Source organism: Abramis brama (assembly GCF_963993115.1).
Source record: "Abramis brama genome assembly, chromosome: 25".
In the NCBI taxonomy this organism is placed as follows: Eukaryota; Metazoa; Chordata; class Actinopteri; order Cypriniformes; family Leuciscidae; genus Abramis; species Abramis brama.
This window is the reverse complement of record NC_139987.1, coordinates 20,565,544-20,637,632: the sequence shown is the minus strand read 5'-3', so window position 1 is coordinate 20,637,632 and position 72,089 is coordinate 20,565,544. Positions and strand designations below refer to the sequence as shown.

Genomic DNA, 72,089 nt, shown 5'->3' with positions numbered 1-72,089 from the left:
CAATACATGTTGTTTCAAAAAAGATCAATTTAACAGTTAATGATATAGTCCGTAAATTAACAGTCAGTTAATTAATTTACAGATATTGTTTGTCATTTTGTTCTGAACTAGTTCTGGCTGTCAGTCGTTGACTGTTTCTGGATTTCAACGGACGTCCAGATTATAGTCAGTATGAACGTCTTTTCTGAACTAGTTCTGGCTGTCTGTGGACGTTTAGATTATGGCCGGATTGGACATCTTTATTCACGTCATTTATGGACTGTTTCTGGATGTCAACGGACGTCCAGATTATAGTCAGTATGAACGTCTTTTCTGAACTAGTTCTGGCTGTCTGTGGACGTTTAGATTATGGCCGGATTGGACATCTTTATTCACGTCATTTATGGACTGTTTCTGGATGTCAACGGACGTCCAGATTATAGTCAGTATGAACGTCTTTTCTGAACTAGTTCTGGCTGTCTGTGGACGTTTAGATTATGGCCGGATTGGACATCTTTATTCACGTCATTTATGGACTGTTTCTGGATGTCAACGGACGTCCAGATTATTAATTGTTTAATGTTGAATGAATTTGCTATCTGCTTTATTAGGGGCCAAGCACCGAAGATGCGTAGGCACTTATTGTATCCGTTCCCATTCCTATTATTATTATTATTATTATTATTATTATTATTATTCTGCTCTGGAAGTCTATGGCAGCCCATAGACCTGCTTGCAGGAAACTTATGAAACTTGGCACACTGATAGAGGACAGTCTGATCTGTCAACATAGCAAATTTGGAGTCTCCAAATCAATCACTCTAGCGCCACCAACTGTCCAAATTAGCACTCATGTTTATGCTAATAACTTATTATTTTTATTTTTTTCCTGATTCCTTTCCTCAAGACGATTCGATTGCAACTTTGACGTCATTTTCCATCATGAAAATGTGTCCGCCATTTTGAATTTTCAGAAAAATATATGTTTTCAAACTCCTCCTAGGCCTTGTTCTGATTGTCACGAAAACTGAATGCCAACAAACATTTATGGAATTCATGTTGATTCGTTTTAACCGTTCGCGAATACCGCGCAAACTAATTTTATGTAGCGCTTGTGAAAACAGACGTAAGGCTGTATGTCCACAACACTTTATCGTATATTCAGACCAAATTTGGTATGTCATCACAACCATGACCTGAGGCAACATGGTGCGTTTTGGCGCAGCACCACCTACTCATCACCGTTCAGCGTTACCAAATATGCGTTGTGATTTAGCGCTTAAAACATTTGCCAATATCTTCGAAACCATTAAACCGATCGAGACGAAAGCACCGTAGGAAGTTTGGAAATTGAGTGAAATGTACACTGGCTTTTTTGCTGTGCTTGCACCAATGACATTGCCAAAACCACATTAGGTTTATAATTTTGTGATTAATTTTTTTTAAAATCTTCAGCATTTCCCATATATATATTGAGATTATTATTCATATATATATATATATAATATTAAACAATATAAATTAAAATTATATTCTTACCCATCTTTAAAGAAGTACAGTTCTCCACGAACGCTGGTTGCTGCATTAAATACTAAGTCACGCTTGCACCGTTTTGGTGGGCTTGGTTCAGGATTGGGTTTTGGTTCTGGTTTTGGTTCAGGTTTATCTTTTGACGTTCGAACACCTGAAACATTATAGAAAATTAGTGGAAAATACATATTTATTGATTTTTTATCCATAACAATAATAATAAGTATTGAATTTAATTTATTGCTATTACAGTATAGTTCTCTATATCACAAAAACAAAATAAAATAAAAACATTTACCATACAGGGCCTGGACCCCAAGTCATCATGGGGAAGTGTATAGCCATTCGTGTTGACGTATCGTAAGTTAGATACATGAGAGCTGAAGGGTCTTTGGAGTGATCTAGTCCCAGTGCATGTCCAAATTCATGAGCAGCCACCAAAAGCAGGTTTATATCTAAAGCAATTAATGATTTTTTTTTAAATAAACTTGTAATAATTTACATACACATAAACATGTGATTCTATGTGATTTGTGCATTTACCTAGTGAACTTAGGGTCCACGTCTCATCATCATCAAAGTGTGTGTCTACTCCCTGCTCTGGACCGGGTGAGTTGGCATGAGCCAGAACCCCATTAGGCCCGTCAAATGGGTAAAAATCTCCATGATCTAAAAGGAAGAAAAAAAAGAAGAAAAAAATGTTTTATATATAAATATATATATATATATATATATATATATATAGAGAGAGAGAGAGAGATAGATAGATAGATAGATAGATAGATAGATAGATAGATAGATAGATAGATAGATAGATAGATAGATAGATAGATAGATAGATAGATAGATATTTTTATTTTTTGGAAATGAAGGATGTGTTTAGAACCTACATCCAGCTTTGAGGAGAATCATGATATCAGCTGTGCCACTGTAGATCTGTTTGAAATCGAGTGGAATAACATCACTGTAGAGCTGGAAAGCTTTGGCAATAATGGCATCCACATCTCTCTGGCTCAACTGTGATGTATATTCAGTAATTCTAAGAGAGAAAGAAGCAAATCATGTTTAGTATCCTTAAAAGTCACCATGACACCAATTGACAATTCATATTTTTATGGAATATTGCAGTGTTTATTATAAATTATTTATCCATGCACATTATCATTTCCATGCACACTCATTATTATGGCAAGCCGTTTTAATATTTAATCATTTAAACCAACTAGTCTCTATTTTCATGCTACTAGTACTTATTTTTTAGATACTAGTATCTATTCCATTAAGTACTAGTACTTATTCATTAGCTACTAGTGCTTATTCTTTAGGTACTAGTGCCTATTCTTTAGATACTAGTGCTTATTCTTTACTGTAGGCACTAGTACCTTTTTAAAGATACTAGTACTTATTCATTAAATACTAGTTCTTATTCATTAGATACTAGTACTTATTCCAATAGTGACTAGTTCTTATTTATTAGGTACTAGTACTTATTCATTAGATACTAGTTCTTATTTATTAGATACTAGTACTTATTCATTAGTTACTAGTACTTATTATTAGATACTAGTACTTATTCATTAGATACTAGTACCTATTAAATAGATACTAGTACTTATTCATTAGATACTAGTACTTATTCCAATAGTGACTAGTAATTATTCTTTTGTTACTAGTAACAAATACATTTTTTTTGCCATTGACTTCTATGGGGATCTGTCATTCAGATATCAACTATTCAGTTCAGACTAGTATGTATTCCAATTGTGACTAGTACGTATTTATTAGATACTAGTACCTATTAAATAGATACTAGTACTTATTCATTAGATACTAGTACTTATTCAATAGATAGTAGTACTTATTCAATAGATACTAGTACCTATTTATTAGATACTAGTATTTATTCCAAATGTTACTACTAAGATTTTTTATTTAACTGTCCAGTGGCCGTTCTGAAAAGTCATAACATAAGACGAGTAAAAAAGCAGTTGTGACTAGTAAAATAAGAATAGTTACTAGTAACAATTACAAAAGATACTAGTGTGTAATAAATAGGTACTAGTATCTATTGAATAAGTACTAGTATCTAAAGAATAAGTACTAGTAGCTATTGAATAAGTACTAGTAGCTAATGAATAAGTACTAGTATCTAAAGAATAAGTACTAGTATCTATTGAATAAGTACTAGTAGCTAATGAATAAGTACTAGTATCTAATAATAAGTACTAGTAACTAATGAATAAGTACTAGTATATAATAAATAAGAACTAGTATCTAATTAATAAGTACTAGTACCTAATAAATAAGAACTAGACACTATTGGAATAAGTACTAGTATCTAATAAATAAGAACTAGTATATAATGAATAAGTACTATTATCTTTAAAAAGGTACTAGTACCTAAAGAATAAGCACTAGTATCTAAAGGCAAGGCAAGGCAAGGCAAGTTTATTTATATAGCACATTTCATACACAGTGGCAATTCAAAGTGCTTTACATAGAAGAAATTAAAATAATAAAAAGAAATAAGAATAATTAAAACAGTTTAGAAAAATAAAAAATAAAATACAGTACAGTATAAACAGTCGGACGAACATTGGCACAGTGCTCATTCATTAAATGCATAGTTAAACAGATGTGTTTTTAGTCTGGATTTGAATGTGACTACTGTAGGAGCACGTCTGATCTCCTCTGGAAGCTGGTTCCAGCTGCGGCTGGCATAATAGCTAAAAGCAGATTCGCCATGCTTAGAGTGAACCCTTGGTATTTCTAGCTGATATGATCCTAGTGATCTGAGTGATCTGTTGGGTTTATATTCAGTGAGCATATCTGCAATGTATTGAGGTCCTAGGCCATTAAATGATTTATATACCAGTAATAATACTTTAAAATCAATCCTAAATTTAACTGGGAGCCAGTGTAAAGACCTGAGGACTGGCGTGATATGTTCATATTTTCTGGTTCTGCTCAGAATCCTGGCGGCAGCGTTCTGTATGAGCTGCAACTGTCTTATGTTTTTTTTGGGAAGGCCAGTGAGGAGTCCATTACAGTAATCCACCCTGCTGGTGATGAAAGCATGAACAAGTTTCTCTAAGTCTTGTCTGGAAACAAAGCATCTAATTCTTGCAATATTTTTTAGATGATAGTATGCTGATTTAGTTATTGCTTTGACATGACTACTGAAACTAAGGTCTGACTCTAGTGTCACACCAAGATTCCTGACTTGATGTTTAGTTGTTTGACCCCTAGAGTGAAGGTATGCGTTCACCTTGAGAACTTCATCTTTGTTTCCAAATGCAATGACTTCAGTTTTGTCTTTGTTTAACTGAAGAAAGTTTTGACACATCCAACTGTTGACTTCATCGATGCATTGGCACAGGGAGTCAATGGGGCTGTAATCGTTAGGCGATAGGGCTAAGTAGATCTGTGTGTCGTCTGCATAGCTGTGGTAAGCAATTTGGTTCTTTCTCATTATTTGGCTCATTGGGAGCATATACAGGTTGAACAGGAGTGGCGCAAGAATTGAGCCTTGAGGGACTCCGCATGTCATGGATGTCCACTCAGACTTATGATCTCCTATACTCACATAATAACCTCTCCCATCTAAGTATGACCTGAACCATTTTAGGACTATCCCAGAAAGCCCCACCCAGTTTTCCAGCCTGTCAAGAAGTATGTTATGATCGACAGTGTCAAATGCAGCACTGAGGTCGAGTAGTACCAGCACTGATAATTTGCCTGAGTCAGTATTTAAGCGAATATCGTTTATTATCTTTATGAGCGCTGTCTCTGTGCTGTGGTGCGGTCGGAAACCAGATTGAAAATTGTCAAAGTATCCATTCGAGCATAAGAATTTGTTCAGCTGATTGAAGACAACTTTTTCAATGATCTTGCTTATGAAAGGAAGATTTGAGATCGGCCTATAGTTGCTTAATATGGTCTTATCCAGATTGTTCTTTTTCAGGAGGGGCTTGACAACTGCAGTTTTCAGGGATTTTGGAAAACTCCCAGAGAGAAGTGAGGCATTTACCACTTCTAGAAGATCTGCTTCTAAACTGTTCAACACACTTTTGAAAAATGATGTGGGAAGTGTGTCAAGAGCGCAGGTTGATGTTTTAAGGTGCTGTACGGTTTCTTCCAAAATTTTGCCATCAATTTCTTTGAAGTCAGACATAGTAACTACTTTCTCAGGTGGTTTGATGGTCTGTCTAACCCCAGGGCAACTCACGGATGTGCTGATCACCTTTCTGATATTATTGATTTTCTCAGAGAAGAAAGAGGCAAACTCACTGCACTTGTTATCTGAGAGCATTTCACTGGGAATCTGGCTTGGGGGGTTTGTCAGTCTCTCTACAGTAGCAAAAAGAGTGCGTGTGTTGTTTAAATTACTGTTTATAATAGGCACTAGTACCTAAATTACTAAAGAATAGGCACTAGTACCTAAAGAATAAGCACCAGTAGCTAATGAATAAGTACTAGTACTTAATGGAATAGATACTAGTATCTAAAAAATAAGTACTAGTAGCATGAAAATAGAGACTAGTCGGTTTAAATGTTAAAACGGCTTGCCATACACTCTCATAGTGTTTAATCAAAATAACTTCCTCTCCTTCTTGCAGCGACATCTAGGGCCCTATCATACACCCGGCGCAATGCAGCACTAGGCGCGACGCAAGTGTTTTTTGCTAGTTTCAGCCCGACGCAGTTTTCACGTCCTGCGCCATGTTGTTTAAATAGCAAATACATTTGCACCCATTTGTTCGCCAATGGGCGTGCTGGTCTGAAAACGAGGTGTGTTCTGGCGCATTGCTGGCGCGTTGATATTTTGAGGCAACTGAAATAGACTGCGCCATTGACCAACACAGACCTGGTCTAAAGTCAATGGCTCAGTATTTTTGTTTGTTATTTAAAGGGTGCATTAGTAATATGAGCCTATAGGCAGATGCACAACGCGCATACACTCTGCTTATTACACACACAGGGTTGTTACACAGCAGCACACAAACATGCCAAATATAAAAAAATAAAGGGATTACAATGTAAAAGATTATTATTGTGTACATAAAGATATGGTGGAATCCAGCTTGTCCCGTAGATGGTCTGCTTGCGCGCTTTAACCTCGCACACGAGCAGATCCGTATCCTCTCTAGAGACGCGTTCAGTCTTTCCACTTGCAAATTCCTTCATGTAAATAGCGAATCCGCCATGGCACAAGCGCAACTGGCTTTTAAAGGGAATGGGAGATGAGACTCTGATTGGTTTATTGCTACGTTACGGCCAAAACACACCCATTACTCATTAAGAGAATAGGGACAACCCTTTTAGACCATGCACCGGGTGCGCCGACCATTTTTCCTGCCGTCAAACTAGCAAAAGTGGATTCGGACACGCCCCAAAAGGCACTTGCGCTGTGCGCTTTAGACCATGCGCTTAGAGACCGTTAAAATAAGGCCCCTAGTCTCTTCTCTGATGACATGTTTAGTGGTGTGAGGGCAGGGCTACATGTCACTCACATGAGATCGACCAATAGCAAACCACAACAATCCAAACCCGCCCTACATTTTTTCTTGTTCGAGAAGCAGTTTCACTCAAATATACGTCACAATAGAGAAGAACTGCAAAGTCCCTTCATTGACAGTCATGCATTTTGCACAGAAAACTGGAAAGCATTTCTATATCTGGCAAGGTCTAATCTGATTGGTTGAATTTCTGGGAACAAAATTGTCTGATTTGTTTTTTCATTAAAAGCCTGCATGACCTTCAGTTCATTTTCTAGATCTGGGAGGATCATCGTTCTGCTGCGGGATTTAGTTGCATTATTGTCCCTGTAGAACTGTGACAGATAAGCCTGGGGAGAACGAGGAAGGAACGTTTTATAACAGTAATGTATAGATTAGATAAGAAACATAGGAGTATATAAGGCATTTGGGTACTGACCTCTGCTATTTGATGGTCTTCTGATGATGCAGTCGTAGGTGCGCCATCACAAAGAGACAAATACACCACAAGTGTCAGAACAAGAGCTGTCAAGTGCCCCATACTGCAGTCCTCTTCCTCTGCAGGGAAAGAAAAGTGTCCTCCAGAGTCTCTGTTTCTGTCTTTTATAAGTCTAGATCGTCTAAAAAGGGGATAATCCCGTGTTTTATCATTTCCAGTAAGCAGTGGTATTAGCGGGGGTGGGAGTGGGAAACTCTCAGAGCTTCAGGGGGTTTTAAGCTCCTGTCTAAACATGTCAGACAAAAGTTTGTATTGAGGATGACTTCACCTAAGACTCAACTGAATAGGCCGCTTTAGGAAGATTGTGGGTTTTGTATTCACTGCCTCTGCTTTTGATATCCCCCCTTCTGGTCATTTTCATCCCCGGAGGAAATTTATTTTATCCGCGTTTCTGGTTAGACGGGATGCATTTCCAATTTCTGACTGGCATTTTTGCTTCTGAGTGGAAAGGTATGATTAATATTATGTTATAACTTTAGATCTAATTAATTTATTTTAGATCTAGTTTTTTTTTATCTTCATTAACAGATTGTCTTTTCAACATTGCAAGCAGCTTAGTAAAACACTATGACTTGCAATGATGGAATGAAGATACTACTTTTTTTAAGGAGAGATGGTTGAAATGTGTTCAAAATGTTTGACAGCTTATCTTAATGCAAAGTCAGAACACTGTTGCTCTCACACACACAAAAAAAGTTCAAAAGTAAAATCACCAGAATACTATAATGTGATGTTTTGAGCAAATCAGCTCTTGTTCAGACAGTGAGAGCAACAATGTGCTGACTTTGTTTTGCATTTATATGTACTTTTTTGTCATGCACCTGGATTTGACATATTTTTTGATACGCTGGCTTTTCATGTTCCTTTGACAGCTTGTCTTAATCCCTCATTGGGCCTGTAAATTATTTTAATAAATTTATTGTCAAAAAGTTAATTGTTAAAATTTAGTTAGTTAACTCAACTTAAACCGTGTGTGTGTGTGTGTGTAGCTATACATTACACTACGTTTCTACATTGTTTAAATTTCTACATTAAAATTTCAAAAATGTGTCTTAGCAACGGAGAAAACACATTAATTAACACATTAGAAATCTGCAGGGCATTCAGTATAGCCTACAGCAGTTTCTATTCAAAGTTGCACATAAAAAAATGCGAATAAAGCAGGGTTACCATCACATGTTCAACAAAATCGTCACTTCCTGGAAAAAAATGTAAAAATATCTGTAATCAAAAAGGAAGTTGTCTACATCATAATTGACTTGCATCAGTCGAAACGAAATAAACAAGGTCGCTTTACATACGAGTTGTGTTGTGCATCGAGGGATTTGTTCAGTAATGGGTTTCCATTCATATGCTCACTTCATGTTATCGATAAAAAATGTATCTGCCTCAAGTGAACACATAAATTTTTTTTGTGCGCATTTTTAGAATGTATGCACGTTTTGGCGTTTCCATCCAGAGTTTTTATGCGATATGTCAGCCAAGACTTCTCACAGATCAGGTGAATGAATACATTTGACCAAATTCATCTCAAGAGTTGTGTCCTGCTGTGGAGAGTATTTCTGTCCCACACACTTTGATGTTAGTAATATACAAATATTTACTAGTCGTATATATATATATATATATATATATATATATATATATATATATATATATATATATATATATATATATATATAGTGATTGCAGGTAAAGTGAATGCAGATAAAGTGCTTTTTGTTAAACATGTCATTTAGATACCTAGATGTTTTTTTTTTTTTTTTTTTTTTTTTTTATTACTTTTCTTAACTTAAAGGTCCAGCTATAATATTTAAATTTGAATACAATTCTTGCTTCCAAACTGAACATGCTCACATACTCTTCTTGATTTGAATTTGGCACTTTAGTTTATTTGAAAATAACATTAAACAGATTCTGTAAATATACATTCTTTTAAAATTAGTTAACAGCTATATTAGAGTCCAATAACAAATTTGAACAACAGACAGATTCAATGAACAATGGATTATGCACATGCATTTCTTTTTTAAAAAAGTGGTATACAACGTTAAAAAAATATATGATCAATAAGTTGACAACAACATATGTTTTAACATTGCTTTAACTAATAAAAATAAGTAATACAAGATTCAACTAACTTTTTAAGTCAGTTTAATGTGATTTAACTTGAAATGACCAAGTTGACTGTACTTAAAAATTTAAAGCAGCAACTTTTTTTACAGTGTAGTTTTAAAATAAACTGCTGCATTCCATTTTTAATTAAATCTTGACTAACAGGACAGGAAGTAATTGCTCCTCAGCACACGGAGAAGCCTCTTACTGTTGGATGTGAACATATACATCTTTGTCCCGCTGTAGAGATAAATGTAACCTGGAAGAAAAAAATCATTATCTTTATGAGGTCTAATCATTGTACTTTAATGCTTGTAGAAAATTGGTTAAAAACACTTACCTTTGGACAGGTGGGCTGCTGTAATCTCTCCGGCCATCCCTGGAAATCCATCTGCCAGTCGCTTGGGATACCCTGTGTCCATTTTCTTCGTCCTCTCATCATAGCTACCCCAAAAAAGAGAAATGTAATATTCCAACAGTTTTTTTCCAATAGTTTTTTTCAGAGTAAAATCCAAGGGTTTTTGTTTATGCTTTGCCACTTGACCAACCTGTAGTACATCTTGTCAACGAAGAGAAGTGTTTTTCCTGAGTTTTTGTCGTGGACGGCAGCATTAACTTTTCTTGCGGATAATGGCAGACCAAAGCGGCTGAGAAGCTTGGGATAGCCCGGCTCAACGTTGTTTCCATTAAAAGCCCAGACTTGTCTACCTGTAAACAAAGACCAGCTATGCTAAGAGGTTTTCTGAGCATGGATACAGAGATGGTAAGTGTGATTGTGGTTTAAGCATTCCCAGATTGTTTGAGAAAATACCTTTGAAAAAAATAACTTTTCCTTGCACTGGATTTTCGTAAGCAGCATCTATATTGTCCGGAGAGTTGGGCCAGAAACTCTTGATCGGTTGCGCCACACCTCTGCTTCGAGGACTACGCCAGAAAAAGCTGTAGGAAGACACATGAAGTCATTTCATTTAAACATTTTAGGTCTATATAAAAATCCACAATTTTTTATTTGTTTTTGTGCATTACCTGTCCTTGAAGAACATTGTTTCTCCCCTAATAGTTGTAACAGCATCAAAGATCAGGTCAGGGTCACAAGCATTAGGAGCCGTTGGTAATTTTGGATCAGGTTGGATGGGGGTTCTGTCTCTGTTTGGGCCTGAAGGAAATACCACATAGTAAACAAACGACACAAACATTATAGATGTATTCTTGAAGATCTTATTACCATAGAGCGACTGAATCCCTCTGATGTCATCAGAGGGCAGAGAGAAACGACCCGGATCCTTGAAGCTGTATGTGGGAAACATCAGAGCGCCAGGAACGTTGGAATGAGAAAGACCCAGAGAGTGACCAAATTCATGGGCAGCCACCAAGAACAGGACATAACCTGCAGAGAAATTAAGTAGAACAGATTAGGTACAAGTTAAAAACACACTTAAACAAATCTAAGGGGTGCCACGGTAACAATCTACAGTAATGAAGTCATTGCACTTTTTCAATCACTAAAATCAAAGAAAAAAAAAATCTAAAAACTAGCAAAACTTACCTCTTGATGAGCGGAAGCTGAAAAACTCATCATCATCGAAATGTGCATCTCCACCAAGTCCAGATGAGGGAGCAAAAGCATGAGCCAAAATGCCTTGTGGTCCATCAAATGGGAAAGCATCGCCATGATCTGTAGGAAAGATGTTTTACATAATGTTTAATAAAGAATTTAGGTCTTCTTTTTTAATACACAATTTTTTTTATAAAAAATAGAACCTGAGCTTCAGATAAGACATACTTCAAAGAAATAGAAAGGGGTCACTTGCGCTTCAGCCTGGTTGGTGCTCTCGGAACAGGACGCAAAAATCAACAAAGGAAATCCAAGGTCTCGCTAGGACCAAGGAACAGAACCGGAGCACACAGCGTTTTAAATAACGTTAAATTATTTAAAACGCTAAAACGCCGGTTCTGTTCCTTGGTCCTAGCGAGACCTTGGGTTTCCTTTGTTTATACTTCAAAGAAATATTGATGCAATTAATAATCCTGCTGATGCATCTATCTTCATATATGGCTGTTAAATCATGAATTTTAAGCTATTTAACCATTTGAAATGACAAATTCAAGTGAATTGGGATTCTTCAGTTTGGTGTACAGTATTTAAAACAGACATATCTTCAATAAATTATTTTACAAGTGCAATTTAATGGCGCCATAGGTTGGCGCAATGTCGCACTTCACATGCTTGCGGCGTACCCGTTTTTTAGGTTCCGCCTTTACGTTATCGCTCCCGCTTCCAAGTGGTAGTGGTGCTCAATACAGAGCTAACTGACATTCAGCAACCTCTCTCGATGTAATAGGTGAAACTTGACCTAATTTAGGTTTAGGGATAGGGTTATAGGTAGGGTTATGGTGTGGCGTGACCTTCAAACTCCACACATTACATCCAGAGAGGGGTTGGATGTCAAGTTCCACCCATTGGCTTTGCAGTGAGCAGCCTCTACACACACTCAATCAAAGTCCCCTTAAGGCAAGTCATTTCTCTTGGTAGAAATGTTTTCAGTCATGCAAGTACTAACAGCTCTTATCTCTTTGAATGGGGAAACATCAAATTCTCCAAAGCTGTTCGCCAAGCAAACTTACGATTGATTGGACTAATTGGCCTGCACTAAATATCATCAATTAAAATTACTTACACTGAAGATAGATAGATGATAGATGGACATAAAAGTAAAAAGAAGGAGTAAAACTTACATTTTGTTCCAAAGGAGATCATGATGTCAGCTGTGCCTCTGTAGATACGGGTGAATCTCAGAGGAGTGACGTCTGCCCACACTTGCAGGGCTCTTTTGATGGAATCATCCACCTCTGCTACTGACATGTCAGGGGTGTAGTTCACAATCCTGAGGAAAAGGACCACAGTCGGTTTCTGCTTCTCTTTTTTCTGTGACACCAAGAGAACTGATATTATACACACCTGTATGTGAGCTTGTTGGTCTGCCATTTGGGTCTGCCTCCAAACGTAGAGTACGCAGCAACATCTGGAACTCCACAGCGGGGCTTCTTCATCACCTCCAGTGTTTCTTGGTCCAGCGTTCCAGTGACCTTGATTCCAAAAAACCTTTGCATCTCTTTCATCTTCTCAGTCAGTGGACTGGCACTTCGTTGGAAGACAGTTTTTACATCTGTTAGATTGTAAAAACTCTTCAGGTAATGCTAAAGAGAAAAAAACATGGAATTCTAGGAGGAATTGTAATGTAAGAGTAATGACCAACAAAATTATTAGTCCTATATGAAAAAAAATCATACCTCTGCAGTGGTTTCATCTTTTTCAGCCAGCTCTGTAATCGGTCCTGCGTGAATAACAAGCACCAGGCTTGCAAGAAAACCCAGCTGGCAGTGAATCCTCCTCATGCTGTGAGTTGCTTCTTCCGATCTTGAGCTTCTCTTCTGGTTGGAAGCGTCTGATGGAGGCTTATATACTCTTAAAGCTGTGAGGTGTTGAGCAATGGGGGAAATTATCAGCCACAAACTTCTGTGACTGTGAGTAACTTATTAACTGACAGACTGACAATAATTGCAAGATTTTAAAGGAGAAGTTCACTTTTAAAATGAAAATTCTGTCATCATATAATCACCCTCATGTTGTTTCAAACCTGTATGAATTTCTTTCTTCTGCTGAACAGAAAGGAAGATATTTAGAAGAATATCAGTAACCAGGCAGTTTTTGGGTCCCATTGACTTCCATAGTAGTAGTATGGAAGTCAATGGGACCCAAAAACTGCCTGGTTACTGATATTCCTCTAAATATCTTCCTTTCTGTTCAGCAGAAGAAAGAAATTCATACAGGTTTGAAACAACATGAGGGTGATTATATGATGACAGAATTTTCATTTTAAAAGTGAACTTCTCCTGAGAGAGAGAGAGAGAGAGAGAGAGAGAGAGAAATTTATTGGTAAGTCTGATGACTTATAAATACTGATGATTCGCAATAAAAACTCAAATGCAGAAGTGAAACATTTTTTCTCATTCCACTTAAATAATGCAACCTTTGTTCCTTTATCAGAATGACAGCAGCAAGAAATCTATAGACATACAAGGACATGTCAGACATGGTCTAAGAGGAAGTTCCTCATTCATCCTCCTCTTTGGTTTTGGTTCACTGCTGTGACCTCAGTCATCCAATAATAGCTGCCAGGGTAAAAATAGCTCCATTGTGTGTGTTTGTGTGTGCGTGCAGTTTATTGCTTATGGAGGATTGAAAAGCAGACACACATCCAAAAAAAAAAACTAAAACACATTGTTATTTTTAGCATTAGGGTTTTGGTTAGTGTTGGTCTGTGCTAAATGTAATTTGTACAATTTTAGTCAAAGTGAAATCCCCAGTGTGTCTATAATGCATCTTTGTGTGAGGTGTGCTTAAGGTGTTATTGAAGATATACAGGTAAAGGAACCAAACTACCATGAAAGTGGTCCATACTCGTGCAGTATATTTAAATGTATATATATTACACCTTTAGCACATTTTACACTGTTTTATTATTATTATTTGTTGAGTGTCACCATTGTTGTGTTTTGTATGTCGAGTATTGAAGTTTGTTCATCATTAGGGGATGGAAAAAAAATACTAGTGTTGCAAGATGATGTCACACCTATGATAAATCTCAGCAGCTGCTTGACTATTGTGAAGTATTCATCTACGAACAATTGACTAAATGAATTTGTAATAAGATATTGGTAAATCTTTATGCTGAAATAATGTTAATAATAGTATATGACTTAAAATCAGCCAATTAGCTAATTTTCTATTCTAGCTTGTCATTGTTTTAACAAGTGTTTTTATTTGTCACACTTCTGACTTGGCTAGAAAAGAAATTTGATTATGAACATATAAGGTCCAAGATCCCAAACAATTGGAACACTTATCAACATTATGGGGACTTCAAAACAATTTCAGTACTAAGCAATATAATTTCTTACAGGTTAAATGCATGGTTAAAGACAACTGTATAATGTAAATTTACAGTAAAACAAGAGCAGTAAATTACTGTGATGTCAGCATCATTTTGCTGTTGATTAACATAATTCGTAAGGAAATGACCCAGCATGCATTAATTCACTATAAATTTCTGACTACAATAATTTATTGTCAAATAATATTCTTTAATCCTGTAAATTACTGGCATTTATATAATATATAATATAATATAATATAATATATATATATATATATATATACACATACACATACACGCATATACATATTCCACAAAAAAGAATCAAGAAAATGTTTGTTTTGTTTTTTTACATTTTTTAATAAACATGACAAGTCAAATGTTTAAAGTCTATAGCCAGAAGCAAGTTTTTTTTTTTTTTTAAAGGCTTTGATTGTAGTTTTACATTTCTACCTAACTACTGGGCACATTTACCGTATTTTACAAACACATGGTAGTGACAAGAAACGTAGTCATCCTTTTCTCAGAAGCTCATTCACTTTATCAATCGCAAAAAGTGCTGTGATTTGCTGATCTAGCCTTTTACAAAATGGTGTATTTATTGTTGGGTGTTTAGATGGTTTGATCTGTCAGCTTTTACCAATTTTAATCATATACATTATAATACATTGGTTTTTCTCTATTATCTGAGTTAATGTTAAAAGTATTTCCCTGCCAAAAACAATTCTTGCTTCTAAAATGAACATGCTCTTCAATTTAATTAGTCACTTTAGCTTATTTGAAAATAATCAATAACCTTAAACATTTTTATATAAATACACATTCTTTTAAAAGGTTAACAAGGGTAAAATAGAAGTCCAGTGACAATTTTGACCAGCAGATTGCAGAAATACAATGAACAATTCATTAATTTGAACTGTTTCCTATGCAAATGCATTTAAGTACTGTAGTTACGCTCCATTCATTTCTTGTTTCGGGAGCGACTCGACTCACAGGACAGGAATTTATTGTTCTTCAGCACACGGAGGAGCTTCCTGCTGCTGCTGCTGAACTCATACACCTTTGTCCCACTGAAGAGATAAATGTAATCTGGAAGAAAAGAAGTCAGTGAGTCTTTTGTATTGTTACAGATCTGTAGAAAAGGAAGTTAGAAACACCTACCGTCGATCAGATGGGCTCCTGTAACTTCTCCAGTCAGTGCTGGAAATCCATCAGCCAGTCGTTTGGGATTTCCTTTGTCCATCTTCTTCAACATCTCATTATAGCTACCAAAAAAAGGGAATGTCTTATGTCTTTTCGGAGCAAATCTTAAGGGCTTTTGTTTATGATACGGCACTTGACCCACCTATAGTAATATATGTCAAAGAAGAGCAGTGTTTTTCCTGAGTTTTTGTCGTGGACGGCAGCAATAACTTTTGTCACAGATGGTGGCAGACCAAAGCTGCTGAGAGGCTTGGGATAGCCCGGCTCAACAATGCTGCCTTTAAAAGCCCAGACTTGTTTACCTATAAATAAATACAGGCCATAAGTTTGTTTTTTGTTTTTTCTGAGGATTTTACAGGGATTGTAAATTGGAAAAAAGTGCAACACTCACTCTTGAAGCAATCCAACTTAATTGAGTAAAACCGTGTGATATTTCGGCCATTGTCAAGGCCTTCATCAGACATGATTTTACAGAGATTGTAAGTGTGACTGTGGTTTCAGCATTCCCAGATTGATTGAGAAAATACCTTTGAATAGGAAAAGTATGTTTTCCACTGGGTCCTCGTAAGCAGCTTCTATGTTATCCGGGGCGTTGGGCCACAAATTACTGATTAGATGTTGCGTCACACTTCCGCTCGGAGAACTACGCCAGACAAAGCTGCACAGAGGCACATGAAGTCATTTCATTTAAGTATTTTATGTATATATATACTGTACAGTGCCCTCCACTAATATCGACACCCTTGGTAAATATGAGCAAAGGCGGCTGTGAAAATAAATCTGCATTGTTTATCCTTTTGATCTTTCATTAAAACAAATTACAAAATTCTAACCTTTCATTGAAGTAAAACAGTTGAAAGTGGGGGGAAACTTACATTATGAAATAAATGTTTTTCTCCAATGTATGTTGGCCACAATTATTGGCACCCCAAGAAATAAAAAATAAAAAAAGAGCTTTTTGGCAGCAAACCCCCAGATGGGTTTAGTGCAAACAGGGATAAAAGGTTCCCCATGCCCATGGTTAAATATACTGCTAGATCTTTAATGTTGTGGGCCTATTTTTTTGCTGGAGGCCCTGGACATCTTGTTTAGATTCATGGTATCATGGATTCTAGCAAATACCAACAGATAAAAAAATAAAACCTGACAGCATCTGCTAAAATTTTTATAATGGACCATAGATGGATCTTCCATCAAGACAACGATCCAAAACAAACATCAAAATCAACACAAAAATGTGTCACTGAGCACAAAATGAAGCTTCTGTCATGACCGTCCCAGTCCCCTGACCTGAACCCTATAGAAAATGAGTGGAGTGAACTGAAGAGAAGCGCCAACATGGATCTGGGAATCTGAAGGATCTGGAGAGATTCTATATGGAGGTATGGTCTCTGATCTCTTGTCAGGTGTTCTCCAAACTCATCCGGCATCATAAGATAAGACTCATAGCTGCTATGATCATGGCAAAATGATGTTGCAATAATTGGCTGGCAATAATTGTGGTAAACGTGAACTAGAGAAAAACATTTATTTCATAATGTGAGTTTCCCCCTGTTAATTGTATTAATTTTTTTTTATAAAAGATCAAAAGGATAAACAATGCAGATATATTTATATACACTCACCTAAAGGATTATTAGGAACACCATACTAATACTGTGTTTGACCCCCTTTCGCCTTAATTCTACGTGGCATTGATTCAAGGTGCTGAAAGCATTCTTTAGAAATGTTGGCCCATATTGATAGGATAGCATCTTGCAGTTGATGGAGATTTGTGGGATGCACATCCAGGGCACGAAGCTCCCGTTCCACCACATCCCAAAGATGCTTTATTGGGTTGAGATCTGGTGACTGTGGGGGCCATTTTAGTACAGTGAACTCATTGTCATGTTCAAGAAACCAATTTGAAATGATTCGAGCTTTGTGACATGGTGCATTATCCTGCTGGAAGTAGCCATCAGAATCAGTACATGGTGGTCATAAAGGGATGGACATGGTCAGAAACAATGCTCAGGTAGGCCGTGGCATTTAAACGATGCCCAATTGGCACTAAGGGGCCTAAAGTGTGCCAAGAAAACATCCCCCACACCATTACACCACCACCACCAGCCTGTACAGTGGTAACAAGGCATGATGGATCCATGTTCTCATTCTGTTTACGCCAAATTCTGACTCTACCTTCTGAATGTCTCAACAGAAATCGAGACTCATCAGACCAGGCAACATTTTTCCAGTCTTCAACTGTCCAATTTTGGTGAGCTCGTGCAAATTGTAGCCTCTTTTTCCTATTTGTAGTGGAGATGAGTGGTACCCGGTGGGGTCTTCTGCTGTTGTAGCCCATCCGCCTCAAGGTTGTGCCTGTTGTGGCTTCACAAATGCTTTGCTGCATACCTCGGTTGTAACGAGTGGTTATTTCAGTCAAAGTTGCTCTTCTATCAACTTGAATCAGTCGGCCCATTCTCCTCTGACCTCTAGCATTAACAAGGCATTTTCGCCCACAGGACTGCCGCATACTGGATGTTTTTCCCTTTTCACACCATTCTTTGTAAACCCTAGAAATGGTTGTGCGTGAAAATCCCAGTAATTGAGCAGATTGTGAAATACTCAGACCGGCCCGTCTGGCACCAACAACCATGCCACGCTCAAAATTGCTTAAATCACCTTTCTTTCCCATTCTGACATTCAGTTTGGAGTTCAGGAGATTGTCTTTACCAGGACCACACCCCTAAATGCATTGAAGCAACTGCCATGTGATTGGTTGATTAGATAATTGCATTAATGAGAAATTGAACAGGTGTTCCTAATAATCCTTTAGGTGAGTGTATATATCATAGCCGCCTTTGCTCATATTTACCAAGGGTGCCAATATTAGTGGAGGGCACTGTATAAACACAATTTTTATTTGTTTTTATATATTACCTGTCCTTGAAGAACATTGTTTCTCCCCTAAAAGTTGTAACAGCATCAAAGATCAGGTCAGGGTCACAAGCATTAGGAGCCATTGGTAATTTTGGATCAGGTTGGATGGGGGTTCCGTCTCTGTTTGGGCCTGAAGGAAATACCACATAGTAAACAAACGACTGAATATGTTTGACACAAACATTATAGATGTACTCTTGAAGATCTTATTACCATAGAGTGACTGAATCCCTATGATGTCATCAGAGGGCAGAGAGAAACGACCCGGATCCTTGAAGCTGTATGTGGGAAACATCAGAGCGCCAGGAACGTTGGAATGTGCAAGACCCAGAGAGTGACCAAATTCATGGGCAGCCACCAAGAACAGAACATAACCTGCAGAGAAATTAAGTAGAACAGATTAGGTACAAGTTAAAAACACATTTAAACAAATCTAAGGGGTTTCAAGGTAATGAAGTCATTGCACTTTTTCAATCACTAAAATCAAAAAAAAAAAAGAATCTAAAAATTAGCAAAACTTACCTCTTGATGAGCGGAAGCTGAAAAACTCATCATCATCGAAATGTGCATCTCCACCAAGTCCAGATGAGGGAGCGAAAGCATGAGCCAAAACGCCTTGTGGTCCATCAAATGACAAAGTATCACCATGATCTGTAGGAAAGAGTTTGGCTTTAAATTGAATTTTTAATATAATTAGATTTAAGAAATCAAAGGAACCTGGGCTTTATTTTGAAAGACATTTCGTTTGCAATTAACGATTCATTCGTTTTCTTATGACTTTTAAATCTTGAATCGTTTATGTTGGCCAATAATCGATCACGTTTTTTTTGTTTCGTATTTGTTTCATTGAAACATTTTCCAGATTTCCTAAATAAAAATACCTTAATTAAATGGAAACTTCACCATTATTTAGTCTAAGATAAAACTGTGCTATTATGGGTATCAATGGTGAGCATGAAAGTATGATTTTGGTTTTCTATATTTGCATACATGGCCTTCAGGTAAAATAAAAGGCAATCATGTTATATTAGTTTTGATATTGTTACTTTTGTTGCAATAAACAGTCCAAGATAGTTTGTCTAGTTTATACCTTATGGCAAATAAGTACAGAATTATATAAACTGAATTGTCCATAGAATAGAATTGAACTGTTCTGAATTTGCAAAATTCTCTTTTGAATTTAATCAGAAACCCAGTGAATTGAACTGCCCAAAGATCCACAGCCCTAGTGCTACATCCACACTTATGGAAATAAATACAACACAAATATTTGTTATCACAACTTTTTTTATCCTATTAATAATTATTAATAAGTAATATTAATTAGATAAGATAATTAACGTGGTTCAGATAATTCAGATATTCGTGGTTCATATTTTGTGTTTCAGTTGAATAAACCAATCTCCTACATTGTATTAACTAAATTATTTTATTTCAATTAACTAAAAAATGTAATGTGACCAGGTAACTTACTTTTTTTAAGTTAAACCAACAATCATTTTTACAGTGCACCAGCTGGAGTGCCCTTGATTTCCACCAGAGGGCACTCTTTCTGTCTTTGTTATCTTACCATGGACTACTTTTGACCTTAAGCCTGTTTATACCCTCAATAAAGCTGCATTTGGATCTTCAACCTAAAGTCTCAGAACAGTTCATGACAACTTGCTGCCATAATTATTTTATTGATCATTGTTCATATAATGTTAATATAATATACTGTTGTTTTAATAAACAAAGTTTCATATATTAGTATTCCAACAGTAAGTTAGAATCCTCAAGTTATTCATAAAATATCACCAAGTTTAATAGAATTCATCAAAATGAGAATCACATGGTTAATAAACAAAATATAAACATACATAAATGGATAGAGGAAACTGTTCATCTTCATTTATTCCATTATTTTTAGGCGTGTTTGCTAAAAAAAACTGACCTCCAACAACAAAGGAGATCATGATGTCAGCTGTGCCTCTGTTGATACGCGTGAATCTCAGAGGAGTGACGTCTGCCCACAATTGCAGGGCTCTTTTGATGGAATCATCCACCTCTGCTTCTGACATGTCAGGGGTGTAGTTCACAATCCTGAGGAAAAGGACCACAGTTGGTTTCTGCTTCTCTTTTTTCTGTGACACCAAGAGAACTGATATTATACACACCTGTATGTGAGCTTGTTGGTCTGCCATTTGGGACTGCCTCCAAAAGTAGAGTACGCAGAAACATCTGGAACTCCACAGCGGGGCTTCTTCATCACCTCCAGTGTTTCTTTGGTCAACGTTCCAGTGACCTTAAGCCTAAAAAACTTCTGCATCTCTTTCAATTTCTCAGACAGTAGATGCAGCTTTGAGCCAGAAAGATTAGGACGATTATATTCCAGGTTGTAGAAGCTCTTCAGGTACTTCTAAAGAATACAAAAACAGAATCATTATATATATATATATATGTATATATACACACACACACACACACACACACACACATATAAACCCCAAACCTCTGCAATTTCATAATCATCAACGGGCTGTGCTCTCGGTCCTGCGTGAATAACAAGCACCAGACTGGCAAGAAAACCCAGCTGGCAGTGAATCCTCCTCATGTTGTGAGTTGCTTCTTACAATCTTGAGCTTCTCTTCTGATTGGAAGCGTCTGATGGAGGCTTATATACTCTTAAAGCTGTGAGGTGTCGAGCAACGGGTCAAATTATCAGCCACAAACTTCTGTGAGTAACCCATCAAACTGACAGACTGACAATAATAACAGGATTTTCAACTTTCCTGACACAGCCTTTTCCTCCTCGCCCAGATATTTGTATTATTTCTTTTCCTCATGGCTTTATTTAACTGCAACATTTCTAAGCATTTCTATGTTTTATAAACAAAAACAAGGGCAACATGGTAATAACATTTGGTTACATTTATTTTTTTAGTAAAAAAGCTTTACTGGACTGCTATTCAACTTAAATTAACTAAATAATATCAATACATTAACAATTTGTTTGTACTAATTGCAATTTGCTTCATATCAGAACAAAATAAATCAATTAGAAATCCCCAATTTTGAGAAGTAAGCTTGGCATGTATGTGAAAAGAGAGAGCTATGTGAAAGATCTGCAGGTAATGGCAATCATTGTCACTCTTTATTGTCAGACGAATGAGTAACATTTTATAATGAATACACAAATAATAACTGTGGCTTTCTACCAATAATGCATAAGTACCATAATACTATAATGAAAGTGGTCTATATGACTTTTGCAGAATATTTCAATTCTTATGAAGACTTATGATAGTTCTGTGTTGGGAACAGACTTACATTTATGCCAATCACTAAAAAAGCGGGACACCAACTGTGAAGAATTGCAGAAACATGGCTTCAGAAGTTAACTTAACACTTTCCCTGACAGGTATAGTTCAGCCAAAAAGAAAAAATCTGTCATTATTTACTCACCCTCAAGTTGTTCCAAACATGTATGAATTTCTTTCATATGTTGAGCACAAAAGAAGATATTTTCAAGAGTGCTGGTAACCAAACAGTTAACAGTAGCCATTTACTGCCATAGTATTTCTTTTCATACTATGGAACAGAGTTTAAATTTTTGGCTGAACAATCCAAATAACAGGTCTGTATCACTTTTACATTTTATACACAATGGGTCTATGGTGGGAGCATGTGAAGACTCTTTTTTTAAATCATTATTTAACCCTTATGGGCAACCAAACAGTTGATGGGCCCCATTGAATTCCATATTATGGGGTAAAAATACCATGGAAGTCAATGGGGCCAATGTTTGGTTACAGACATTCTTCACAATATCTTTTTTTTGTGTTCAGCAGAAGAAATAAATTCATACAGGTTTAGAACAACTTGAGGGTGAGTAAATGATGACAGAATTTTCATATTTGGGTGGACTTTCCCTTTAAGAATGAATTCTTATTTACAAAAACAGCCTGGCAGGAGAATAAAAATCTCTTGGAAAGTTATGGGTGGTGGAAAAAGAACATGGAATAGGTGGAGGCTCAAATGAGTCAGTAAAACACCAAAGTGGAGATTCTGGATTTGAGTGACATAGAAATATGAAGAATGTTGCAGGAAACCATATAAATTCCTGGGGGGGTTATGGGGGGTGCTGGATGGCAGAGGCAGGCTAAATACACATTAATTGCGACATATATTAACATAAATAAATACATAATTTTCAATACAAAATGTTCAATAAAAATCTTTTTTATTTCTTTTTATCGATTGCGTAAATGAACACACTTTTTTTCTGATTAATCACAATTAATCGCCATTTAAACAACTTACGTTTTTAATATATTTTGTAATGTAATAATTTCACAGTTAATCTCCAAATGTAGAAACAACATAAAGACGGTAGCCTATATTTAATTTTTTTGTCTAACAGGTAGGAGATATACAAAAATTTAATAAAGTTATCAAACAGTTTGCACTGCATAAATTTTAAATTATATATAGATTAATCCTTATTAAAGTTGCAAACGTTCTTTAGTGAAGACTGCGAGTGATTTTCTCTGTTACGTTTGTTTTTTTGATTAACTTTACTGACAGAAAGCTTTATTGGCCGCTGTCCCTTTAAAACCAGCTGCTGCTGACAGACGCGGATCTCACACGCATCTCATTCTCTCACAACTCTTTGCCTTCATTTAAGACTTTATTTAACTAATTTAAGACTTGTCAAAACGAGTGTTAGTGTTCGGTCAACATCCAGCCGAAAGAGAACTCGATCAATTTGTCTTGGCTTGAATGGTTTAAAATCATTTGTATGAATAAAAGCGCATCATATAATGTAACACCAGCCAAAGGATGACAGAAAAACGGATGCTGCGTTAATTTCGTTAAATATATACCACTGAGTCTTCTCCTGCCATTTCTACCAGTGATGCTTGTTCAACTTCCCACGTCCTACCGCAGATATCAACAGCGCAACAGGGTTGTAGGTTGCCAGGTTGAGCTCACAAATAGGTTGAAATTTGTATGATGTGTTGATTGTGTGAGTAGGGTGCGTTTCATACAAGATCTGGCAACTGGACAACCTTTGAATAATATATTAATGTGATTATTTATATAACGAGGTTTGGGCCATACAAATTACGGGAGTTTCACGGAAGAAATAACAAAACGGGAGGGGGGAGGGAGATGGGTGTGAAATACGGGAGACTCCCGGGGAAAACGGGAGTGTTGACAGGTATGAGACATAATAAAAAATAGTCTGGTCCTTAACAGGTTTTAAAATTAGGTAAATACAGCCAGATGAACAACAACCCATGACATATTACACCGTGTCATTATTTATTTAACAAAAACTAGGCCAAAAGAGAAAAGCCATGGGTGACAAACTAAGTACACCCTAATTGCTTCCATAGGAATTAAGAGGAAAAGGAGCAGTCAGGCGCAGCTAATCAAATACATTTGATTAATTGATCATTAGCAAACATGACCAACTCTTTAAAAGCAGAAGTTTTGGCAGTTTGTTGGTCTGGAGCCTTTAGGTGTGCGTTAAAACAATGCCAAGGAGGAAAGACATCAGCGATAATATTAGAGAAGCAATAGTTGCTGCCATCAATCTGGTAAGAGCTATAAGGCCATTTCCAAACAATTTGAAGTCCATTATTCTACAGTAAGGAAGATTATTCACAACTGGAAAACATTTAAGACAGTTTCCAATCTTCCCAGGAGTGGACATCCCAGCAAATTCACCCCAAGGTCAAACTGCGTAATGCTCAGAGAAATAACAAAACACCCAATAATTACACCTCAGACTCTACAGGACTCAGTTAACATGTTGAATGTTTAAGTTCATGGCAGTACAATCTGAAAAAGACCAGACAAGTATGGCATGCTTGGAAGGGTTCTCTCTAAAAAGAACATGGCACCCCAGCTTAGGTTTGCAAAGTTGCATCTGAACAAACCACAAAACCTCTGGAACAATGTCTTTGGACAGACGAGACCAAAGTAGAGATGTTTGGCCGTAATACACAGCGCCAAGTTATGCGAAAAACGCAGCATATCAGCACAAACACATCATTCTGATGGAGGATTGATGATTTTTGGCTTGTTTTGCAGCCACAGGACCTGGGCACCATGCAGTCATTGAGTCGACCATGAACTCATCTGTAAACCAAAGTATTCTAGAATTAAATGTCAGGCCATCTGTCTAACAACTAAAGCTTGACCGAAATTGGGTCATCAACTGTTTGGTAACCACCATTCTTCAAAATATCTTCTTTTGTGTTCAACAGAAGAAAGAAACTCATACAGGTTTGGAACAACTTGAGGGTGAGTAAATTTTCTGTTTTGGGTGAACTATCCCTTTTAAGAGAACTGTGCATAAACAATTGCCTGCAAACCTCAATGAACTGAAGCAACGCTGTAAAGAATAGCGGGACGCAGTTCCTCCAGAACAATGCGAGAGACTGGTACTGTCATACAGAAAACGATTCCTTCAACTTATTGATGCTAAAAGTGTCTCTACAAGCAATTGAATCATAGGGTGTTAGTTTGTCACCCATGGCATTTCCATTTTAGCCTAGCTAAATAATGACATGTGTAAAATATCATGTGTTGTTAATCTGAGGTTGTATTTACCTAATTTTTAAGACCTGCTAACAACCCATTTTTATTATGTTCTGATATGTAAAATCATAAAATTCTAAAGGCTGTCCTTTCTTTTTCACATGACTGTATATATGTTTGTGTGTAAAACATCATTACAAATATTTTGGTGAAAGTTTTATATTAGATGTTATACAGTGCTATGCATAAGTTTAGACACCCATGCTAAAGTTGACTAAAAAGAGGAATAAAAAATCATCTTTTGGAAATTGAACTTAATGTCTTAATTAAAAATATTATGAAAAATCCAACCTTTAAGGACACCAATTTTCTTTGTGAATGAATAATGTATCGTAAATAAATAAATGTTCTTCCTTAAAATACAGGGTGCATAAGTGTGTACACCCCTATGTTAAATTCCCATAGAGGCAGGCAGATTTTTATTTTTCCAATTACTTCATGGATCCAGGATACTATGCATCCTGATAAAGTTCCCTTGGCTTTTGGAATTAAAATAGCCCCACATCATCACATAGCCTTCAACATATCTAGAGATTGGCATGGTTTTATTTCAGTTAGCCTAATAGCTGGTTTGATTTGCGTTGAGAGATGATCTTATGGAAAGTACTCCATGCCAATCTCTAGGTGTCTATGCATAGCACTGTAATTAGATGTTATATCTACGTATTTAAGAGATGAAAATCAGCTGATTTAGATATGTTTTGTCATTTAACATCTATTAAGATGATCACAAATCAAATAAAAAAAAATGTTTAAACCAAATTTTGTTTGTTCCGTCATTTCCGTAAATTTTCACACTGTAGATCATTTTTAATTAGATAACCGATCCTGTGTTTCAGTCTCCCATACTTTACACTCCCACATTTGATGTCAGGCAAGATTAATAAACAGGCAGATATTAATAAATAAAACAAGATTTGAAATGAAACTGCTCAAATCTTTATTTTGAAATTGCAAAACACAAGATTAACTTGTTGGACATACACTCTTTTAAGCAATACTAGACAAATATTATATATATAAATATATATATATATATATAAATATTTTTCTCTAGTAAATTATTTAGTAAAATGTTAAAAGTGAATAATTTACTTTTAATACTGATGGTTCAGATTTCCCTTTGAAGAAAAACTCAACATTAACCGATTAACATGGCAGGAAATAATTGTTGTTCAGAACACGGAACAGCTTGTTGTTGTAGGAGCCAAACTCGAGCATCTTTGATCCGCTGAAGAGATAGTTGAACCCTAAAAATGACCATGAAAGACAGAGTTAGATGGGATTTTATTTGAGATTTCCTCTTGTTACATTTTGTAAAGCCCTTACCTTTGTTCTGGAAGGCTGCGGTCACCTTCCCTGTCATTCCAGGGAAAACAACTTCCACCGGTTTAGGATAACCTTTCTCCATTTTGCGTGTTTCCTCATCATAACTGCACAAAATAAATTCTCGTTACTTGAAGATTCTTGAAAAAGACGAGCAGACTAACTCGATCAGACTGATTTACTGACCTATAAACCTGGCTGCCAACGAAAAACTGGATTTTGTAGCTGGTCTCATCGTAGAGGACTGCGTCGATTTTCGTCACTTTTTTGGGCAATTTGAACATGCTGAGACTCTTGGGATATCCCTGTGCCAAATCATAGCCATAGAGAGCCCAGACCTTCTCACCTGAGGTGTGACAACATTTTTAAATTATATTTCATTTCTCATATGACATCTTCATTCTAAAAAATAAAGGTTCTTTATTGGCATCTATAGTTTCATGAAGAACTCTCAAGAAACCTTTCCAATAGACAAAAGGTTCTTTATAGTGGTTCTATTATAGTAGTTCTTTAGATTTAGTGAAAAGTTCTTTGGGGAATCCAAAATTATTCTTCTATGGCATTGCTGTGAAAAGCCCCATTTGGAATCTTTATTTTTAAGAGTGTTTCGGTTTTTTATATTCATTTGGTTTTACCTTTGATAAGGAAGACTTTGTCCTGCAATGAACTCTCAAATGCTGCATCGATATGTTCTGGGATCTCAGGCCAGAAGCTTTTAATGAGATGTAGTTCAGCGGTTGTGCTCAGGGAATAGCTGCGCCAGAAGAAGCTGTGAATAAAGCCAGACACCAGCAGGTCAGATCCGGCTCGTCAAAAGTATCATAAGCTCAGAAAGAAAGCATTTCTGTCTCCGTTTACCTGCCCTTGAAGAAGATAATCTCTCCACGGAACATGGTGACAGCATCCAGGACCAGTTTGGGATCGCATGCGTTTGGGGTAATTCCTGGTGTGGGATTTGGACCATCAGTGTTGATATCAGGGTTTGGGCCTGTTCAATAAAAATGTCAAATCATTAGATACGTCACTTTCAGGGTCTTTTCATCACCAGTATATGTATTTGTAATATCTTACCATAAAGAAACTGGATTCCATTGACATCGTCTTGAGGGAGGGAGAAGGTATCCATGTCTCTGAAAACGTAGGTGGGATACATCAGTGCACCCGGATCCTGGGAATGTTCAAGCCCTAGAGAGTGTCCGAACTCATGGGCAGCAACCAGGAACAAATTGTAGCCTGAGAGATAAGTGGGAATGTGAATACAGTTGGTCTTTATTTTGTGTATTGGCAAAAAACTGGAGACTTTTCCAAATGAAGCCTAACCTTCAGGAGATCTGAACATGAACGTCTCGTCATCGTCAAAATGGGCATCACCACCGATGCCCTCGAATGGAGGGAAGGCGTGAGCCAGAAAACCATTCGGTCCATCAAAGGGGTAACCATCCCGATGATCTGGAAAGAAGAGGAGATTTGTTTAAAAACCGAGCTTAAAAATGAATGTAAAAAAGAAAACATTTATTTTGAGCAGCTGATAAAACATATTAAATGTATATATGATATATACACATAAATAAATATTGTATGATATATATATATATATATAACTGAAATAAAAAATATATACAATTATTGTTCATTATTGTCACATTTCCTTATTTTACTTATGTTTCAGTATAAAAAATATGTAAAATATCTATACTGCAAAAACTGTTTTTAAGTATGGTATTTTTATATAATTTTAAATTTACTTTAAATATAATTTAAATATAAATCTAAATTTACTAATTAACTTTTTCACTTGCTTTTTAACTTTTATATTTAAAAGAAGTGAACAAACCATGCAATTAGACAAAATCTTTGAAAACAAGTCTTAATATAGTGTAAAATAGTAAATGAATCTTGCTTCAAGGATTTTTAGATATTTTAACTGGAAAATAAGACAAAAATACTCAGTGGTAAAGTCTTACAAATACATACTATAACTCTATCATTTTTCAAAGTAACAGAAAATAAGAGATTTCAGATAAGTGACAGTAAAATGTGTATACAAATTATTTTAGGCGTGTTTGCTAAAAAAACTGACCTCCAACAACAAAGGAGATCATGATGTCAGCTGTGCCGCTGTAGATACGGGTGAATCTCAGAGGAGTGACGTCGGCCCACAATTGTAGGGCTCTTTTGATGGAATCATCCACCTCTGCTACTGACATGTCAGGGGTGTAGTTCTCAATCCTGTGGGAAAAATGACAGCAAAATAAATGTTACAAGTCCTTTTTAAACGGGCTTGTCTTAAACAAGTCTGTTGGCAGGTCTTACCTGTAGGTCAGATCATGTTTTTTCCACTTGTAGTCCCCTGCAAAAGTGGAGTATGCCGCAACATCTGGAACCCCGCAGCGTGGCTTCTTCATCACTTTTATCGTCTCTTCATCCAGCTTCCCTGTTACTGAGAGTTTAAAAAACTTCTGCATCTCTTTCAACCTCAGACTCATGGCACTGGAGCGTCTTTCAATACCAGAAGAGGTCTGCTTTGGCAGGCCATACAATCTAGTCAGGTAATCCTGAAAAAAAAAACAATTAAAGTTAGTTTGCACACTGTATCAAATAGATAAGCTAAGCTAGTTAACAGTACTTTTAGTGTGCAAATTACCTCAGCAATACTCGCTCTGTTTTCATCAGCAGGTGGAGCTATTGGGTTGGTGGAACCAGAAACCACCAAAGCGATGAGAACACACAGCTTGAAGTAGCTCTTCATTTTGCTTCTTCTTCAAGAAACTGAGGCGATCTGTGTTTTTCTCCCCTCTTAAATACACAACAGACGGACTGATTGTGCAATATGAGATTGAGTCACATGTCGCACCTTCCACCACAGGAAAGGAAATCAGAAAGGAAATCATACCCCCAAACACAGGCATTTTTTGTAATACATCTTCCTTAACACTGAAATCATTTAGACTATAAAGAAAATATTTCAATGCCTTTAATTAAATCTCATTGTGTCATTTCTATAAAAAACATTTATACTAAGAGTAGTCGACTCTTGAACAACCCAGGGACCCCTGATATATTACTGCATTTTGCAGCTGATAATAAAAATAATATGTGTAATATGCGAGCCAATAATAATAATAATCACATTTTCTTATGTTTAAGTTTTAAAAAAATATAAAAATGCTAGATAAATAAAAAAAAATTGCCAGAAACACTGTATAACTTTTAATAATGGCATTAATAATCATTGTGCAATTTTATTTGTGATTTATATGTTTTACATGGTTTTATTTTATTATTTCACACTCTATGGAAGCAACTATATCTAATATTGATATATGAGGTTATTTGAATTTGAATTTATTACTTGTAATGTATTTTTTTAAAGAAATTTATGGTGTTTATGAAATGTTTTATGTAACAATTCACACCCCCTGCCTGGACTCCAAATCTACCCTGGATATACAATATTGATTTGCAAAGTCTATACAAAGTATTATCTTCATTAATTCTAAGAATTTGCAATTTCATAAAACTTACAGAGAAACTAAAAAAAAAGTCTGTAAATACATTTTGACACGATTGTGTAGCAATGGTTGTGAGGAGTCTTACAAAAACGTTCTATAACTCTTGCATAGTAACTGCAACTGCAATAACCGTGGTTTTTGTGGTAAGAACATAAGAACATAGTAAGCACAGATAAAACTGTGTGGCTCCTCATTACCACGGTTAGATCAATGTATTTGTGCTTTCTATAAAATAAACAGTACAATTTGTGATCTGATATATTTAGAAACTATAATTGCCATATTTGTATCTTTAACTTTATTTAGGATTAATAAAAATGTTCAAAGTGAAAAAAATATATATATTACTTCAGTTAAGTGACAAGTAAAATTTGCACACAACATTGATTCTCACTAATTTACCATACATTAACAATAGGTCCATTATTTTTTTTAGGCGTGTATGTTACAAAAATCAAAAATTTTAGGGGAAGCCCAAATGCGCTCAAAACATCCTCTTTTTCCTTTAGTGTTGTAATGAGATGTGTGACATGAGCAGATGTGTTATTATGACAGCTCTGTCTTAGTCATTTGTGAAGTGGGCCAGATTAGACTGGTTTGAAACTATTTCTTGACACTGTTTCTACCTATTAAGGCAACACTAAATGTATAATGGGCTTATTTTATATAAAGATTATCATTGGTGATCTGAGTACCTTCTTCAGTTCGTTATGGTGAAATATCAATATGTATGTTTTTCTAGGCACATGCTTAAAAATAAATGGTTCATTTTTTGTGTCTGAATCGAACTTTCCAAAAACGATACAGTGTTGTCTTTCTTTAATTAGTTCTTTAAACTTCTTCTAACTAATGCTTTAAAATACAGTCCATTAGAACCAAAAAAGTTCTAAACTGCCTTATGCAGTTTTGTTCATCAAGCTAATTTATTATTTTAGTTTAATTTTAGTACATTAGCATATTTTTTATCATTTATCACATTTATTACTGCGCTCTCTTTGCAGATTCATCATGTACTAAAACTAAGTAAGGAATAATTGACGACAGGCCGTTGAATTATTAGAAAAATAATGCACACCCGAGGTGGTAATGCGGTCACGACGCGAAGCGGAGTGGCCGTTACACCTCGGTGTGCATTATTTTTCTAATAATTCAACGGCCTGTCGTCAATTATTCCTTACTTAGTTTTAGTACATGATGAATCTGCAAAGAGAGCGCAGTAATAAATGTGATAAATGATAAAAATTTATCACATTTAGCCTCCGTTGCTAATTCCAAAACGTCATTTTAGAGTTAGTAACGGAGGTTTGAGCCACTGATAGCAGACTAATGCTGGGGACACACGACAAGCTGACACATTCTCTGACTGTTTTCATCGCAGCAGATTTTAAACACCGACTTTGAACACAGACTGAATGCGCTGAACACGCGTTTGGGCATGATCAGTCATAAGTATCAAATAACATTCATAACCGGCCTTAAAGTGTGTCCCCGGCTTTATGCAGTTATTAATGCAGTTATTAGAGAGAGATGTTGCAATAATGAGACAGAAAAGCATGTGCGTCAATATTATTATTTATTTATTTATTTATTCAATTCGTTTTAATTCATTCGTTCATTCTTTTTTTCTATTATTTACAGATGACAGTAGACTAGCCAAATAAATGAAACACAAAGCCCTTTTAACAAGTAGGCCTATCAATAATTATTTATTTGTTATATTATCTGCAATAAAAATCCGTGCTTCAGGACTATCCATTTATTTAGCCTATATTCAGTTTAATTTTTTTATTGATTATAGATGGGACTATATACTTTATTTATTAAAATTAAACTGCATGTTTCCATTGATTGTGAAGTTAGACATTATTGAAAATTGCAGATCAAGCGCATGGGGCTAAATGCTTTTTCTTGTTATGTATTTCCGTTATTACAGTTGACTTACGCGAAGTGATATGGAACTGTAATGCGGTCAAGACCTGCCTGGAACTACTTTAGCTGTGCGTTTCCCTGAAAATAATGCACACCTTAGAACGTTCGTCAACCAATCATATTCAAGCATTCAACGGCCCTGTAGTATAAGCTAAATTAATTAACTAGATTTATGTACAAAACTACATCAATAAGTTTAGAATGTTTTTGGTTCTAATGGACTAAAGGGGACATATCATGCCAAATGCACTTTTTTAGCCCTTAAATGTATTTTGTTGTATATTTGGAGTGTTTAGAAGTACAGAAAATATTAAATTATTCTCTTCAGGTGCTTCGTTGATATCTTTATATTCTGTTTTGGTCATATTTTTCAACCTGTTCCGATTTTTCTGTTATCTATGACGTTTTTTGAACTATTACGTCACAGTATTTGCAGCGGAACTGCCAAATAAGGACATTGACTTCCGGCCCACCACTTCGAGCAATCCGCCATTTTTATTTCTCGCTGCAATTTTGTAGTCCAAGCTAATGGATGCAGAAGTTACGAGAGGGTAAGTTAAAATGTTCGGTTGTTGGATGTAGTAACCCACACGCTTCATTACACCGTTTAATGTAGATGAACTGTCGCGCTTGTTACAGGACGCATGTTTAACTGAAAGAACGAGCAGAGAGAGAGACCCGGTCGCGCGTGCGCACTCTCTCTCTTCAGAGCCAGGCGAAAGTGTAAACAAGACATCACCGTCTCCAAACTAGAAGCTGTCTTGCTCTCTCTCCCTCGCACATATTAATCAAAATAAATCGACACGGTGGTAAAAGGTCGGAAGACCAAAGTTTCATGTGTAAATACAGTAACACACCATTGCGATACATCCATATGAAGTTGTTCTACAGGTTCGTCGTCTTCATTTTCATCTCGCTCCGGCTCCGACTCTGGCTCGAACATGTAAGGCTGGCTGGACAAGTCTTCCGTTGTTGACATTTTGTTAATAACGTGTGAATAAAAAGTTTCTGTGCCGCTAGATAATCGTATCTCTGCTATCAAACTACAAAAATGGCCGAACGGGGTGGAGTTGAACCGAGTGTGGGCGGAGTATGAAGTGTCTCAATTGTATTTAAAGAGACCGCACCAAAACGATTTGCTCTCAGACGCACATCAGAAAAGGGGTAGAAAAGGGGCCTGTGGAGCTATAATAATGAGGAATTCAAACCCAAGCATTGCAGTTCCGCTTTATATAGACTACAAATGTATGATTTATATGTAAAAAGGAACAATTTAAAAGCATGATATGTCTCCTTTAAAGCGTTAGTTAGAAGAATGAACTCATTTGCATTTTATAGAACAACATAAAGCATGCACTAATTAAAGAAAGACAACACTGTATATTTTGGGGAAGTGGGATTCAGACATGCGAAAAGCTACATTAGACCAAATTATTACACATACACGCTTTCATCATCACTCAAACCACACCGTTGTGTGGTTCATATACTGCTTAGTGGTATACCGCTTTATTTCAAAAGCATTTTAAGGAATAGTTCACACAAAAATGTATTCAACCTCAAGCCATCCTAAGTGTATGACTTTCTTCTTTCAGCCGAACACAGTCAGAGTTATATTGAATTTCTTGGCTCTTCCCAGATTTGTAATGGCATTGAATAGTGCCCAAGTTTTTTGAAGCTCCAAAAGGCACACCCATCCATCATAAAAGTAATCCATATGACTCCAGTGGGTTAATAAATGCATTGTAAAACCCAACAAGTTAACTCAACTCAAACCGATTGAGGAAACTGATTGCGGCAAACCATTTAAGTTTAAAAATAAATACATATGAGTATTGTGAACTTATATATATTGAGTCATCAATATATATAAGTTCACAATACTCATATGTATTTATTATTAAACTTAAATGGTTTGCCGCAATCAGTTTCCTCAATCGGTTTGAGTTGAGTTAACTTGTTGGGTTTTACAGTGTGCCTTCTGAAGTGAAGTGATGGGTTTTTGTAAGAAAAATATCCATATTTAAAACTTTGTGAACTATAATAACTTCTGTCTGGTCCGCAAACTACGTTTCACAACCAAACACACGCGAGAAGTGATAAGGAAACAACGTAAGATCACGCAAGCGTGAGACCGGAGTTCTTGTGCGAGACTGAAATTGTTATTAAAAATAATAGCCTGTGCGCTGATTTGCAGCAAAAAGGAGAAAAAAACAGATTATGCAGGAGGAAATGGTTGTGGAGACGAGGGGAGCAAGGATTGTGTGCTCTGCAAAATACTGATATTCTGGTCTATAACTACCAACATCCCGCGACTCGTCAGCGATTCTCTCAGATCGCGTCTTTGATAATTAACACTGCACCAATTTGCCTATGATTTACTAAACCTGCCTATGATTTACGATCTCACTAAACCTGTCGGCGAGCGAAAGTCGGGCCTGAAATCATTCAGTGTGTGAACTCGGCATTAGGGTGACCTCTTACTGGACGTATGACGTAGGCGTAGCGTAAGCTTATGTGAGAAGTGACGAACGCGGAAGTGCAGAGGATAGAGCAAAACGCGGGTCACGAAATAGAAGTATTAAACAAGAAGTTTTAAAGAAAAATGTCAGAGGATTTCGATATAAGTAAAGAGGAGCTTATATCAGGTCAGAGGTCACCCTTCCGCTGGAACTCGACTCTCTCTCTCGAACGGCTGTTGCCGGAAGCCAGTGATTATAGCTTAAAACGGTTTAAATATGATTTTTACAAAAACCCAGCGCTTCGCTTCAGAAGGCATTTATTGACCCACTGGAGTCATATGGATTACTTGCATGATGGATGGATGCGCTTTTTAGAGCTTCAAAATCTTGGATCACTATTCAGTGCTAAACTATTCCTTTAATGAAAAACTTGAAAGCAAGAGAATCTTGCAACAGGAAACCATCAAGCCAGACAAGGTTGACACAACAAAATAATTCACAATTTGGTTCCGATCACCATAGATGGTGTGGTTCTGCTGATCAACTGCCTGTTATTTCTCAGCACTGAAGCCATGTGTTTGCGGCCATTCTCTTAGTTACTTGTCTGATTTCGGGGTCGAATTCCAGTTGTTGAGGTCCTACGAAGAAATATACACGTCCTAAACAAAAAGAAAAGAAAATGATTGAAAGGTCTGAAAATATTGCCTCGGTTTGGCTTAAAATTGCTGGTTAACATATAGAGATGCTAAATTAATTTTGCCTCACTTTTTTTTAAATTCTCATTGTTTTTCATCGGAAAAAAGAAAGTTTTTTTAGAAAGTTTTACTCTCATGGTGTATTTTTTGGGAATAATTAAATAATAATAAAAAATATATATATATACAATTCTTTTTAATTATCATCACATTTCTTTATTTTTCTTACGCTTCAGTATCAAACATGCATTTGAAAAATCTATCTACTGTATATTGCAAAACAATTTTTAGAATTTTGCAGTTAAAATATCACAAAATTCTTATAACAAGATACATTTTAGTAAGGAAAAAACAACAATATCTAGCCCGACTAATTATTTGCTGATTTGGGTCACTGTCGATTTTTCTTATATCGAGTTTATATAGATATAAACTCAGGATTGCATCTGAATTGTGAAATATAAACCATTACATTTTTTTTTTTTTTTTTGCAGAAACTCAGGGTCTCTTTGCACAACAACGATGTACTAAAAATGGGAATGTCTTTCCTTTGTATTTATTTTGGGTACAGACACCGTTGTCAAAACGATCCCCGTTCGCACGGATCCGCAAAATATCCACGTATACATGCACAAAGTCACTTTTTCACAAATTGCTATTTTTCTTAGTTTACATGGAGACGGTCACGATATTGAATATTATTATTTGCCTTTTCAGGCCGCCAAATGAGGTTGTCATCTAAATGAACGGCCAAAAATGTGTAGAAACGGTCACTAAGGCTAATTAAATTTGTCAAGGTGAGTTTGTGTGGGATTGGTTCCACAGGTGGTACCAACCATTATGGGCCACTGCAGCATCCACAGGCGAGCCAATTCCTGGCCATTCATGAGCTATAGGCTTGGGAAAGCCTTCCATCATCTGTCCTGCATCTTCATTAAACCTTCACAAAGCAGAAAACACAAACACATCCTTCCAATAGAGATTTAAGTGCTTGGCAAAAGCTATTGTTAATTATCAATAGTTGTTAGAGAGAATTTGTTCAATTTCTTGTACCTCCAGCATTCTCCTCCAATGAAGAAATCAGTGAGACGTGTTTCTCGGAAATACAAGACTGCATCGATGCTCTTAACAGTGGATGGGAATGTAAATTCTGAGATGTTTCTTGGATAGCCATGCTTTACTTTGAGAGAGCTAACCTCCCAGTATTGAGAGCCTGTGTGAGACACAACATGGAATGAAACTATAGTTTTAGGTGAAACAGTTCTTTATGATGATGTTGAGCTATGATCGCCTCACCTTTGAAAACTAGCATGCTGTTGTGGTTTGTGTTCTCATAGGCAGCATCTATGTGAGCTGGCAGTTCAGGCCACAAACTTGTGATTAGTGTGATTCCTATTTTCTCAAAGCTGGGATGTACCCGCCAAATAAACCTGCAACAGGCGTATTAGTCAAGTTAGACACAGTAGTAGTGCAATGACTAATGAGTGCTAAAAAAAATTTACACATATGGAGCCAGACTAAAGTTACCTGTTTTTAAAGAAAACTAGCTCCTGTTGCATGCCTGTCACAGCGTCGAATGACAGCGTAGGATCACATTTATCTGGTGTTTTCGGAGGAAGTCTGTCCAAACTTAATGCCCTCTTACCTTTGGCAGAAAAGAAAAATACAAAGCCTTTTTTTCATTCCACTGCACTACTTTGTATTTGAATGTAAACGCGCTAGAATGACTTGCTTGACCGTTGCGCTGGCGTCTTTGCAGCAGCATCTCACGCGCATGACAGGGTTCTAAAAACGCCGCGCTAAATTTAAAAGAAGTTCAACATTTTAAAAGCGCAAGTCTAGGCCTTGCATTTTTTCATTCCACTAATCTGTGCCTCAAAGTGCAAAGAAAGGTGAATGGCCTCTCTCCAACTAACTAAAAGTAGCAACTCTACTAACCTAATTACTTTTTCATGTCTACTATTTTCAAAGTAATGTGGCTTTCCTTGTAACAAGCTAACATTAGGCTACATCGCTGCAACGTATGAGCCGAACAGTAGTATTTTTATTTTCGTTTGTGAATGAATATTTTAAGTGAACGAATCGTTCTAGTATACTTCCATGCACTGATTCATATTTCGGTCACTGGCGGGTGCTGCTCTGAGCGTGCATCACCACAATTTAAAGTTAGGTTATGTATTATAGGCTGTTATTTTGTAGTCGTTTTATTTGTAGATAAATAATTTTTAATAATACACAATTTAAAGTTTTTCTTTTCTTTTGAGAATAAAGAACCTACTGGCATAACACCTGCATGAAGAATCAATGAACAAGTGATGAATCAAAATCCCATCAAATGTTTGGAAATTTGATTCATTCTAGAGAATCGATTTGTTCAGACGGTTCATGACTCGATTTCATAAATTAGTTTTGATTTGACTTTAGCATACATTTTCTGTACTTTTCATTCACTTTTCATTACAGTCATTGTTTTTGGACAAGACATTTTTTTTATTTCAATTATAAATTATATAAGCAAATTGAATAATTTTTTAGGCATATATAGTGTACATTTTCAGAACAGTAGTCTATAATTTAACTACTGTCTACACATACATATACCACAGCTTAACTTAACAGTTTCCCAATACTGAAAATATAGATGCATGTTCTTGCATTTCTTTTCAATATCTCAAGTGTGACAGAATATTCCTAGACATACCATACATTTCCTGTATATCTTTGACGTCCTGGAAAGACAGCTGCAAAACAGAGTGCAAGCCAAAATTATAGGCTGGGAACATGATGGCTCCAGGATCTGATGAATGTGGAAGACCGAGAGCGTGTCCAAACTCATGCACAGCCACAACGAGGAGGTTATGGCCTTAAGGAAATCCACAGGTTTCATCACCCATCATGTAAGCACAGAAAACATTTTGAGTATACATTAACAAAGCAAAAACCTGTCAATTGTGGACTCTTAGTGTATAGCTCAAATCTACAATTTACTAAGCAAATACATTAACATGATTGTGTCAGGGCTTCAAACGCACAAGTGACATTGACATGAGTGAAAGGGCATTCCACCTTTACTTCTATCAGTGAACAAAAGATGTTGCAACTGTCTTCTTCCTTTATTACCAGTGGCATTTGTTGTCCAGGCCTCATCATCATCGAAGTGCACATCACCACCAATGCCAGGCCCAGGGAAGAAGGCATGCGCCAGGATGCCTCCCTCACCATCAAATGGTGACCCATCTTCATGATCTACCATAAGTGCTACACGTTAATGTTCTGAGTTCCCATTTTTAAATATATATACACATATTGTATATATATATATATATACACACACACAGACATATATATTTACACACACAGCATATTATGTAGACACAAACTGTTGTTAGATGCGATTAATCGGACAGCACTAGTTTCTATTAATATTCTATAAAATTTCACCTCTTAATATTATATATATATATATATATATAGAGAGAGAGAGAGAGAGAGAGAGAGAGAGAGATAATAATATTATATAAAGTGATAATATTTCACAATATTACTATTTTTATGTTATGTTTGATTAAATAAATGCATCCTTGAGCATAAGAGACTTCTTTCAAAAGCTTTTGACAGGTACTGTAATACATTTACTATAAAATACAGTGTTATTGTATATATTAATACAATATAGTATTTTTTCATGTGGGGTTTTGGCTTTCTTGGATTCCTGAAATTAAAGCTGAAAGGATTAAAAAACTGTTTGAATGACGTAATATCACTCACAAAGAGTCTGTTGCCCAATAGGCTGTTTACTGTAATTGTTTCAAGAGTCCACCACTGTTCAGGAAAGGACATCGGCACATATAGATTACGCTTTTATTTTATGCTGAGAAAACATACCCTTCAGCCAAACTAAATGTATAGACTTGAAAATAACTTTAAGACAAGCACAAACTTTGGTAGCAGGGTTGCCAGATTGGGCGGTTTTGCAATCTATTTTGCGGGCAAAAATGGGTTTGGGCGGGTGGATAAAAATTGGGCTGGTTTCGGATCAGTTCGGCGGGTTTTTATTTCCGAAACACCGGCACTTCAGATCCTTCTTCCTGCGACCCAGTGTTCAGCAGGCAGCAGTCTCACTCACTCACTCACACACACACACACACACACACACACCCACACTACGTGCCCCCTAACCTCACAACAGACACTCCTTCCCACTAGTGATGGGTCGTTCGCGAATGAGCCGGATCTAAGAGCCGGCTCTTGTAGGTGAACGACGGGAGCCGGCTCGCATATCTGAAGAGCCGACTCTATTTTTAAAAATATAGCCTATAGAAATTAAATCATTATGTAGGCTAATAATGAAATATTGAATGATTTTAAATGCATTTAAAATAATTGACTAATTAAAAAACCAACAAAAACATAATTATATAGGCCTAAAGGCGCACACACATTTGTTTCGACTGTCTGATCAGCCTCACATTCTGTTCCTGTCAATCATACACGCGATGTCAACCAATTAAACTGCATGAGGGAGGGCCGAGCAAACTCACACACACACACTAGAGATGCGGATAAACCGCGGATCAGGCGGATGACGTGACGAAAAATAATATTTTAATTAAATTCGGGCGGGTGGCGGTTGAACCAATCAAATGAAAAAAGTTTGCCACTAAGCAAACCTGCAAGCTATGCCCAGCTGTCAGTACTATTGGAGGAGGCCTAAACTTATCTTAGATGAGACCGCCTGGGTTATTTTGTTATTTTTTTTCGATATTAATTATATTTTAAAACAGCCAATCGTAGCCTACTACCACTGTGGAATATGCATTTAAAAGAGAGACAGATTATGGTCTGATATGACTCAGAAATGACATCGGGCAATTGCAGCCCAAGATGTTCAGAAGAACGCAAGAGCTAAACTTCTACAAGCTCAATAATATCCACATTAAAAAGTAAAAAAAGAAGGTAAGAAAAATAGTCAGTCATAACTTTGCCCATTAATTAGATGTGCAAAGCAAGCAGGCTAGTTTTTGGGTTGTTATGGACAATTAAAAATGTGAATATTCACGTTGCACAGTTGTGTGGTGGACTTTCAGCGAGTTAAAACATATATTTTTTAAAGAGCCGTTTGTGAGTCAAAAAGAGCCGGCTCTTTTCAGTGAGCCGAGTCAAATGAGCCGGCTCACGAAAAAGAGCCGGAATGCCCATCACTACTTCCCACTACCTTCAGTGATACCCGTGCCCGCCCCTCAAACAACAACACACTAGATCGCGCCGCGGGGTTTTCAAAGTTACTTAGCTAGCTGACTGACATTGCGGTTTCATGACAACTCTCTCTGGGTCAGCGGCAGCGCCAACACAGATTTGAATGTTGCGATATGATTTTGTCAAAGGTTTAATAGACAGACGAAATGGAATAAGATCGCGTGGGTGTTTGAATCGAGATCAGTCTTTTAAAGATGAATCGTGCAGCTCTATAACGACACATTTCATCCTGAAACGTTTTTGAAACGAAAGTGGATAACTTCTGTCAACCTCATCTATAAGCAAGGGCAAAAATAAAGCAATTTAATTTGAATTAATATCTGTAATATTCTGTAATAAAAAAAAGAAAAGAATTTAAAATCATTAAAAAAAAAATTCCGATATAGCCTACCTAAGGTTAGGTGAATCGATTTTTTTCTCCCAGCCCTTATGCATGTTTCATGTTGCCATTTGAAATAATTGAAATGTTAAAGTGGGTTATTTTTTATGTCCATATATCCACTCAATGTTTTTATGTTACTGAATGCTTCCAAGCGACTTTTATTGACAATAAACAGACTCATTGATAGCCTAAGTTGATCGCATTATTTTCCGTAACATAATAGAATAGTCTGACTGAGGTACAGCCTACTTTTGCGTTCATTTGATTGAATATTGTTTCTAAAATCGGATAGGCTAAGTCGAAAAATGGGTAATTTTAAAGCTTGTTGGTGATTTCAATGTGTTTAAACGAAAAACAAGCCACAAAAAAAATTGGGCGGTTTTTTGTGCATTCTCGCGGTTTTTGACGAGGTTTTGGGCTGGAAAACCTTGCTGGCACCTGGCAACCCTGTTTGGTAGTCTGCCCATTCATGTGCACTATACTACATCAGTGTGTTTTGAATCATGCTCTTTCTTTCCCATTTTTAAATATATATACACATATTGTATATATATATATATATATATATATATATATATATATATATATATACAGTGAGGAAAATAAGTATTTGAACACCCTGCTATTTTGCAAGTTCTCCCACTTAGAAATCATGGAGGGGTCTGAAATTGTCATCGTAGGTCCACTGTGAGAGACATAATCTAAAAAAAAAAAATCCAGAAATCACAATGTATGATTTTTTAACTATTTATTTGTATGATACAGCTGCAAATAAGTATTTGAACACCTGAGAAAATCACACTGCAGGAGGGATTTTGGCCCACTCCTCCACACAGATCTTCTCTAGATCAGTCAGGTTTCTGGGCTGTCGCTGAGAAACACGGAGTTTGAGCTCCCTCCAAAGATTCTCTATTGGGTTTAGGTCTGGAGACTGGCTAGGCCACGCCAGAACCTTGATATGCTTCTTACAGAGCCACTTGGTTATCCTGGCTGTGTGCTTCGGGTCATTGTCATGTTGGAAGACCCAGCCTCGACCCATCTTCAATGCTCTAACTGAGGGAAGGAGGTTATTCCCCAAAATCTCGTAATACATGGCCCCGGTCATCCTCTCCTTAATACAGTGCAGTCGCCCTGTCCCATGTGCAGAAAAACACCCCAAAAGCATGATGCTACCACCCCCATGCTTCACAGTAGGGATGGTGTTCTTGGGATGGTACTCATCATTCTTCTTCCTCCAAACACGTTTAGAGGAATTATGACCAAATAGTTCTATTTTGGTCTCATCTGACCACATGACTTTCTCCCATGACTCCTCTGGATCATCCAAATGGTCATTGGCAAACTTAAGACGGGCCTTGACATGTGCTGGTTTAAGCAGGGGAACCTGCTTTCAAACCATGACGTCTTAGTGTATTACCAACAGTAACCTTGGAAACGGTGGTCCCAGCTCTTTTCAGGTCATTGACCAGCTCCTCCCGTGTAGTTCTGGGCTGATTTCTCACCTTTCTTAGGATCATTGAGACCCCACGAGGTGAGATCTTGCATGGAGCCCCAGTCCGAGGGAGATTGACAGTCATGTTTTGACAGTCATGTTCCATTTTCTAATGATTGCTCCAACAGTGGATCTTTTTTCACCAAGCTTGCTTGGCAATTTCCCCGTAGCCCTTTCCAGCCTTGTGGAGGTGTACAATTTTGTCTCTAGTGTCTTTGGACAGCTCTTTGGTCTTGGCCATGTTAGTAGTTGGATTCTTACTGATTGTATGGGGTGGACAGGTGTCTTTATGCAGCTAACGACCTCAAACAGGTGCATCTAATTTAGGATAATAAATGGAGTGGAGGTGGACATTTTAAAGGCAGACTAACAGGTCTTTGAGGGTCAGAATTCTAGCTGATAGACAGGTGTTCAACTACTTATTTGCAGCTGTATCATACATACAAATAAATAGTTAAAAAATAATATATTGTGATTTCTGGATTTTTTTTTTTTAGATTATATCTCTCACAGTGGACATGCACCTACGATGACAATTTCAGACCCCTCCATGATTTCCAAGTGGGAGAACTTGCAAAATAGCAGGGTGTTCAAATACTTATTTTCCTCACTGTATATATATATATATATACACTCACCTAAAGGATTATTAGGAACACCATACTAATACTGTGTTTGACCCCCTTTCACCTTCAGAACTGCCTTAATTCTACGTGGCATTGATTCAACAAGGTGCTGAAAGCATTCTTTAGAAATGTTGGCCCATATTGATAGGATAGCATCTTGCAGTTGATGGAGATTTGTGGGATGCACATCCAGGGCACGAAGCTCCCGTTCCACCACATCCCAAAGATGCTCAATTGGGTTGAGATCTGGTGACTGTGGGGGCCATTTTAGTACAGTGAACTCATTGTCATGTTCAAGAAACCAGTTTGAAATGATTTGAGCTTTGTGACATGGTGCATTATCCTGCTGGAAGTAGCCATCAGAATCAGTACATGGTGGTCATAAAGGGATGGACATGGTCAGAAACAATGCTCAGGTAGGCCGTGGCATTTAAACGATGCCCAATTGGCACTAAGGGGCCTAAAGGGTGCCAAGAAAACATCCCCCACACCATTACACCACCACCACCAGCCTGTACAGTGGTAACAAGGCATGATGGATCCATGTTCTCATTCTGTTTACGCCAAATTCTGACTCTACCTTCTGAATGTCTCAACAGAAATCGAGACTCATCAGACCAGGCAACATTTTTCCAGTCTTCAACTGTCCAATTTTGGTGAGCTCGTGCAAATTGTAGCCTCTTTTTCCTATTTGTAGTGGAGATGAGTGGTACCCGGTGGGGTCTTCTGCTGCTGTAGCCCATCCGCCTCAAGGTTGTGCGTGTTGTGGCTTCACAAATGCTTTGCTGCATACCTCGGTTGTAACGAGTGGTTATTTCAGTCAAAGTTGCTCTTCTATCAGCTTGAATCAGTCGGCCCATTCTCCTCTGACCTCTAGCATCAACAAGGCATTTTCGCCCATAGGATGCGGCAGCATACTGGATGTTTTTCCCTTTTCACACCATTCTTTGTAAACCCTAGAAATGGTTGTGCGTGAAAATCCCAGTAACTGAGCAGATTGTGAAATACTCAGACCGGCCCGTCTGGCACCAACAACCATGCCACACTCAAAATTGCTTAAATCACCTTTCTTTCCCATTCTGACATTCAGTTTGGAGTTCAGGAGATTGTCTTGACCAGGACCACACCCCTAAATGCATTGAAGCAACTGCCATGTGATTTTAGGTTGATTAGATAATTGCATTAATGAGAAATTGAACAGGTGTTCCTAATAATCCTTTAGGTGAGTGTATATATATATATATAATATATATATATATATATATATATATATATATATATATATATATATATATATATATATATATATATACACACACACAATATGTGTGTACACACACACACAGACATATATTTACACACACAGCATATTATGTAGACACAAACTGTTATGTTAGATGCGATTAATCAGACAGCACTAGTTTCTATTAATATTCTATAAAATTTCACCTCTTAATATTATATATATATATATATATATATATATATATATATATAGATAGATAGATAGATAGATAGATAGATAGATAAAATATTATATATAATTATATGTAAATGTATTTTATATTTTAAAGATATGCATCTATAGACATGTATACACAATGTATTAATACATTAATATTAAATACACGTAAATATAACAAAACAAAAAAACTCATACATAATTTGTATATCTAATATTTTGTTATCTAATAAATTTTATTTTTGTTATCTTCACACAATTTTACACGTGGCTTCAGTTTTCAAATACATTTTGTAGCCAAACAAATACTTTATTTTTAATTTAGGCTTACACTCACTGAAAACACACACACACACACGTACGTTGGGTTTCCATGTTTTATGGGGACTTTTTCCACAGACATAATGATTTTTATACTGTACTACAAACTGTATACTCTATACCCTAACCCTACCCACACAGAAAACGTTCTGCATTTTTACAGTTTCAAAAAACTTCACTTAGTATGATTTATAAGCTGTTTTTCCTCATGGGAGGAAAGAAAAAGCCCCAACAGGGACAAGGATTTAAGATATTTTGCCCCCAAAACAAAGGGTTTATCAGAACCACACACACACATATACATATGACTATTACTCAGCTCCATAATTTTGAAGTTCAGCTTTTCTCCCCCACCTTTGTTATTGAAGGAAATGACGATGTCAGCATCACTCCTTTTCTTTTGTCGGAATTTCAAGGGCACTGCTTGAGCCCAAAGTTTCCATGCCTGTCTGAATGCTGTCCTGACCTGGGCAGCTGTAATTTTTGAGCTGTATCTGGAGATTCTGAGCACAGACAATATGAAAATATGAGCCATCACACTGTGGGTTCTGCTGGGAGAGTATACTGAACCTCACCTGTATGTCAGGGTTCTGTTTGTCCATCGCATCGTCTTTCTGAACTGCTCAGCATCAGATAGACCACAGCGAGCTCTTCTCATGGCTGCTACGGTCTGTGGATCCACATCTCCACTCTCTTCCAAGCCAAAGAAGTGTTGCATCTCCCTCAGTTTGGCCTGGAACGGGTCAGGCCCCGTTGCACGCCTCCGTCGGCCAGTTACAGGTTTATAGTTGTAGAATTTTCCCAGATAAACCTGTTTCATCCAAACCCATTTAAATAAACAGAAACTGCAGACATTGCATAAACTCCAAGACAACAAACAAGCCAACTTCAAATCATTCAAGTAAACAAATCACTCTCATTCGTTTCCATGCACTGATTCATTTCATGATTTCTTGGATTTTGTGTTACTTGAGCAGCAAATCAGCATATTAGAATGATTTCTGAAGGATCGCTGAAGAGTAATGATGCTGAAAATTCAGCTTTGCCGTAACAGGAATAAATTACATTTTTAAATATATTCAAATAGAAAACAGTTATTTTAATTTGTGATAATATTTCACAATATTACTATTTTTACCTTATTTTTGATTAAATAAATGCAGCCTTGAGCATAAGAGACTTCTTTCAAAAGCTTTTGACAGGTACTGTAATACATTTACTATAAAATACAGTGTTATTGTATATATTAATACAATATAGTATTTTTGCATGTGGGGTTTTGGCTTTCGTGGATTCCTGAAATTAAAGCTGAAAGGATTAAAAAACTGTTTGAATTACGTAATATCACTCACAAAGAGTCTGTTGCCCAATAGGCTGTTTACTGTAATTGTTTCAAGAGTTCCACCACTGTTCAGGAAAGGACATCGGCACATATAGATTACGCTTTTATTTTATGCTGAGAAAACATACCCTTCAGCCAAACTAAATGTATAGACTTGAAAATAATTTTAAGACAAGCACAAAAACTTTGGTAGTCTGCCCATTCATGTGCACTATACTACATCAGTGTGTTTTGAATCATGCTCTTTCTTTCCGCAATTATTCACCCATAAAAAATCACCATCATCGAACAGCTCAATGTGTTTACGCAAATCACCACATCCGAATTTTCACACAGCGACACAGCTGTTGTTGATAGACTCGAATAGTGGAAGTTGCCATGATTGCACACAATGACTTCCCTTAGTTTGAAAGGATATTGTGGTTAAGCATGAAGTCACAAATAAATTGTTCTGAAACATCATGTGACATTATATACATATGGTGGCCCAGTAGTGCACAACACAATGAAATTTAAAAAGCAAACATAAGTTCACAACACAACGAAATTAAGCCACAACACAACGGAAATGAGCCACAACACAACGGAAAATGTACAACACAACGAAATAAAGCCGCAACACAACGGAAATGCTCCCGACCACTAGAGGGTTCTCGGTGCGCGGTAAAGTTAGTTTTCCTCAGGTTTTCCTTGCCATTGTTCTATAGAGTCAGAAGTCTTAATTTATCAATACCACGATTAGTTTTTACAGTATGCAACCATTGTATATCGACATAAAATATACTTCAAAATCACCTACATGAATTATAGCTGTGTATTTATACTGGAGAATTATTTGACGCGCTACCACAGCGCATGATCCCTAAGGGAACGTCTGGAAATTCCACCAAGTGGTTAAAACATATAATTTATAATATAATTTGATAAATAAAAACACAAACCATTTGGTGAATTTCAGAATTACAGGAATGTATTGGCACAATTTCACCTGTAATAAGACAGTCTGGTCAATAGGAACCTACCACAAGCTTTATAGTCCAGGCAAAGTAGCGTTTTACGACAGACTAATTGTAAAATAATTTTTTGCAGCTTAGATCATTTCTATGAGGTGTCCATAACAACATACTAAAAGTCCTAAGAAATCCTTGTTGAGGAAATGTTAAATTCTCATCAATCCGAGATGTGTGCCAATAAGGCCAGGCAACAATACACCCCAATGGGGCTATTTTTTTCCTTTACTCCTATCAAAATGAAACTTTACACAATGAAAGTACCCATGAAAAGTAAAAAAAATTGTATTACAAGTTTCTTTGAAAATGAATTTTAATATGCAAATGAGCTATACACTAATCGAATATGCCCAAAATACACCCAAATAGGCTTAATTTTTTCCTTTACTCCTACCACAATAAAACTTTACATAGTAAAAGTATACATGAAAAGTAACTCTTTTTGTATTACAAGTTTCTTTTGAAATTAATTTGAATATGCACATGAGCGCCACACTTATTGAATATGTCCTAATTTGCATAGGCAGAAACACCATTCATATATGACAAATACATCGGCCCAATCTTCATCCAATCATCCGACTGCCAATGGGTGATGGCAATGCTGCTTTTAGACTGGCCTCTAACCTGAAAACTGCCTGGCTTGGTAGTACCTGCCAGGGGTATACTATAACCCCCGCTGGTATATACTGTAGTCTTCAGGGTCACAGAGGCACACAAGCCTCCCCACCACGACAAGGTATAGCAACAGCAGGGAAGGTTTCTTTTTGGTGTTTTTTTTCTTTTTTTTTCTTTAACTAACCTAGATATTGCTGTTGCTAGCTTCTCATAACACTGCAAAGCTACTTTACAAATGGTGGAAGTCTGATGTGTGGCCGGCCTGGTCTGAAATTCTTGCTAACTACAAAAAGAGAAGCAGTTTTGGTGTCTGGCAAAATTATTTTAAAGAGCTGGAATGTCTGGAAAGTGTGTCTATCTGGTTTTTCATCTGTCTTCTGTGTGAGAGTGAATCGTTTAGTTGGTAAGAATGACTTCTGCCTGTAATCTCGTAATCTTACCAACAATACCAATCATTTGTAAATCTACCAGCCCAAAATTTAATCTCACCATGTTACTAATGACTAAGATGGCTATTCTGACTTTCTTCTGATGTTATCTGTGGGGGAATGTCATTAGGTAAGGCTTGTTCACAAAAAAAAAAAAAAATTATAATTTAGAAAGCAACTGGAGGCAAGATTGTGCAATCAATTCTTAAGGTCAATTTAAGTCTTTTTGTGGCAAGTGACCCATAAGTGTGGCAAGTGACTTCAAATTTATCATGTTTATGCATAGGTTAACTTACTGAATGGACATGAATGTGTTAGTTATTTGGCCCCTGTTTTTTCTACTTGTGACTTTATGGTTTCATAAAGATTTTTCAAAGAAACTTGTAAAACAAAAATGTTACTTTTCATGTATACTTTCACTGTGTGAGGTTTGATTGTGATAGGAGTAAAGGAAAAAATAAGTCCATTAGGGTGTATTTTGGGCATATACGATTAGTATATTGCTCATTTGCATATTCAAATTCATTTTCAAAGAAACTTCGAATACAAAATGTTTTACCTTTCTTGTAGACTTTCATTGTGTAAAGTTTTATTGTGGTAGGAGTAAAGGAAAAAATTAAGCCTATGCGGGTGTATTTTGAGTATCTATATTCGATTAGTGTATAGCTCATTTGCATATTCAAATTCATTTTCAAAGAAACTTGTAGTACAATACTTGTAATTTTCATGGGTACTTACATTGTGTAAAGTTTCATTTTGATAGGAGTAAAGGAAAAAAATAGCCCCATTGGGGTGACCATTTGTTGTTTATACCTTTTGGGGAAGTCTTTAATCTTCCTACTCAGAGTTGAACTATATGTGAATGTTACAAAGTCTTCGTTCTCGTGACCATGTGTTATTTATACAATTTGGGGGGTACCATCAGCTCAGTTGGGGGTAATTGCCTCTATTGTTTTTAGCAGTAGTCATCCCTAAAGGCTGTGCATAAGTTCAGCACCTTTAGGGACAGCCCACTGAAATGCCTATAAAGAAACCATGTAAAGTTACGTTAGTCAGATCATGTTGGACGTTTCTACAGCCGCGTACAGAGGAGTTCTCAATAAAGAATAACTTCTGTTGAACGCGATCCCAACTGTCTCACTGGTTCTTACTTTGAAGAAAGAAAAACTTTACAACAGATGGTGCCGTGACCCGGATGGAGGAGGAAACTCAAAGAATTTTAAGCTCAAAGAACTGAATCTTGAAACTTCAAGCTCAACAAAAGATCTGACAAAGATTGCCAGACTGAATCTTTCCAGCTTCCTCCAGATTGAAAACTTCAAGCTCCAAAAAGATCTCAATGCCTGACTGAGTTCCAGACTGAATCTTGAAACTTCAAGCTCAAAGATCTCAACAAAGCTGACTGAGTTCCAGACGAAATTTTTCTGTACAACCAACGATTCGGTGAGTTCTCACTCCATTCAAAGAACCAATGCAGACCAGTACAAATGTTTTCCTCTGCGCCGTTCAGAGAAGTAGTTAACAAACAGCTGTAGAGTTTGGTTAACTAAAGATAAGCCTCTAAAAAGTTTTCTTTTAGAGATGAAATTGATCCTCTGTTGATGGCAGGGAAGATTAACAGTTACATGTTAATATTGTGTGTATGCTCTTGCTAGAGAAGACCTATCTGTAAGCTAGAGAATTAGCTTTAGAATTAGATTTAGCCTCATGTGCTAATAAGATTGTACCCTCTGTTTGCAAGACAGTAGAGAGAAGTTTTTTTTTAGTGTTTGTTTGTGGTAACAGAAATTCACAAAATGTTTAGGAAAAGTACTAGACAGATTACACCTTTTTGGACAGATAGTGAATTCAAGTCTTTGTTATCAGAGCACATGGACTCCATCGTGACTGAGAAAGTCAGATTGAATTTAACAAAGAAATTTGGCATTGATGCCGACAGAGTGTGGACAATTGAAGATTGTAAGAAGGTACTAGGAGAAAGTATTCGCAAGAACGATGTCAAAGCCATTATCTGTTGTCACAGAGAATTTAGCTTATCCATTGCACAAGAACAATATCAGTTTATTGCTAAGTTAACCGATCAGAACAAACAATTGCAGACTCACATGTCCTGTCTCAAGACAAAGGTGGGCCATAACAAAGCCTCAACCAAATGTGATTTAGAAGACCAACAGTCAGATGAAAGCTATCCTGATTTACAGTCTTTTGATAGTATAGAGGACAAGGTCAATGCAAATGTAAATGCAGTTGAAGTGTGCGTAGCTAGACAAAAGCCTCAGGGAAAAGGTGTTCATACAGTTTCATTTGCAACCCCCATATTGCAGCCACAAGCAGTCAAAACATCTTTAGGTCCTAAAGAGATCGAGAGAATTGCTGAAAGTTTGCCATCAGTGCAAAGAAATTTTTCTGAGTTTAGGAGAGAGTTGTCCAAAAAGATGCGGCTCTATGATATGACTCTAGCTGAAATCACCCAGCTAATATCACAGATCTTAACTGAGTCAGAATTCAATGATTTTGAAAGTGCTGTAAACAATTCTGAACTGCAACAAGCCAGTAAAGATGAATTGAGAGAGGAAGTTCTGAAAGTGTTAAAGGACATTGTTGGACCGAAAGTGGACTGGTCGAAAATTACCAATTGTGTACAAGAGAAAGAAGAAACTGTGAGTGAATATACTGAGAGGTTCTGTCAGGTAGTTGCAGTGTACAGTGGAATTGCAGATACTGCAGAAAAGGTGCTAGGTGATAATGGTCCCCTAGTTCGCGCATGGTTTCAGGGTCTTCTGTCAGAACATAAAAATGCATTGCCTTACTTAGAACTAACATGGTCCAGTAGAACCCTGCAAAACAACTTGGACAAGTTAGCTACTTGGGAAAGAGACTCAGATGTCAAGGCAAGAGTAAAAATTGCAGCAGCATCCTTTAAGGTCAATTCAGAGAAACAGAAACGCAAAAGTCCTAGAGAAGCCAGTTGTTCTTACTGTGGCAAGCACGGACATTTTGGAAAAGAATGTAGAAAAAACAAAAATAACTTAAGACAAGTTGACAATGTTATGCAGCTCTTACTACATTTGTTTGCTACTTTAAAGCAACCCCTCCCCTCGTCATTGGACTCGTGGCTAAGCTTTTTGAGGTGTTAACCATTTGGGCTGTGATTGCTTAATCTCCCCAGTAACTCACAACAAAGATGAAAGACTTAGTGACTGTCACAGCCTTTGTTTGGGGGACATTCAGAAAACTCACAGCCTTAAATGTTTATACTGCAGAACACTACAATCAGACACCATCCTCTGTTAATGATGTTTATTAGGACTGATGTTTCACTGGAGAATGGAAATGTGTCAATTTTCTCACACACTGTACAGTGTGTACACAACACAGGGACAGAATAGGACACGGACAGTGAGGAGCCCAGGAAGAACTGGAAGCAACAGGCTTTCGGGGGCCAACCCTGTGGTGAAGATTCCCTTATAGGCCCTTCCCAACCATTAGTCCATCCTTACCTCACTGGTCCATAGGTGTCAAATAAATTAAGAAATAGGGAAAGAATGAAACGACAACAGTAGATTCTGAAAACGATAGAACCATAGTGTTTAAACTGCTACAACCGTAGTGTTTTGAAGAAATACTGCTCTCTGTTTTTCTGTTTTCTGTCTTACAGTGTGCAGATAAAACTTGATGGCTTTTTCGAGATCCATATGCAACGACCGTCTCATCTGCGTATGAAGCCCCAACCTCAAGAAGACAACCAGACCCACTGCAGAGCCAACCAACACAGAAGAAAAATACACAACGCAGAGACATACGAAACTTTCAGTCATCCATCGACATGATCAAGACTACAAGCCTGCACCATTACATGAGTGCTGCACCGGGTTAATGTCAAGTTAACCAACAAGCAATCTTGATCTTTCAACAAAATTACACACCAGATGACTGAAGATAATTCTTCATGGTTCAGAAACTTGTTCACGAGAAAATGAGTTCCAACCATAAATTTTTTAAAAAAAATAACATGCAATTACAGAAAATCAACACAGAACATGTGCGACTTATGGAAGAATGAAGTCCATGCATGAATACTGCTGGTCTGCCGTTTCTTTGTTTTATTGTGTTACAGGTATGTGTGTATGCCATGATGTCTTCACAAGCTGCATCCTGGTATAAAACATCACCTCAGATTTCCATGAACAAACCTCATGAGGGACGAGTCATCAGAGCGACTCTACGTGGCAAATGGACTCTACAGGAAACAGACTTCACAGCTATTCAGGCACCATGGACTTTCAAGACTTCCACTCTTATGCTACATGGTTTTCTGTGTAATCATGTAGTTTGTATGACATTTTACACCCTGCGTCGCAGGTGTCAACAGTTATGGTTTTGAGAAGAACTATGACACTCATGTAAATCAAGGACACAACACAGAATAAGTTATGTGTGCCTGTAACTTTTTCAAGTTACAAGAATTAACTTTTAAGTGTTTAAATTTGTATTTTGTGAGAGTTATTTTAAGAACTCTCAAAGAGGGGACTGAAGGATTAAAATTTAATTTACTCTTTAATGCAAGTCAGCTTTAAGTCAGCTGTCTAAACCTTGTAATAGTCAGGGGTTTTGTTAGTCTTTGATCTTCCAACTAAGTGTTGAACTGTGTGTGTGAAGGTTACATAGTCTTAGCTCTCGTGACCATTTGTTGTTTATACCTTTTGGGGAAGTCTTTAATCTTCCTACTCAGAGTTGAACTATATGTGAATGTTACAAAGTCTTCGTTCTCGTGACCATGTGTTATTTATACAATTTGGGGGGTACCATCAGCTCAGTTGGGGGTAATTGCCTCTATTGTTTTTAGCAGTAGTCATCCCTAAAGGCTGTGCATAAGTTCAGCACCTTTAGGGACAGCCCACTGAAATGCCTATAAAGAAACCATGTAAAGTTACGTTAGTCAGATCATGTTGGACGTTTCTACAGCCGCGTACAGAGGAGTTCTCAATAAAGAATAACTTCTGTTGAACGCGATCCCAACTGTCTCACTGGTTCTTGCTTTGAAGAAAGAAAAACTTTACAACAGCTCCAAAATGAGTTACTTTGCCTGGACTATTAGGACATGAAAAAAGTAGGCCTAATGTTTTTATAAAAAAACAAATTGTGTACTGTGCATATAGGGAGCTATTGGCACAATTTCACCTGTTGTAAGTCAGTCTGGTTAATAGGAACTACAACCTTTGAAACATGATAAAAGAAAAAAAAACTTTGGTACTATACGGTTATCCGGACCACATGTGATGACCTACCCCAACCCCGCCCCTAAACCTACCCGTCACTGGGGTTACGACCAACCAAGAGCGGCTGTGGTCACGTGTGGCCAGGTGTGGTCCGGATAACCGTATAGAACCAAAACGTTTATTATATTACAGAAATGTCCTAAAAAATAACAATTGTATACTGTAATGAAGGGAGGTATTGGAAAAAAATCAGCTGTAGTAAGTCAGTCTATTACCAATACAATAAATCTTTTTGAATTTTAAAAGTAATTTTAATTAATACAAATTATACATATATATATATAATTTTAACAACTTGAAAGAATTGGCGGACGTTCCCTTAGGGATCATGCACTGGTAGCGCGTCAAAGCATTCTAGAGTATAAATATGCAGCTATAATGCACGTAGGTGATTTTGAATTAATAAATGTCGATATACAATGGTTAGCTACATACTGTTAAAACTAATAGTGGTGTAGTTAAATGTTTTAGACTCAGTGGCATGCATGGAAAACTAACTTTATCGCGCTCCGAGAGCCCTCGGGAGCATTTCCGTTGTGTTGTGGCTTTATTTCGTTGTGTTGTGGCTCATTTCCTTTGTGTTGCGGCTTTATTTCGTTGTGTTGTACATTTTCTGTTGTGCTGTGGCTCATTTCCGATGTGTTGTGGATTCATTTTGTTGTGTTGTGAACTTATGTTTGCTTTTAAATTGCATGGCAAAGTACACTGGGAAGTACATGGGTTGTGCATGGCAGAGGACCAAGCTGAAAATGGCTAAACACTAAACTTTTAATTGTCTTAACCACAAATTATTGGTCAGGGAATAAGCAAAATGTAAGCAAATGCACTAGGCTACTTAAAAAGCCATTGCTGTCTATAAGACAGAATTAAGTTTTTGGTAGAATATGGGAAGTTGTGTGTGGAGTAATGAATCACAACGAAACATGAGTAAATGCTGATGCTCCAGAGCGGTGTCTTCGAAAATCTGCTGAGAAATAATAATAAATGCATCTCTAGCACAGTGAAGCATGGAGGAAGAATGCCATTGTGTGGGGAGCCTTTTTAGCTGCTGCACTCTAAAAAATAATTTAAATAAATAAATAAAAAAGATTACAGTAATATTTAACTTTATTAACTTAATACTTGATTGTTTGAGTTAAACAAAAACAATTGACTAAAATTTAGTTATATTTAAGTTTTTTTCACTAAAAGAATTAAGTATTTGACTAACCAATTATTTATTTATAATACACTTAAAGGTGCCCTAGAATTTGAAATTGAATTTATCTTGGCATAGTTAAATAACAAGAGTTCAGTACATGGACATGACATACAGTGAGTCTCAAACACCATTGTTTCTCCTTCTTAAAGGTGAACTAAGTAACTTTTTTACCTTAACTGAACAGCTTCGGAGTCACTGGAATGGTTATATTACTTATTTCGGGTTGAATGGTGGTCGTTTCGCACCCCCCTGGTGCCCGTGAGCGGAAAATCCGCACTTGCAACTTTGAGCCGGCGGGCCGGGAAGTATCGCGTGATATCAGGTCTCGCGATGTAACGAATTGCTTTACGGCCAAAAGAAATCTGCTAAAATGCTGTCATTATTGCGCTCCCTCACGCTGTTCGAACCCGAATGAAGAAGACGTTTTAAAGAATGTCCCATCTGCTTTGATGTCGTTGATCTACTAGCCTCTGGTGTCTGAGAATCGCCAACGAGTTTTTACAACAGTGTTGTCAAATATCTATTCCGAAGCTGTAGGGGGAGCTCTAGAAAGAAACCTGCGAGCAAAAAGCGAGAATACAGTGAAGAAATCCCGAAATTACTGAGCCCTGCTTTAATTAAATCTCGTTTTTGAAAAACACCCCTGAAAAATAGGCGAATCTCCACATAACACAGACTGTGATGCAACAGTCAGGATCATTAATATGTACACCTCCAAAAATTTGCATATGCCAGCCCATGTTCAAGGCCAGGCGGAACTGCGCAGCTGAATCATCGTCCAAATCATTTTTCTTCGAGAGACATCATGGCTTGCAAACGAGCGAAGCATGGCAGTTGCTCAGTGTTTGGATGTACAAATGAACACAAAGATATTTTTTTAGTTCCTTCATCCGAGCCTCTGAAGAACCAGTGGGTTATGTGAATGTCTGATGTGTAATTGTTCAAGTTCAGACAGATAATCTTTCTCTCAAAGTCGTTCAATACCGTTTATGCATCAGTAAATCAAGCCAGTGACTAAACGATCAACTTCACGTCGTTTCTCTTAGTAGGATGAAAATAATCTTACTTAAACTGTGATATACAGATAGCGATCAAAGAACAATCCCTTTCCAGTCGCCCAAGCTGTCAATCACACAATCACATAGCGCGAGTTTCTCTGGGGAACGTTCAAGTTCAAAACGGTGCGCAACGTTTTGCTACGGTTTCCGGGTTGAACGTCATGTTTCCTGGAAACGGCGTGCACCAGTGTGCAACGGGGTTTGAGATACGTTTTCTCTTGTTTGATGGTGTGTCAGAACTGCAGTCCAATCAGCAGCAACATGTATATAAAGCACGCGGTATTATGGTGCGTTCAAGTCCTCCTGGGAAGTTCGTAAGTACGAGGTGGGAAGTCGTGCTTATAACGACATGTGCGTTCAAGTCACTTTCGTCAGAGCAAAATGGCGGAGTACTTTCTCTTAATTGATTACATTTATTCATTTAGCTGACGCTTTTATCCAAAGCGACTTACAATTGCTATATATGTCAGAGGTCGCACGCCTCTGGAGCAACTAGGGGTTAAGTGTCTTGCTCAGGGACACATTGGTGTCTTACAGTGGATTCGAACCCGGGTCTCTCACACCAAAGGCATGTGTCTTATCCATTGCGCCACCAATGGTTTTCATTTTCATTTTCTAGAAAATGAAGAACAAAGAAATGTGCATCAGGTGTACTTTGTATTTTTATGTTTTTAATTAATTTATGAAGCCACTGCCAACTCATCGTTACATGTTGCATTGTTATATTATAATACTATCATTCTGTGTTGGCAATAGGGCTTGGGCGTTGTGACATCATACTTGGCGTGGCGGCCATGTTGATGGCCTCGCGAATGTAAACATACAGCAAGTCGAACGAGGAGAAGCAGAGTTGGGAGAAAGAAAAGAAAGAAAAAAGATGTTAAAATCCCGAAAAGGATGTGGAATTTACGGGGATACGTTAAATAGGGAAGCCAGGGACCAGTAACGTTATGTGGACAAAATCGGCAAAAAAGTGTAGTTAGTAGCTGTCAACCCTCCCGTTTTTTTCCGGGTTTCTCACGCATTTGAGCTCTTTTCCCTCTGTCTTCCCGTTTTAGTATTTTCCCATAAAATATCCCGAAAAATGAAAATTTCAACATTAATCTTTCTGTTGCTATCCCTCTGCTGACAGCAAAACTGCAGCATTAACTAAGCGAGTTGTGAAGCTAGGTCTAACGTGACTTTTATTAGATTGGCGTGAAATCGTGCTCTCACAACAACCACGCTGTTATCTTAAAAAGGCCAATATCACGCTAAGGTTGCCTTCAAGTAAGCAAAACGATGCTTTGAAAACATCTGTTTCGCTGGAAGGGCAAGGGGGTAGCAACAGGACAACAGTACAGAGACTGACAGGTCCGATGGAAGGGCTAACATTAATGTTATGAGAGTAAGGTATTAAAATACGGGATATTTTACAGGAAAGTTTGTCCACATACTGGTCCCTGGTTTCCCTATTTAACGTATCCCGGTAAATTCCACATCCTTTTCGGGATTTTAACATCTTTTTTCTTTCTTTTATTTCTCCCAACTCTGCTTCTCCTCGTTCGACTTGCTGTATGTTTACATTCGCGAGGCCATCAACATGGCCGCCACGCCAAGTATGACGTCATGACGCCCAAGCCCTATTAGCTAACTGCGCTGTAAATAGAAAAGCCTGACAATATCACAGCTAAATACCTTTACGTATTGTGTATTCCGCCATGTTAATCACTGACGTTTTTTAAACAGAAACGGTGATGCGTTGAACACACTGTTCTGATGACGCAAGATTTGCAACTCTGGCAGCTGAGAAGGCCATTCTTTGTGTTCTTTGTGAAGAATTTTCGGAGCCTGATGAAGTCGGTATAAATGTGTGTTTAATACTACAAAATATGCCCGATGTTACAGTTACTGCACTTGCCGCCCAGAACAAAAGAGAACATCCCAATCGAGTGAAGGGATTGCTGAAACTGAAATGGAAGCACACATCTTACCTAATTCAGACTAAAACACATCTATTTAGCATCACATACTGACTTTATTTGTAGTTCATACTGTTTTAATACCCTGTATTTTCTTTCTCATTTTTAGGAAAAGCACTTAATTACCATTATTTATTTCTATACCAAATGTCATACACTTGCAATGAAGCTAAAAATATAAACAACTACATCATTATGTTGATATCCTATTTTTGCACAATAAAACTTACGACAAACATGTCTTCTAATTTCCTCAGTTGTTGGGTATACCGAGCTGCATCGAACACGTTTGTAAATTACTTTCCTTGAACCCATTGTGCGAGTTCACTTTAATACCGCATGCTTTATATACATGTTGCTGCTGATTGGACTGCAGTTCTGACACACCCACCAAACAAGAAAAAACGTATCTCAAACCTCGGTGCACGCCATTTCCAGGAAACATGACGTTCAACCCGGAAACGGTAGCAAAACGTTGCGCACCGTTTTGAACTTGAACGTGCCCCAGGCTTACACTGAAGTCTCACAGCAGCCAATCACAGCAGTGGGCGTTTACACTGAAGTCTCACACAGACACGCCCCGTCAAACAGAGCGTTCAAATCAGAGGCTAAAATCAGGCTAGGAAAAATGCCTTTTATTTCTAAATTATAACAAATTTTGATCTAAAAAACATACTAACATTATAAGGGCAGCCCAGGAAACATTCTAAATTAATAAAATAATCCATGCAATGGGACCTTTAATATTTTTGTGAAATTTCTATTAAAATATTTGAGAATGGATAATTACACTGATCTGTTTCAAGAAACAAAAATATTACTTAATTCAAATCAATATTATTAATATATTTAACACACTCTTAAAATTGAGTAAGTTTACTCAAATAAAACAATGCACCCCTCCCCCACCCTCTGACATGCGACAACGGTTGAGTGAGCGCGGGCTGTTTGAACTCTCTCCAGTCCAGAACAGTTCTTCTCTTCTCAGCGGCGCAGAATTGGTGCATTTCCTCTGTTAAATTCAGGTTTGTGTATGTTTTATTTTATCTATAAAATCATTACTGTGCTTTAAATCATTTTATTTAATGCAAAACAACATACAGAGGCGTAATGTGACACCTAAACGAGAGTCACACCTGTCTTTTCGCATGATTGAAACGCCTTGCATAAAACACACAACTTTATTCCTAATAATAATGAATATAATTAATTTGGATGATAAAATGTCCTCAGAACTGTGCACTGTTTGTTTATTGGCAGGTTATGGAGTCAGTCGCTCGCGGTATCTTTCGGCTATGAGTGAAACGCAGGACGGCGGTATGAAGTTCGAAGTTCACCCGCAGAGCACGAGTCCGTCTCCGGCACGAGAACCAGCGCTGATCCGGTGAAAATTGGATAACAGACTGGTTGATTACACTTGAATTAGGCTACATGAATGTTTAAATGTTTCATTTGTACTTCTAAAATGTTTGTTAAATGAGTTAAAATGTAGGCAATATCGTATACATGTTAAAACAGTGTAAAATATGCTGTATTGCTTTACTCATCGACAATAAAGGCCAATGTCATGTATGGTGGTTGTATGGAATACTATTTTACAAAGGTTCAGAGGAAATAAAAAAAAGTTAATATTACTCATAAATATTGTTTTTTTAAATGTTAAATTATTTCTACTCAATTTTATTTGTTAATGTACCAGATGCAGTTACTCAGATTTACTTAATTTTACTTACTCAATTCATACAGTATATTTCATTGATTTCACTGCTTTAAAATGTATTAAATTTACGAGGGTAACGAGGGTTACATACGTAACCGAGACGTTCCCTTTCGTGGTCACTATGAGTTACATTGTGACGACGAATGGGGTTCCCAGTCTAATCACGCCACCTCGGCTGTCTTCCAGTGCCCTGCGTAAGTCTGAGCTCGGACTCCTACTTAACACAGGAATACCAAAGTACACTGGGAAGCATATCTCAGTGGAAATATGCAACAATGCCAGCCCGTGGAAATACACACGTGGGGGTCACCCAAAGGGAGCACCATCCACATGGAGGCACCTAGCCAACAAGAGCATGGCTGTCAATTCTGGGTCGGACTCAGGCGGTGCTGGCACACCCGAAGGCGGCAGCACGGCCGAATCTTCATCCCCAGAAGACTTCAGCCCACCTTGCGATGCGGCGATTGGCATCGTCTCATCGCCTGGTGCTCCGAATGAGACACGGGGATGTCCGTAGACGGGCCCGCGACAGCACTCAGGAAGCACACGGGTTGCTGAGTGGAAGAGGGGGGTGTGGCCCGAGGAAGCATTGTCAGGGAAGTGTTCCACACCGTAACCCTCAGGTCACCCTGGCCACCAGCCAAAGTATCGCCTCTCGTGGAGGGGATAGATTGGGGTGTGGCAGAGGGGACTCTACCTCTGGTGAGGTACTCAGCGATGGTCATGTTCCCGCAGTGAGAACATGACTCAGAACGCTGCCTTAGCGTGCTCTAAGCCCAAACACGCAAGACAGCGCTCATGCCCATCAGATGATGAAACAGAACGACCGCACCCAGAAGTGCACGGGCGAGACATCTTTAAAAAGACGTGCCATGTGCAAGCTGTTTGATCAAGCTCTTTTTCTTCGCCCAGGGAGAACACACATGCTGTTGCAGACCACTGCACAGATCAGCAGGCAGGAATGTGAAACTCGCTGGAAAACCCCTTTACACCAACACAGACTGGAGAGCTGCTCGTCTCAAAGAATACTCGATGACACTCAGAAAACAGGCTTGCAGGAGTGAAGAGGACCTCTTGGCTCTGAAGCAAAATCATAACTGCATGTTGCCAGCGTACTTCCTTATATACCCACGAAGTGGGGCGGAGTTACGCTATGCAAATTCCGCAGACCCATGGCATTTCCTTGCCATTGGCTCATTTTGTAATACTCAAAGTTGATAGGCTTTCTAAGCGAAACCACATTCGTCGTCACGACGTAACTCGTAGTGACTACGAAAGGGAACAAGTCCATCAGGCTCATGTTTTGGCCTGGTCAGAGTCCAGGTTTGATCCCTATAGTGAATATTTGGTCTTACATTAAACTCAAACGACAAGTGACAAGTCATTAAGATGCTTTTATCTATACCTAACTTGAAGGAAAGACCTGCAAACACCTTGAACACCCTAGTATCCAGATAGCAACACCCTGCAACCACTCACAACAAAGCATTGTGCTGGTGCAGTTTTGTACAGACAAGCACCATTTAGAGTTTCTTCTTAAAATTGCATTTTAATATTTTATATATAGGTGTATATATAGGTATTTTCCTTAATTACCTCTGCAAACTCCAGGTGGCCATCACTGGACAGTCCTTCAGGACGCAGTGGGGAGGCGTACAGGACAGCAGGTTGCAGCAGAGTGAAGAGACCCAGCCAGAGATTCCCCATGTCTGCTGTTCACTCAACACTCTCAGAAAGGGCTTTATATATCACTGTCCTGACATCCAAACATTAAACAGACTACCTTCATTAAATACACGCTCAAGTCAAAACAAGCAGCACACTGTGTTATCTAACACTGATTATATGGTACAGGAACTATGCAAAAGTTGTGGGGTAGAGGGGGAGTTTTCGTTTTTTTGTATAGTTGTTACAAGCACACAGTGAGGAATCTCTCAACAGACTGTGCAGGAACATTACAGGTGTTTTGCTTTTCACTAAAGTTAGGTAATCTGCTTTATTAAATAAATGATCAGAATGAGATATGAGGACATACAAGTTTATAATACCATAAATCAGCGCCATAAAAGCAGCTATTATGTCTGTAAATAGGGCAGAAGTGTAAGGTTTGTAATTAATTGCACTTCCTTATACTATAGTATTATTTTGGAGAATGTGTACTAAATACTTTACACTCTTACAAATAAAGGTTTTAAGGCTTTATTGGCATTAGTTCCATGAAAAAACTTTAGCATCCAGAGAACCTTTCCATGCCACAAAAGGTTCTTTATAGTGGAAAAAGATTCTTTAGATTACTCAGATGTAAGAAAATAAGTTCACTGTTCACCAAAATATTCTATTGCATTGCTGCAAAAAAAAAAAAAAAAAACTTTTTGGATTTTAGTGTAATAATGGTTCAATTACAAAAGCTGTGTTTCCACCAAAATTACCGGGAACAATTTGTCCCAGGAGCTTTTTTCCCCCCAGACCTGTGGCTGTCTGCGTTTCCATCGAGGTCTAAAGTACCGTGAAGATTAGGCAAATTAGTCCGGTGACGTAGGACTGCGCGTTACTTTACAGTTCCCGGTAGATTTTATCTTCTGAATTTAAGCTTAATTTAAGCCTGGACCTCGTCGTCGTTCCATCTGTCGTATTTTTTTAAATCCATTGTTGATTCGAATAGCAAACAATTTTTACTGCACGCAACGCAACAGATTTTTAAAAATGGTGGACGAAATAAAATGCGGCATGAACTCAACCAATCAGCATGTTCAGCGCCCAAGTCCCACCCCCGAAAGTTCCTGAACTTTGAAAAAGTACTACCTTGCAAGCAGGGACTTTCTGAGGGAGAAATTTTTACCCGGAACTTCATTTAGACCCTGGTTCCTGTGGTGGAAACACACTGAGTACCACCCCAAAGTCTCTAGTTCCTGGGGACATTATGCATTATGCACATTAATTATGAACCTGTATACAGTAGTTCTTAGTAGTCCTCAGAGAGGAATGAAAAAAGTAGTAGTTACTGATTAGCTAATAGTGAACTACCAATTCTATCTGTGCACTATTACTTTCTAATTCATTATCTATAGTTTCTTGTTAGTTAATAGTAGTTACTAGAGTGTTAATAATGCGTTACTCATTTGTTCCTGTGCAGTTATTCATTAATGACGGAACAATGTTCTAAAGTGTTACCAAATGTTTTTTTTTTTTTTTGGTTCCTCCAGGATGCAAACCAACAACGTTGTCAGAGGGAATTTCAAAGATTCGAAGAACACCTTTTACATTTCAGACAATTTTGGAATGTGATAACATACTTTAACATTGTTAATACCATTAATACTTTTCCCTCTGAAAGTTATTTTTAATTGTAATATAATAAGTGTATGTAAGGGTAAAAAAATAACTGTTTTAGTTCCTTTGTCATTGCTGGCCTTTTTCAATTTGCCAATGGTTTGTCTTCCTTCAGTTGCCAAGAAATTTGATCTTCAAATTGGATGTTAAAGTCTTTGATGAATCAAAGACAGAGGTTGATGAGGAAGCATTCGAATATCTGCTGACACGACCAGACGTTGAATCCTAGAAATGTTCATCCCAGACACAGCAAGTCTTGATGGTAAACTGTTTGATATGCTTATCAAGTTTTGTTTATTATAAGCAATATTCACCAATTTGCATATGATAATAATAAAATGATCCATGCTGTGAAGACTTAAGTAAGAGTATGTCAGGGGAGTTTTTTTTTTTTTTTTTTAAAGTTGATAAGATGCTTATCAAATATTTTATTGCCATGTAAACACCTATTTACAGTCTTTGACTAATGTCTGGTGAGGAGAACTGCTCTATTCATGCTTATTGTAGTCAATCAACGAACCTTTCACACCTCTGCCGGTATGAGACTTAATCTTCATTTATCGTTATTCTTTTGTTTGAATTCAGCCATTATAGCCTTAATTCTGGCATTATGGCTTGGCCATCTACATCTCTTTCATCCCACTATACATGAATAATCCACCTATTATCTTACTGTAAGTCTTGTTAGAAAAAAAAGAAAAAAAAACTATTCTTGGGACCTTATGTGAATTCTTTTAACAAACTAGATTATGGAATAGAAAAGCGATTAGAGCAACAAGTAGCATCAAGCTACATCACACAATTTAAAAGATTAATATTACAATTTTACTTAAGATCAAGGGTTATTTCTTCATCCCCTTTAACTATTTCTGTCTCTTTTCTTTAAAGGTGCATAGAAATAGTACTTTTAACAAAATGGACAAAAATGCCAGTTTAAGTGGATTAACAAATATCCTTTGATCTTATCAGATACATATTTGAAAAAAAATTCTTAGATGAGTAAACTTTCAAAACCCAACTCCTTGTATTACAGGTCTATCTCAGTCCTCATCTACTTCCTGAATTACTCCAATGGTTTCTAAATGGACTATGGACCTGAAAGTCTGTCTCAGATTCCAGACACTCTAACATGCTTGACTAATATTATGTGAATAGGCTACATACATACCGCATCTGTTCCCCTTTAAAGGAACATTTTGGTTTAAATAAATGATATTGTTAAAACAGAAATAAAATAATTTTGACTTGTCTCACAGTTATAATTACAAAATTTGCCTTATAGACTTTCATTATAAGTGTATTTTCGAATGCGTTGTTGTGCTTTTGCAGTGTAGGGCTCGTTTCACATAGATTGCGTTTTTCCATTTCGCTGCCCTACTTTTCCATTGTTTTTCTTTAGCAGGTCAAAAGGGTCAGAGTTACGCTGTAGATCAGGGTTCACCAATCTCGGTCCTCTAGGGCCGCTGTCCTGCAGAGTTTAGCTCCAACCCCAATTAAACACACCTGAACCAGCTAATCAAGGTCTCACTAAGCATACTAGAAACTTTCAAACAGGTGTGTTGGAGCTGGTTGGAGCTAAACTCTGCAGGGACAGCGGCCCTCCAGAACCGAGATTGGTGAACCCTGCTGTAGATGAACCATGTTTTTGATGGCATTTTAGTGTTTGTGAAAAGCACTGCTTTATACGGCACTTTGCTTGCCACAAGACATAAGGGCCAAAATTTGGCGCTAAAACCGTCTTAAATGCTATCAGATATGGCGTTTTGGATGTAAACGCGATTAATCTACAGCATAATTCTGACTCTTTTGGCTTGCCATTTTGTTTTTTTCCCACTTAAATTCTGTGTGAACCGTCCCTTATACAGGTGAGGCTTGACATTGTTGCCTTTGGCCTGTATATCTCAGCATGATATCTCAGCAAATTATCTAGTTAACACATGCAATAAAAACCTGGTAGTGCCCTAGGACAGAGTCATAGCCAAGCCTAGATGGCATCTACTGTATATGCAAAACAATGTAACTCCCATTCGCCACAAATTTCCACACGTTGCCATTGCATGCTTGTTTGTTAAAGACTTTGGTTCATAATCATGTACTCTCAGCTCCAAAATAAGACATGTGAGCAGTGCTTCCACTGACTCAGGGATTCTAGATAATAAATCAAAAACAGCCCCTTTCAAACTTCACTGATTGTCTAATCTCAGCAGAATTACTGGTAACCGCCTGTCTATAAATCAGGTGGTCATCACTTCCTTTGGCCACCACCTCTATATCTGCTATTATGTAATCAGTTTTGTCAATAGTGTTAATGACACATAAATCTCTATGTTGACAGTCTGTTGGTTCAGGATGTAGTCATGGAATTTTTTTATTTACAACATGTTTTTTCCCATCAGGGATCATTCTTCATTCCTAAAATAAAAACAAGTAGGAGCTGAGACATAAAGCTATAAAGTGTGTGCGTGTATGTGTAAATCCGTATTAAAACAGATTTACTAGCGTACCCTCTTCTGATGTGGATAACTAAATGACAAATAACACTATCTGAATATACGAGGGGGGAAATGTATTTTTTAACTTGTCACTGATTAATTTTTCACCACGTTTTGACTTTTTTTTCAGGACACTTAAATAGTGTGTGCATAATAAATAAATAGGAATTGTGATTCAAAAATAAAAGTATGGTGTAAAAAAAAATTAGGCCTAATAACATGTTACACTGCTGTAAAGTGTCATGTCAGTTATCAGTGCATACACCTATGAGTAGGCCTATATTTTGGGTCCTGTTTAACTCAGGATGCCTTAAGGACAATCATGTAAAGGGGTTTCTCATTTTTCTCAGTCTTTGCATGTAATAAACTGAAGAGGAGCTTTCACCTGAAATCTCTGACGTCGTGCAGAATTCCCCAGTTTCCCTGAGACTCCAGAGGTTCAAACATGCTTATTTTCCAGGCCAGGAAATGACTCAATGACATCTCTGTCTGATATGACTCAAAGACAACTGCAGGTGTACGTGTCAATAGTGTGGAGACAAGGATAGCTGCAGGTCGGAGTAATAATAATGGGCCTGCAGATAGGAGGCTTGCTGAAAAAAGGTGAATTGCTACAACAGAAACTAACCCCTAACCCTATAGCCCACACCCTGACTGACAGTTTTTGTTACCAATGATAAAGACCTTTCGTCACGCCCACTACTCCAACCTGCAGATCTGCCCTCTGCTGTTACAACAATGATCTGCAGCCAGTATTTTTGAGATAATGTTTTACCATTCCAACCGGAATTTATATTTATGTAAAAAATATATATAACAAACACGATTAATGTGTCAGTGTCATTGCTTTGTCTCAAGATGCACACCAGTAATGTTTTTTCTAAGGCACGTTTATAAAAGCTACTTAAATGTCCTACTTGAACTAAAACCTAATCCTGTCTTAATCTAAGCCCTTTCTGTGAAACCAGGCCAAAGTGTTGTTCAGGCACACATAGGCTACATTCTCATGTTTGCATAAACACTGAACAGATATTATTAACGTGACAGCATAAGCAACTTATGTGAACCTAAACGAATCCGTTTAGGCTCACAAAATGATACATTTATCGAAAGAATTAAGGAAGTACATCAAGGAATTAAGGATTAAAGATGATTTTATTGTATTTAATCAATTAGGCTACGTTAAATTTGATGGATTATTAAAATGTATCTATATTTAATAGTAATGGCTAATTATGACAAATGTCACTGTATAGGCCTGTATTAATCTGAGTATTATTTTTTATTATTGATAAGTGCTTAAGTTCAGGGTCCCAAAAATATTAATATATTATATTAATAGTAAAATGTTACTATGAAAATATATTTTTTTTTAAATTCTTTTTTTAAAACTGTGTAGCTATACATAAATAATTGTAAGTTTTAGATGCTGTCAATACATCAGTGTTGTATGATTGGATGCAAGTACAAACGACAGATTAAAAAATGATTATAGACACTATCCCTGTTATAAAGACGTACAAGCAGCACAAACAATTTAAAATAATGTAAAACAATATTAACATTATTTAATGTTTTGGCAACAGATTTTAATGAGGCACCAAAAAAAAATCACAAAACACACACATAACATACTTAAATCATTACACAGCCTTTACAGGACAATACTGGGAAGGTCAGCTACAATATTCCATATTATAACTCACCATTTCAGTCATAAGCAAGATTAGAGGTCCACTGATATCTTAACAACTGCATCAGTGGATTTAAGCACAAAACTGTGATAGTGGCAGTAATTTTGCTGTTGTTTGTTCATTTGTATTCAGCAAAAATGTTGACATCTTTGTTTTTGTTTGAATCATTTTATGTGATGGAATATGTAATTCAGAATTATTTGATATAATGGACATCAAGGCAACAAGGAACAAACCACAGTATAAGGCATCCTTAGTGGTGCAAACATGACTCCAAACCAACAGCAGCGCTTTATCTGAAACATGTGCCTAACGTCTCATCGGATTAAATACAATTTATTTTAATCAACTGTGCTTTACAGATGATTGAGTTCTTATTGAACCATTAACTTGGCACAATACATAAACAAATGACGAATCAATATTAATATATGACTTCATTCGTAACCACCCTTCACTGTTTCTTTTTTGACAGCAAGCATGACTAGTGGCATTTCAAGTAGTCAGTATTAGAGATGAGAATATAATCTTGTTTATGAGACATTCATTTGCTAATGATAGCAAGGTTTTACTTGATTTGAACAAATTTACTCTAGACTGAGTAACAGCAATTAAAGCATTTAAGTATCTCAGCTCAATGTTAATAAGCATACATGATAAGTCCTTCATAAAATGTTCATATTAACACACCCTTTTACCAAAAATGATAATAAATTAAATCCATTTGATTGCATATTGGTCACATGAGGGCCTTGAAATATTTATGGATTAAACTTGGATCAGGTTTAAACAAAAACGTGACAAGTGAGTCACTGAATTATTGACTCAATTTGTTTTGCAGAGTAGCTTATGACTATTGTTAATATGTCTTACTGTAATTACAAATATTAATATGTAGTATGTGTAACATGGACACAATTATGTAACATGCTACTGTATCTCTGAAACACAGTAAAATTACCATATTACAGTCAAATGTGTATGTATCTCATCCCTAAATGCCTCAATGGTTCTTAAGGATGAAGATCTTACTTATTAACACTCATTCATTTTTCTGATCTGTTTAATTTGACCTTCATAATCTCTAAAAGTGTAGAGATAAGTAAGGTTTTGCATAATCTCAAGCTAGTTACATTAAGTTCAAGTACAAAATATGAAAACTGTCAAACTGACTAGATATGATCCAACAAAGCCATATTAGTTTCCCTCATGAAGGCAGAAATACTAACCAGAACAGAATCCTAGTTTTGGCTGCTTCTTTCTCGCTAATTAGACCCTCCGATTTATAGGAAAACTTATGTACATGTTACATGTGCAAAATCACAAGACCACTACAAAACTCTCACCTAACCTATAATAAAGACAAAATCTTTCCTTCGTTTGGCAGTTTTTTCAGTAATGCACTTGGCAAACGGAGTCGGAAGGGGAACAGGGGAACCAAACCGTCAGCCGCTGCTCACTTCCTGCTGCCGCTGAAGCTCATTGGCTGGACCTCTTTCTGTCTGAGGTCTGTGATTGGTCCATCTTCCTCTTCTCGGGTCCCTTTCAACTCGCCTTCTGAGATTCAATGTGCAGCATCGGCCAAACGCCACATAAAAACTTCACTTTTGGTCTGTGCTTGAGGTAGGTTGACCGAATCTGGAGGCTATGGCAAAAAAAAAAATATATATATATATCCATATTTAATTACATCATCCATTCAAACAACATAATTTTTCCACAGATACGTACCTGAGGAGTATGTGTAAATATGACCCCAGGCCTGTTAGGATGTGCCACCAGGCGTGAAGCTGCGTAACCGCCCCAATCACAGGAGGCAGTCGCTGCCGTGTGGCTCTGAATGAAACCATGACAAATAATGACCTCTTGTAACGTTATTTCTGTTGACTACATTTACATGCTATTTCAGTCAGAGTAAAACTGACTTAAATTTTTTGCCAAAACTAATATATATTTATTTTATACATATTTTATGTATTTAGAAAATATAATAATATACATAATATATCATACATTTTTTAATCAATAAAATATTTATTTGTAATATATTGAATATTTAGTTTGATTTAGCTTTTCTTGTAAACTAAGATGTTATTTTTGTTGATGAAAATTAATATACTGCTAAATGTAAAAATGGAATGAGACTAGAACTACCTTAGAGAGTCACACAGGATATTATCGATGTTCCATAATACAAATCCCAACAGGAAGACGGTTAATGACGTAAAGCAGAGGGCTCTGAGCCACGGATAGACCCTGCAAAGCACAGACATGATGTTAAAGTATTTACTTCCTTAATACACAATCACACCTTCTTAATACAGACATTGTTTTAGCAAACTTGAATTCAATTCTGGCTCTATTCCACTATGAACCTTTCCACTTTTCACAATCCAATCAATTATATTATGCCTCATGGGATTGTAGTTCTTTCACTTATTAAACCCTTTAAGTACACAGTTTTGTACCTTTTTGTCTGATTAATTTGATCTTTTTTTGCCTATATTTTTGTTGTGATTGACCTCATAGGTGGTTGGTTTTTATTCATGGCTTATAACGCTTTAACAAAGACTTTTTTTACATTTCTATGAGAAAAATTAATCTGAAAAATACTTTTGGAACCAAGGCTGCCAGAAAATTGGGTGGGAAAAATGTATAATCCATAAAAAAATTATTGTATGAACTTAACTCTATTTTTTGGGTGGGCAAATACAGATTCATTTACTCACCATGTGACTATGAAAACTGAGCGAAACACCAAGAAAGCCACAAGTACGGCATACATGACCTGGGGGAAATGATAAAACCGCTGTTAACCTGTATATTTAACATCAGCATCTAATATGTAAAAAATATGATTGTTTAAATGGTGATTTTCTTTTTACATGAATGTGTTGTGCTGGCAGTTTTAAACAAAAGACATCACAGTGTGTTTACAGAAGCTCATGAACCATTCAATACCCTGAGCATGAATAGAGCCACACCTAACTGTCATGCCCTTAAACAACAGAAACGGACAACAAACACCAACTGCAGAAGAGCCAGTTGTTTTGACACAACATTGTCATGCTCTCAAAGAAACCTGACATGGTCAAGCAGAGACTAAAGAGAGAGTCTGGCCTCACCTGGTGAAAGACAGGCTCTTTCCATATCAGGTAAACCTAAAATAAAAAAGTTTGTACTTAAAAAAAAAAACAATAGTAGAATTTTTTGACTGCATATTACTGTATCTGTATGTGTTTTAGAAAATGTATAAGAGCAAAGAAAAACTTACCACACTAACAATAATACTGAAGGTCAGCAAGAGTGTAATTGAGAAATAGTTAACAGCACGCTCTTGCTTGAAGCACTCATATCTGTAACATGTAAGACACATATTCAGATCAGTCACAGAACAAAGTCAGGAAAAGCATCCACAATAAATGACCTACAATCATACACTACAGTTCAAAAGTTTGTGGTCAATAAGAATTTTTTTTAAAGAAATCAAATACTTTTATTCAGCAGAGACACATTAAATTGATCAAACGTAACAGTAAAAACATTTATAATGTTACAAATGTTTTCTACTTCAAATAAATGCTGTTCTTTTGAACTTTCTATTCATCAAAGAATCCTGAAAATAATGCATCACAGACAGTGTATCACAAAATTAATATGCAACTCCACCATTTTCAACATAATAATAAGAAATGTTTCTTAAGCAGCAAATCATCATATTAGAATGATTTCTGAATAATCATGTGACACTGAAAACTGGAGTAATGAAGCTGAAAATTCAGCTTTGCCAACACAGAATAAATTACATTTAGAAATATATGAAAATTGAAAACAGTTATTTTCAGTTTTAATAACATTTCAAAATATTACTGTTCCTACTATATATGATCAAATAAATGCAGCCTTGGTAAGCATAAAAGACTTCTTTCAAATCCCAAAAAAATTCTGATTCTCATTACACTCAAGACAAGCGTTCAGAGGTCAAAGGTGAAAGCAGTTTGCAGGTGTACACTTTGCAGGTGTAAGAAAGGTCAACTTACAGACAGTAGACAAAGACGCAGCAGCTGTAGATCATCGGCAGCTCATCCAGTAACTAGAAACAAAAGACAATCCAGAGACTGACAGCATTTGTGTGTCACTTGTGAATTACTGCTATTGCTTTGGGCATGTACCGTTAGAGAAGCAGCTTTGTGGCTACGAGAACAAGATGCACACTTTGAAAGGCTGAAGAGAAGTCAAGCTTACCTGCATTTCATACTGTAGTGTCATGTGAAAGCTCCATGAGCCAATGCCTACGGCTGTGCCAAAAAGAACAACAACATAAAAACACAACATTTAATCTCCATTTGTTTAGGAAATACATATCAGTGGGAAAGGTAACTCCTTTCGAAAAAAAGAAATTTGTGTGTATAAAAAAAAAAAATAATGTGAATGATGCATCGTACCAGCGAGTCCTAAAAAGGACCACACATAGCGTACTTCCAAACCATCTTTACACGTCTGAATGGCTCCATAAATGGGAGGTAGGATCATTATCAGGTTACTGACAGTATTCCCTGGAGAAAGCAAAAAAAACCAATGTTTTCATGTTAATGAATGTAAATATTAAAGTCCCCATGAAATCACAATTGACAATTAAATTTTTTTATGGAATATTGCAGTATTTGTTATAAATTATTTATCCGTGCACATTAGGGCTGTAACGGTACATGTATACATTCCGAACTTTAACAGAACGGACATCCCAGTTTGGTGCAAACAGTCAGACGATGAATGCAGTCAGTTACAGGCGATCCACACTCCAATCCAGAAGGGGGCGCGTGTGTTAATGCAACACTGTTTGCTATATGCCACAACAGGAAAAAGAGCAGAAGAAGAAGAGACAGTCTATGCACCAACCCTAAACAAGTGTTCAGATAACACGCAAGAGTTTGCTAGTAGCCTGTACGCTGAGTTGCGATACATTTTTGTGACGCGTTCCAAAAGCTTCACGGAAAGGACGGCAGAAAACGGCATCCTGTTTGTTTTCTTTATTTTGTTTTTATTGTGAGAGTACTAAGAAAGTGCAAAGAAAATGACATCATAGGCTACGCACAACACGTTAATCAAACCAATAAATTTGCATTTTACTTTTAATTCATAGTACTGTGCTGCGTTGGGGGGGTGGGGGGTTGGGTGGTGCCAGACATGTAAATGTACTGAACTTGTATCGAACCGTGACC

At 37.0% G+C, this 72,089-nt stretch overlaps 5 protein-coding genes across 7 annotated transcripts in view; all 5 read right to left on the bottom strand.

Annotated features, from left to right (window-relative positions):
• Positions 1–9,366: 9,366 nt before the first annotated feature.
• Positions 9,367–16,032, bottom strand: LOC311076433 (collagenase 3-like). Of its 3 annotated transcripts, none has more exons than XM_084104666.1 (10): positions 12,913–13,098; positions 12,581–12,788; positions 12,358–12,506; positions 11,168–11,296; positions 10,847–11,008; positions 10,648–10,777; positions 10,433–10,560; positions 10,170–10,329; positions 9,962–10,065; positions 9,367–9,880 (listed from the first exon to the last, which is right to left on the bottom strand). In XM_084104666.1, the coding sequence occupies exons 2-10, from the start codon at positions 12,739–12,741 to the stop codon at positions 9,780–9,782; spliced, it is 1,224 nt and encodes a 407-aa protein (XP_083960792.1). In that variant the 5' UTR covers positions 12,742–12,788; positions 12,913–13,098; the 3' UTR covers positions 9,367–9,779. The 3 variants fall into 3 exon arrangements, with proteins under 3 accessions (XP_083960792.1, XP_083960790.1, XP_083960791.1); XM_084104664.1 differs by having other exon boundaries at positions 12,581–12,819; positions 12,913–13,095; XM_084104665.1 differs by lacking the exon at positions 12,913–13,098 and adding an exon at positions 15,720–16,032 and having other exon boundaries at positions 9,368–9,880; positions 12,581–12,819.
• LOC311076897 (collagenase 3-like) lies at positions 15,520–21,273 on the bottom strand (the record flags this gene model as incomplete). The annotated part of the gene is made up of 10 exons (XM_084105412.1): positions 15,520–15,647; positions 15,720–15,823; positions 15,904–16,063; positions 16,289–16,419; positions 18,681–18,810; positions 18,894–19,055; positions 19,203–19,331; positions 20,614–20,762; positions 20,837–21,078; positions 21,172–21,273. The coding sequence occupies 10 exons, from the start codon at positions 21,271–21,273 to the stop codon at positions 15,520–15,522; spliced, it is 1,437 nt and encodes a 478-aa protein (XP_083961538.1).
• A 4,914-nt stretch (positions 21,274–26,187) lies between these two features.
• Positions 26,188–29,399, bottom strand: mmp13a (matrix metallopeptidase 13a). Its single transcript, XM_084104663.1, has 10 exons — positions 29,242–29,399; positions 28,911–29,152; positions 28,678–28,826; positions 27,918–28,046; positions 27,669–27,830; positions 27,456–27,585; positions 27,233–27,366; positions 26,784–26,943; positions 26,601–26,704; positions 26,188–26,521 (listed from the first exon to the last, which is right to left on the bottom strand). Exons 1-10 carry the CDS (start codon positions 29,344–29,346, stop codon positions 26,421–26,423), a joined length of 1,416 nt encoding a protein of 471 aa, XP_083960789.1. The 5' UTR covers positions 29,347–29,399; the 3' UTR covers positions 26,188–26,420.
• Positions 29,400–35,058: 5,659 nt separating this feature from the next.
• LOC311076004 (matrix metalloproteinase-18) lies at positions 35,059–61,087 on the bottom strand (the record flags this gene model as incomplete). Its single annotated transcript, XM_084103758.1, has 10 exons — positions 60,948–61,087; positions 45,310–45,545; positions 45,089–45,237; positions 38,316–38,441; positions 37,897–38,058; positions 36,723–36,840; positions 36,492–36,625; positions 36,249–36,408; positions 36,032–36,135; positions 35,059–35,159 (listed from the first exon to the last, which is right to left on the bottom strand). Exons 1-10 carry the CDS (start codon positions 61,056–61,058, stop codon positions 35,059–35,061), a joined length of 1,401 nt encoding a protein of 466 aa, XP_083959884.1. The 5' UTR covers positions 61,059–61,087.
• Positions 61,088–66,717: 5,630 nt separating this feature from the next.
• acer3 (alkaline ceramidase 3) overlaps positions 66,718–72,089 on the bottom strand; it is a 7,620-nt gene continuing 2,248 nt past the window's right edge. The window contains exons 2-10 of the mRNA XM_084104381.1: positions 71,313–71,423; positions 71,113–71,165; positions 70,908–70,960; positions 70,142–70,223; positions 69,993–70,028; positions 69,597–69,655; positions 69,022–69,123; positions 68,599–68,703; positions 66,718–68,512 (exon numbers count right to left, since the gene is read on the bottom strand). Of these exons, the coding sequence (XP_083960507.1) occupies positions 68,413–68,512; positions 68,599–68,703; positions 69,022–69,123; positions 69,597–69,655; positions 69,993–70,028; positions 70,142–70,223; positions 70,908–70,960; positions 71,113–71,165; positions 71,313–71,423 (701 nt within the window). The 3' untranslated portion in view covers positions 66,718–68,412. The remainder of the gene's footprint in view (positions 68,513–68,598; positions 68,704–69,021; positions 69,124–69,596; positions 69,656–69,992; positions 70,029–70,141; positions 70,224–70,907; positions 70,961–71,112; positions 71,166–71,312; positions 71,424–72,089) is intronic.

Coding starts and splice junctions, on each gene's coding strand:
- LOC311076433 (XM_084104664.1), bottom strand. CDS start 13,017: ATGAGGAGGATTCACTGCCAGCTGGGTTTTCTTGCAAGCCTGGTGCTT. Junction 10,778..10,846: donor AGGGATTCAGTCGCTCTATG/GTAATAAGATCT, acceptor TATTTCCTTCAG/GCCCAAACAGAGACAGAACC. Junction 10,330..10,432: donor AAAAGTTATTTTTTTCAAAG/GTATTTTCTCAA, acceptor CTTTGTTTACAG/GTAGACAAGTCTGGGCTTTT.
- mmp13a (XM_084104663.1), bottom strand. CDS start 29,346: ATGAAGAGCTACTTCAAGCTGTGTGTTCTCATCGCTTTGGTGGTTTCT. Junction 27,367..27,455: donor ATTATCTTCTTCAAGGGCAG/GTAAACGGAGAC, acceptor CTTTATTCACAG/CTTCTTCTGGCGCAGCTATT. Junction 26,522..26,600: donor CGCAGCCTTCCAGAACAAAG/GTAAGGGCTTTA, acceptor GGTCATTTTTAG/GGTTCAACTATCTCTTCAGC.